This window comes from Adiantum capillus-veneris, chromosome 15 (assembly GCF_014529385.1).
Source record: "Adiantum capillus-veneris isolate H3 chromosome 15, ASM1452938v2, whole genome shotgun sequence".
Taxonomy (NCBI): domain Eukaryota; kingdom Viridiplantae; phylum Streptophyta; class Polypodiopsida; order Polypodiales; family Pteridaceae; genus Adiantum; species Adiantum capillus-veneris.
Window position 1 is genome coordinate 79,744,154 of NC_140945.1, and position 72,089 is coordinate 79,816,242.

Consider the following 72,089-nt stretch of genomic DNA (forward strand, 5'->3'; position numbering starts at 1 on the left):
TTCATGTCGTCTTAATTTCCTAGACTCATATGCAACCACTCTTCCTTCTTGTGTCAAAACACACCCTAGTTATTCACCACTAGCATCACATGACACAACAAATGGTTTGCCCATCTCAGGAAGTTTCAAAACACAATTTTTCGCTATTTTAGCCTTCAAGGTCTCAAAAGCAGTCTCACAGCTAGAAGTCCACACAAAACCCTTGTCTTTCTTGGTCAATTCGGTCAAAGGACTTGCTATCTTAGAGAAATCTTTAATGTGTGCTCTCTCATATTGTGCTAGACCCATAAAGCTTCTTACATCTCTTACTAACATAGTCTTAACTTTATCAAGATCAATGTGAATCCCCTCTTTAGAAATCACTCTTCCCAAATACACAATCTGATCCTTTGCAAAAGAATACTTACTTGCTTTGGCATACAATTTATGTTCACGCAAAACCTCAAATGTTTTATTTAAGTGCAATGCATGATCTTCTTCATTCCTAGAATACACAAAATATTATCCAAGAATACCAGAATGAAGTCCTCAAGATACGGGTGAAAAATATTATTCATTAAGCACATGAAAGTTGTTGGTGCATTAGTCAAACCAAAAGCAAGAACTCTAAATTCATAATGTCCATAACGTGTACGAAAATAAATCTTTGGAATGTCCTCGGCCTTGATACGGATTTGATGGTAGCCAGAACGAAGGTCAACCTTTGAAAATATTGTGGCACCACTCAAATGACTAAGCAGTTCATCTATGTGAGGAAGAGGATATTTGTTCTTAATGATCTTTTTGTTTAATCCCCTATAGTCGATGCATAACCTATATGTACCATCCTTTTTCTTTTGGAATAACACAGGACTACCCCAAGGAGATACACTAGGTTTAATGAAACCCTTTTTCAAAATATCATCAAGTTGTATTTTGAGCTCTTTAATCTCATCAATATTAAACCTGTATGGAGATCTGGAATAAGGTGTCGCTCCTGGATATAGATCTATGGCATGGTCTACCGCTCTAAGCGGAGGTATACCAGGAAGATCGTCCGGAACACATCCTTAACTTCATGTAAGAGATCCTCTATAAATTCTGGATTTGTCTCTTTATGTTTATCCCCAGATTCTCTTTAATCTCATTAGCAAACACAAGCAACGTCTCACACTCTTATCTAAGTCACCTTATCAATTCCATTGCCAAAACTAGATTTAGAATGTCTTTCTTTCCACAAAGAGTGTGACTTATCATCATCAAATGATTAAAGATATATTTTTCTTTCTTAACAATCAATCAAAACATGATTTTCAATGATCTAATTGATACCAATGATAACATCATGCATATCAATGTTTATGTTATAGAAATCATCTTTATGATTTCGACTCTTCAAAGAAAAAAAACAAATTTTCTACTAACTCTTTTGTGAAACTATTATTACCACTAGTTAAGTCCACAAGTCTTTTAACTTCTCGATTTAATTTCAAGTTTAATTTCTCAATCAACTTAAACGATAAGAAGCAATGAATACTATCCAAATCAATTAAGAAATTCAAATTTTAATCTCAACTTCTACGCATAAATTCGATCACAGAAGCTTTCAAAGGACATATCAAAAACATAAAACATCACAAAGAAGGGGTAGATGACTTACCTTGATCGTACGCATCGCCAAAAGTCTCCAATTGAGCCATCTTGGTACGTATTGTCTTATCGGTCACCTTGCTCGAGCATTCGAAAGTCTCGTGGTCGTGTTCTCGAAGTATAATCCAAATCTTTGAGTTCTTCAATCCACGCTTCTAAATCTTCGCATATCTTTCTTATGCCATCAAACTCTTTAAGCTTAGCCTTCATTAAGAATGATTTGGTTGTCGCTTCTCCCATATCGTCATCGTTTCTTTTGGCGGTACCCCAGCGCCACCACGATGATTATTGTTTCCAGGTGGATTAGCATGGTTTTCACCTTCATGTTGGCCATCAAGGTCTACATAGATATCAAGCTCTCGTGCTGCTTTGCCCCGCAGAGCCTCATCACGCTCCCGATTTGCAATTTTCAAATCTTCTCATAGTCGCCGAATCAGGTCTTCTTGCTCCTTCATCCTCCTCTCGTATCCTTCCATGTCCAGAATCAACCGCTTGCTCTGATACCAATTGTCACGGGAACCGGATAATAGAGATCGATAGCAAAAGATAGAGAAAGAGATCTTTGTATTGATGAATCTTTGTAGAGTTTTGATACAACAGAGGAGCAAAATATATGGGCGCACTCCGTTGTACGGACCTCGAACCTCCCGACCACCCCCGAGCTTCAGTCCGCTTGCATGCAGTGTCTCACTCTCACTCTCACTCGCACTCGCACTCGCACTCACACTCGCACTCTCACTCGCACTCGCACTCGCATTGACTTACCTTTATCGTACGCATCGCCAAAAAGTCTCCAATTGAGCCATCTTGGTACGTATTGTCTTATCGGTCACCTTGCGCGAGCATTTGAAAGTCTCGTGGTCGTGTTCTGGATATTGAAAGTATAATCCAAATCTTTGAGTTCTTCAATCCACGCTTCTAAATCTTCGCATATCTTTCTTATGCCATCAGACTCTTTCAGCTTAGCCTTCATTAAGAATGATTTGGTTGTCGCTTCTCCCATATCGTCATCGTTTCTTTTGGCGGTACCTCAGCGCCACCACGATGATTATTGTTTCCAGGTGGATTAGCATGGTTTTCACCTTCATGTTGGCCATCAAGGTCTACATAGATATCAAGCTCTCGTGCTGCTTTGCTCCGAAGAGCCTCATCACGCTCCCGATTTGCAATTTTCAAATCTTCTCATAGTCGCGGAATCAGGTCTTCTTGCTCCTTCATCCTCCTCTCGTATCCTTCCATGTCCTGAATCAACCGCTTGCTCTGATACCAATTGTCACGGGAACCGAATAATAGAGATCGATAGCAAAAGATAGAGAAAGAGATCTTTGTATTGATGAATCTTTGTAGAGTTTTGATACAACAGAGGAGCAAAATATATGGGCGCACTCCGTTGTACGGACCTCGAACCTCCCGACCACCCCCGAGCTTCAGTCCGCTTGCATGCAGCGTCTCACTCTCACTCTCACTCGCACTCGCATTGACTTACCTTTATCGTACGCATCGCCAAAAAGTGTCCAATTGAGCCATCTTGGTACGTATTGTCTTATCGGTCACCTTGCGCGAGCATTTGAAAGTCTCGTGGTCGTGTTCTCGATATTGAAAGTATAATCCAAATCTTTGAGTTCTTCAATCCACGCTTCTAAATCTTCGCATATCTTTCTTATGCCATCAAACTCTTTAAGCTTAGCCTTCGTTAAGAATGATTTGGTTGTCGCTTCTCCCATGTCGTCATCGTTTCTTTTGGCGGTACCCCAGCGCCACCACGATGATTATTGTTTCCAGGTGGATTAGCATGGTTTTCACCTTCATGTTGGCCATCAAGGTCTACATAGATATCAAGCTTTCGTGCTGCTTTGCCCCGCAGAGCCTCATCACGCTCCCGATTTGCAATTTTCAAATCTTCTCATAGTCGCCGAATCAGGTCTTCTTGCTCCTTCATCCTCCTCTCGTATCCTTCCATGTCCAGAATCAACCGCTTGCTCTGATACCAATTGTCACGGGAACCGAATAATAGAGATCGATAGCAAAAGATAGAGAAAGAGATCTTTGTATTGATGAATCTTTGTAGAGTTTTGATACAACAGAGGAGCAAAATATATGGGCGCACTCCGTTGTACGGAGCTCGAACCTCCCGACCACCCCCGAGCTTCAGTCCGCTTGCATGCAGCGTCTCACTCTCACTCTCACTCACACTCGCACTCGCACACGCACTCGCACTCACTTACCTTTATCGTACGCATCGCCAAAAAGTCTCCAATTGAGCCATCTTGGTACGTTTTGTCTTATCGGTCACCTTGCTCGAGCATTTCAAAGTCTTGTGGTCGTGTTCTCGATATTGAAATTAAGTATACTCCAAATCTTTGAGTTCTTCAATCCACGCTTCTAAATCTTCGCATATCCTTCTTATGCCATCAAACTCTTTAAGCTTAGCCTTCGTTAAGAATGATTTGGTTGTCGCTTCTCCCATATCGTCATCGTTTCTTTTGGCGGTACCCTACTGCCACCACGATGATTATTGTTTCCAGGTGGATTAGCATGGTTTTCACCTTCATGTTGGCCATCAAGGTCTACATAGATATCAAGCTCTCGTGCTGCTTTGCCCCGCAGAGCCTCAGCACGCTCCCGATTTGCAATTTTCAAATCTTCTCATAGTCGCCGAATCAGGTCTTCTTGCTCCTTCATCCTCCTCTCGTATCCTTCCATGTCCAGAATCAACCGCTTGCTCTGATACCAATTGTCACGGGAACCGAATAATAGATATCGATAGCAAAAGATAGAGAAAGAGATCTTTGTAGAGTTTTGATATAACAGAGGAGCAAAATATATGGGCGCACTTTGTTGTACGGAGCTCGAACCTCCCGACCACCCCCGAGCTTCAGTTCGCTTGCATGCAGCGTCTCACTCGCACTCGCACTCGCACTCGCACTCTCAGTCTCACTCTCACTCGCACTCGCACTCGCACTCGCAGAAGAAGAGATCGGCGAATGATCCCCAAACGCACCACCCGTCGTGCTTTTATCCTTCTTTTCCTCGAAAAGCCTGCACGATTTTCGTACCAAGTATACTTGCGAGAATAATATAAGAACGTGATCGCTAAGCGATCCGTAAAGGTTAGATTTCTATCATGACACTTTGCACAGATCCTGTTTCACACATTGATTTCTGCATCGCCTACAAAATAGCCAAAAGAACATACTTGTGCAACCAATTCAACATGATAATCAAAGTAAAAAAACATAATTATATACCTTCATAATCTCAAATGCCATACTCTACCATGAAGAAACAATCCACTTCTTGGTTGATAGCAGGGAGAACTGTATGATGTTGTATGTCTATCTGTCCTTGTGTACACTACACTACTGCTGTCTTCTGTTTGTTTTCATCATAACTTTCACAAACGAACTCAGAACAGAGCAATCCAGGTACTCAAAACGATGGGAATAGGTCTGGTCTACAAGGCATCGCGAACAGAATTGCCAAAAATATCTCTGTTTGACTTAAAACACAATTTTTAGGTCGAGACTCATAAAACCTCTATTTTTGGGTCTCCACTACTTTTACAACTTATTTTAAGCCTACTCATGCATTTTAAGCTAAAACACATAAATATAAAACATTGATATTAATAAAAAATCTCAATTTTATTGTTCATAGACAGACTATCTGTTATTCATTAATCTTTATCAAATCCGTCTTTAGTGTATTATTTTAAAAAAAGAATATATGTTCTCTCTTAATATCTCAACTCATTCGTATAAGCTCTATTTAATAGACTATTCAACAATCTTTCAAATCGTGCTAACAAAAGATATGCCCTGCTACATTCTTTTCGACTTTACGAACTTCGAAGACTAGTCCTATTACATTTTTCGTGTATATCGTTGATCATGCGTCTTTGTGGTTGCTAGGTATGTCGATTAGTATGTTCTATGGTTTGTAGTATGCTATTTTGAGTATTTTGCAGGGAACTCCTTGCTTTCGACTGTAGCATTGACCAATAAAGATGAGATTCTAACCCGTTGGTTCTGATCTCCGTGCACCTCTAGACCGAGGTGAGCGAGGATCGGACATGACTGGAGAATGTGAGGTAGTTTACAATGTGAACAGAGAGACAGAGAGAGAGAGAGAGAGAGAGAGAGAGAGAGAGAGAGAGATGCAACAAGGAGGATGCCAATAGAAGATTAAATTTATGTTCAGGTTATAAGGTTTTTACATTAATTATGAGTAGTGACAAGGATGTGGGGCCGTCCAACCGAAACACCTATCTCTCAACAAGGATCCTATGTCCTTGTAATCAATGCAAGCATGTTGTGCGACGGACAAGACACGTTTCTTTGCATCACATTCACGAATTTGGCGAGTTTGATCCATCTATTATAGATCGAGTTGTTGCCAATTATAACTTGTCGGTCTATGATGCTAGCCAACCGGCAGCAATCTTGCAACCCAATAGACGTGTTCTCAGACGCTTTAGTCAAGCAGCATACGTGAGGCCACAAGATGTATCCTCTGACAGTGCAGAGGATGATCATGCCGACCACATTCCCAACAAGGCAATGTTTGAGCCCGAGATCGATGAAATTATCGAGACGATCATGGATTCAGAAAGGCTTATATATGATGATATGAAAAGTGAAGCCGATACATCATTGTATGATGGAGCACGTGTGTCTAGATTGAAGGCACTCCGGGTTCCTCTCAACATGTAGGCAAAGTTTGGATGGAGTGACACTAGCGTTACACTACTTTTCAGGTGATCTATTACAATGTGTTTACTTCAATAAAACACTCTAGATGTATAATCGTTTGATAGATCACTTACACAAGTGTACTGTATTTTTTTTGCTGTGTAGATTGCTCAAAGAGCACATACTGCCAGCTGATAATGTGATGCCAGATTCTAGAGAAGAAGCAAGAAAGATCTTGCAAAACTTGGGAATGGATTACAATTCCATTCACGCTTGTCCGAACGACTGTACTCTTTTCAGAGGGGAATACATAGACATGGAGAAGTGTCCGAAATGTGATTCCGAGAGATATCAAGTAGATCTCCACGGAACAAAAATATCACAAAAGGTTTTGTGAAATTTTCCTCTGCTTCCTCGCATCAAGAATTTATTCGAATGTAATTCCATGGCCGCCTTAGCATCATGGCAGGAGGGGAATAGATCTTCAGATGGTGTGCTACGGATTCCTGCAGATTGTGCAGCTTGGAAACATCTAGATGATACATGCCCGAATTTTGCAAGGGAATCTCAAAATTTGTGCATAAGCCTGGCTATGGATGTCGTAAATCCATTTGGTCATAGATCAACATCTTACAGTGTATGGCCCGTTGTCATCGTCAACTACAACATTCCCCCGTGGTTGACTACCAAGAAGGGGCACCTGTGGCTAAGCTTGATTGTTCCGGGTGGTATAAAGTGAAGAATATGGATGTGTATCTTTGTCCACTATTGGAAGAGATGCAACAATTGTGGATTGGCATAGAAGTGGTGGATATGAGCCGACACACAGGTGGATGGAATTCTTTGATCAGAGGCATTCTCATGTGAACCATGCATGACTATCCCGGACTAGTAGGTGTTTAGACACTACATACTAAACACCTGGAGTGAAGTTCCAAGTGAACTAAAAGACAGAGTCATCAGTATGCCGCATGACGAGTTTCCCGTGTCAAGTTGGGATGGGTGCTTCAACGAAGACCTGCTGAAGGTTCGAATGCGCGAATACTGCAAGCACAAGCATTCTGAAGTACAAAAAGCAATAAAGCATGGGTGGAATAGAAGGAGGCAGCTAAAGCGCGAGTAGACGCAGGGAGCTCGCACCACTTGGGGAGCGACGGGTGGACATCATTTGAGGCTGATTTTGTAAGTGTTTTTGCATTGCTCTTTATGTTTGGTGGTTACGTCTATTTGTACTTTTAAATTCTAACATAATGGATTCTTTGTATGTTTTGAACAGTGGTCAATGACATGACGTGACCCCACATCGTACGAGCGCAAGTACGCATGCAGAAAGGGATTAAACGCCCTGATGAACATTCTGAGTTCTCATGGCGGCATGGTTAGTATTTCATTACTCTTTTACATTTGTTTTATTCCAATGATAAGCTAAGAAAATAGATTGTTTTGTAAATTATATGTTTATACTTACAGAAAGTCTTCTTGTTTTTTTTTCTCCAAAATCCAATAGATACGCCGCTTGGACGTGATGAGACATCTGATTAGACGACGTCAATCTAGTCGTAGCCAGATAGCATTAGTTTCCTTTTTTCATAGCATGTATAATGAGATGACGTGTATACGCCTTTTTGTAGCATTGGAAAACCATGTATTTTCTCAATAATGACAATGGTGCAGTAACCAATACATTTGCAAAGCTTAACAATCAAGTGATTTTGCCTATGATGTGTACAATTGTCATTGATTTACTTTCTTCAATTTACTTTTGTCAATTTTGTATCTTTATTCTGCAAACAATAGTACGAATGATGGAGTTAATGGTTATATTGTCTTGTGGGTGACTACTTTGGGTCTATACCTTGCACTTTCTTTCAAAGGTGAATCTGGGCTTATCTTGGATTCATTTAGGTTTACTCTGTTATTGAAACATTCAATATGGTTGATGGGTGAATGCCCTACCACCCAATTTTTTAAACTCTCAGGCATCGCTATAAGCGTCGCTATATAAGGCTCTACAACGTCGCTATGAGTGTCGCTATAGAAGGCCTGCTATCATCGCTATTCGTGTCGCTATAGCGATGATTATAGCAACGGCCATAGCGGCGCATATAGCGACATTCCCATAGCAATGCTCTTAGCGACACCGGGGAGTATAAAATCCCAATGTATTTCCGTTGCTAAAAACTTCACAAGTGCACACAACCTCTTGTAGTATTTATTGTCCATACCAGCATCTCGAATAATGCCAAAATTACCCAGCTCAGCAGTGCTGTCAACTAACATCAGCCTCTACCTGACAAGTTGTAAATCACTTTAGACTTGTCAAACTGCATAAAATACATACCAACCCTACTGAGGCTGTAAAATTCCCAGATGCCACATCGACAAAGCGGACCAGACTGGTACGGAATCGGCCCACGGTGAATCTTTAACGGCCAATATCTAAGCAATCGTAAATTCGATCACTGATCTGGAAAGACCAACACACTCCACAAAGTGTGCACTTCAAGCCCATGCATTCACTTCATTTCTGCCCACTTAGCTGCACTTGCCCAATCTGGTACGAATCGACATTCGACTTAAACTTCAAACTGCCATAACTTCTTCAACATAGCTCCAATCGACGAGTCGTAAAGATAGGCCAATAGAGCACTTCAAGCACTACAATTCTAGATAACTCCCATCTATTCTCACTTCAATAATATGCCTTTCTAGCATGATTAAGGAATATATTGCCCCTTTTAGCCGCATCTGGCATACATTAATCATTAAACTTGGCCTGTTAACAAGCCCTGATCACTGATCATTAATTAATTAAGCTTCAAATAGGCTTGATGTGCAATTTTTTGGCATCTTTCTTAGCATGGGAGCGGAGCTGCACGACATCCACCCCCTGTGAACCTGCACAGTCTCTGGTCAGTGCCAACTACACTTCAATGTGCATCTTCATCATTAGGTAGCTGCCCATTAAAAAATCTCTGAACTATATCTGTCGTATCTCCAAAGCCTTCAATTATGAAAACTTGTTTAGTGAACCCTACCAGACTCAGTGCTGTAGTTAATGGTGCACACGGCTTGACCATTAAGCTCGCTTTAGGGAACCCTGTTAAGCTCATGTGTGTCTTACTCTGTCTGCACACAAAATTTCCATCAAGTCCTTTACTTCAAGTTCTGGTAGCAGAACCAACTCAAAAGATGCAAAGACACTTCATCGATTGTGCAAAGAAGTCAATTGGAAGCCAGCCATGTAAGCTTATTTACCGCATAACCGAAAACTCTTCTGACTTAGGATAATCTAGGAAAGAAAACCTTGTACCATGAAACCTGCTACAACAAATAACTGGTACTCTTCAAATCAAAAACTTTGTACTTTATGAGCCCCCATGATCAAACGGGAAACAAATCATTTTCCCCACTGTGAGAATTCCTTTGCAAAATTTGCACCATCCTTGAGGATCATAGGAAACATGCAAGGTTCTAATCAGTAGAGCATAAACATAAATTAGCCCACAAATATTAATGCAAACCACCTGGATCATATGGCATATAAGTCAATTTCCCCATACCATGCATATATCTGTCACCTCTTGGGTCAAAAACTAGCTCATAATTCCCTACATCATAGGGTAACATGAGATCCCATATAGCATCATGTAGCATTAGATACTACCATATCCCTTGTGCAACTGCCTCATCCAATTGCTGATAATCAATCACAGGTAAAAGCATTGGCAGTTCACCTTCACTCTCACTAGTATTGGAATCCCAATCATGCATATTTGAATACATCAAGTCTCTGGAAAAACTCTCTTCATTAGGCTCATAAGATGCATAAGAAAACAATTCTCTACCTTTAAGAGGCTCAAAATCAAGTAGAGCGTCATCCAACAACTGCATAAGGTCATCATCAGCTGCATCTAAACAAACTTGCTCATGCACGAATCTAGATTGATCAGTATCCTTAGCATTTGTAATTGATAACCCTTACAAAGCTTCGTCCAATAAGCACATAAGATCTAGGTCCACCGCTTCAGAAGATTCCTCCATCTTGCACATCTCAAGCTGCTGTAAACTAAGATTTCCACATATGACATGCATACTAAATACATCTACTGTAAAATTCTCTTCAAGTCTTTCACCCTCATCCAGATATCTTTGCACTTCTATAGCACAAATTTCAACATGCACATTGAAAATTTCATCTACCGCCCTATCTGTATCATCGGCACAATGGAACCAATCATATTCAACATCAAGAGATTGGCACTTCATTATGCACCCCCTATGAAGTAGCATCCTCAAGTTCACGATCATTTTGCCATAGTGTAAGCTCTATGTTACAAAATAGAGCAGAACGTTGCTCCCTTTCTACATCATCGGCAAATTTAGGATCAGTCTGCCACATCGATAGCTCTAGGTCACAAAAACTTGTCAAAGAAGGAGTCTGCACCCCCTCTAAATCATCATCATATTCAAGATCAATTTTCCACTTTGGTAGCTTGGCTTCACAACACCTTGTGAATGAAGCAGTTTGCATCCCTTCTGAATCAACATTTTGTAGATCTTCAAACACATACTCTTGCTTAACCAAGTCCTCCAAATCTGGTATATCCAAATTTGGCAAATTTAATATATCAAAACCCATGGTCCTACTGCTCTCGTTAGCAGCCCTGTTTTGACCTATAATATTTGTATCATTAATCAACTCTTTGGCAGAATCTGTACCAGTATCTTCAATATATCAACTCTATGATAGAATCTGTACTAGAGAAATTTTGCTCTAATTCTCAGTCAATAGAAAAAGTATCAGGTGTAACGGAATCTTCCTGTATGTCTACTTGAATATGGCTGCACTCATTCACCTGCACAATTTCTTCTTGAGCTTTAGCCAATTTGTTGTTTTGATCCCCTGTTTCTTTTCCACCTGTACTACATGCATAGGTTCTCAGCAAAATTCACCATGCATATCATGAAGCTGTAAAGCCTCACCATCAAAGACTTCTATGTCATGCACAACATCTGCTAAACCCAACTTTTCATACACAACTTCAACTATATCTTCATTACTAGCCTATAAGAAGGTAGCATCCTGTACAATAAACTCATCAATCACAGCTTCTAACTTTGATCGTACTTGTCCTCGAATATCTACATACTCTGGTAGACTTGGACTTTGTTCTTGATATCTTTCGTAATGCTCATAGCTTACGTGTACAATAGCTTCTTTGAAATATTCCCAGTTCTTGTTGCAGGCTTTAGTAACTCCTTGAATCTGTTCCTTCAAATCTAAACTCACTAACTGCTGAAAAGATCTAGCCATTAACTCTTCTGTATCCCTCTTACCTTGGTTTCCAACTCATAGCACTCTAGGTAGCCCTCTCGATTGTATCAATCAAAGAGTCGTCTCTCGTCGTGTACTGCATCCAAAGCTTCCTCGATTTTATTTTTCTTCTTTGCGATCTCCATTTCAAGGAGAGATCCTTGAATCAATTGAAGCATCTTTGAAAAATCTGCAATTGATAACTTATCATCAAACCCATTTGCACTTAACTTTGCAATCATCTCCATCATCTGCTCTAAATTCTTCATCAGTACCTCCCACCTCAGCTCGTTTCGCATTGGGTTCACCAAAGATGTTAGGGGATATGTGCTAGAAAAGTGAGCCGGCGGGTCAGTGTCAGGCTGCTAGCTATGGGAGAAGAGAGGAAGAAAAGATGCACTACATCGCAAAATTATCAAGCAACCTCTTCAAAACAGGATCAAAATGCTAAATTAATAGATTTGATGCCGACAAAATCCAACGCGCGTTAGCCAAGGTGTTGTTGTTAATAGCACCGTCAACTTAATTGACTGCAAATTAAGGAGTTTAAGCTCCCGTTTATAGAACCTAGGACAATTAGTTTACCCTGCGATGAATCAAGATGTCCGCCGGCGGTCGGTGTCAATGAGCATAAAGATAATCATGTTCATTTGTCGCAAAACAAAATTTCCCTGTGTTGCTAATTTCTAGTTCTTTCTACCTTTTATCCGAGTCTCTCCTTGATTGTCTTCTTTTCCTCGCTGAGAACAAGAGGAAGGGAATCTCCCTTTTTGTTTTGCTAGCCAACCTTCTTTCCTTGATTTTATTGGGGATCGAGAGAGAGAGAGAATAGCTAGCTTTGATTGGAGATCGAAAGAGAGAAAGAACAACCTCCTCCTTGTGCAATCTCGAGAGAGAGAGAGCACCTTTAGCTTCCTCGCCTACTCCTTCCTCCCCTCTTCTCTATCTTATGCATGAGATAAAGAAAGCTTAGCTTTACATTGTATGTCAGAGCCCTCTCTCGAGAGCCTTGCTTCGAGACTTGGCTCCCAGAGCCCTTCCTTTTCTTTCAATCGGAGAGCAAGAGACAACTAGCCGAGGATGAGAGAACGAGATAAAGATTGAGAGAGCTTTGCCTTGGTTGAGCCTTTCTCCGCCTTCCTCGCCAAGCCAACTCATTCAACTTCCCTTATTCATGTCGAGGACGAGAGAGAGAGATATCTTGCTTCACCTTCTCCCCTCGAGCTCATGGCTCTCCGTCACTCCTCTCCACCTCCCTTTGCAACCCCCTTGCCTTTGCTTCTCTTCCCCTTGTTTGCTTTCTCCCAGAAAAAAACCCTTATCTTTTTCCCCCGGCCCATCAGTCACGGTGCCGTGACTGATGTGACGCGGGACCCGTCATGATGACGTGGCAGCTGAATGACTAGGACAGTGTTGATCTAGCCGTGGCCGGTACTAAATGGATGCGCCCTAGAAAGATGAGCAATGTTTTCTTCTTGGTCGCCATCTCCTGAGGCCTGTAGCCGCCACTGCATGTTCATATGTGCTCGTGTTCTGCCTTCCTCGCTACCTGCATGACTGCTCAAGCCATCCCTTCCTTTTCTTTTGTTCACACACTCTTTTTAAAATAGGGTGGCCATTGTTATTTTTATGGGTGGTGGGAGGCGCTTAAAAGGCACCCCATTTGGCATGCATGGCTTCATGTCGACCAAAGCATTGCCAAGCATCTCCGCTATGGTTCCCCTCAAGGACACCCCATTTGGCATACATAAAGGCATGAGATATCGATCAAGGATTTGCTTCGCCAAAAAAAAAGGCATCATATTTGGTACACATGCCGACCAAGGTAATGCCAAGCACGACAGCTCTCTTGAGCAGTAAAATTTTATTGTCCATACAAGAATCTTGAATAATGCCAAAATTACCCAGCTCAGCAATGCCGACAACTCACATCGGCCTCTGTCTGTCAAGTCGTAAGTCCATTTAGACTTCTGAAACTGCATAAAATGCATACAAACCCTGCCGAGGCTGTAAAATTCTTAGATGGCACATCGGCCGAGCGGACCGGATCGGTACGGAATCGGCAATCTTTAACGACGGGCGGCCAATATCTTGGCAACCGTAAATCCAATCACTAGTCTGAACATACCAACAGGCTCCACAAAGTGAGCACTTCAGGCACATGCATTCACTTCATTTTTATCCACTTAGTTGCACTTGCCCAATATGGTAGGGATCGGCATTTGACTTAAACATCAAACTGCCATAACGTCTTCACCGTAGCTCCAATCGACGAGCCGTAAAGACAAGGCAGTAGAGAACTTCAAGCACTACAATTCTAGATCATAAACTCCCATATGTTCTAACTTCAAGAATACTCATTTCTAGCATGATTAAGGCATCTATTGGTCCTTTTAGCCGCATTTGGCATACATTAGTCATTAAACTTGTGAGTTGCACGACAACGTAAGCAGCGTACAATATATATATTGTGGTGTGTGGTCGTGTAGGTAGAGTCCAACCACCTAGTGTGGTTGGACATGTTCTGGTTGTAACCAACTCTCTAGCATAATATAAGGAGGTGCTTGCTCCAGTCATGGAACGCTCATTTGGGTTCTACTCTTGTCCACATGTGAGCACACCTCATTTGGATTCTACTCTTCTCCACATGTGAGCATACCACATTTGGGTTCTACTCTTGTCCACATGTGAGCACACCACATTGGTGGAGGAGACGAGATTTTTTTTTTCTTTGAGCATTAGTTTTCTTGAGGTTCTTGGCTTTCATGCTATGGGCATGGTGACCTTCCTACTTGATACAGGCTAAGCTTCCCTCTCATTCTCTTGCTCTATGCCTTATTTCCTTTTTCACAACCCCTCATGATGCACGTAGGCCGGTTGCTACAGATCTGAGACTCTCGGCCTCTCCAGCTACTGATAGCCGGGTGCTCTCAAGTCTTAAAGAACTACTATTCCTTGTTGTTTTCTTATCTGCATCAGTCCAATCAACTAGAAGTCATAGGAGAGGCCGCTACCTAAGGATTTGGTGGTGCTCAATCTATCTGTCAAAGCGACGCCAATGCACTTCTTGGCCTTGGTCTGACGTGGTGTTATGTCAAGAATAGGATGCATAGGAATGGCTCCAATCCTATGGGTTTCTACTTTCTGTCCAGATTGTTACCTGATGGGAGCAAACACAGCTTTGAAGCATGTAAGATGTGGGTTCTGCTACTCACCTTCGTCGCATATGTACTGTTTTGTTCCTTTAGGAAGCCACTCATCATTGTCAAGAATGCCATCATTTTGGATGGCAATCTATCGGGTGGAGTTGTTGATTCCAGTGACAAAAAGAATGCAGTTTTGAGTCCAATGCAGAATGGAGCTATGGTTGGGAGACCTCCCATGCCAGAGGGTGCAGAAGCTTCTAGCACCAAGTTAGCCACAAAGAAGGGTGGAAATGTTGTTGCTGTTCCTAGTATCAAAGGCCTAGAGGGAAAAATTGCCAAGGATATTGCTTTTAGGAACATGGCTTAGCAGCTTAAGCTTCAGAGGGATGGAATTCCACAACTTGACATGCAGTAATATTTCAATGCTATGCAATAAGTCTTACAGAATCCCCAATTTACTACAATGGTAGAGGTGCGAAGTGATCCGACTCTAAATCCCAATCTGGAGTTTATGTGAATGTCATGGCCCAATCACTTTCAATAGCCATCAAGCTACGCATGCATACATTGCCCTTACATGCGACCCCGGGTAGTTCACCTAATAAAAATGTAACCTATCACGTGAGTTCAACAAAAGGGTATTGAAAGTTCTTGAAACTTACATAAATATATATACAAAAGGGCATTATTTTTCAAAAAACTTATAGATTTTAAAAGAAAAGGGTACATTATATTCTTGAAAAAATTCACAGATGAGTGGTTTTACAAACATGTTTTGAACACAGGTGATATGGTAGTTTTACACATAGTGAACTCCCTGAGCATGCGACCCAAGAAAAACAACGACTAGATGGTTATCACACTTGGATTTCAGTGAATGTTTTTTACAACAAATTATAATCAACGTCCCCTACGCTCCCTATTCTCTGGTTGGGGCATGCTACCAATCTATTACAAGAGATGGGAGTGGTTGCATCTTTCTTGCAGAGGCGCCTGGCCTTTTCGTTTCCATACTGGTGATGCAGAGTCTCAACCCCAAAGTTTATCCTTTTATCTCTTATGTGTTTTTCAAGTTTGCAGACTGTTCTTAGTGTCAAGATTTGTTTAAAAACACTTGTCCACTCACACTCATCGAGCACCTTATGGAGAGGGATGCACGTTGTAAAAAATTTATCTTGATGTTTGCCCCTGGTCGTTCCTTGTCTTGTCCATTAACTTTGGGATAGCAAACTAAAGTTTACATAAGCGAGATGTATGAGTTCCATGCCTTGATGATCTTCGGCATGATGTTCATCCTTTGTTGACTCCTGTCTCCAAGTCGTGTCCCCTAGTCCCTAAGTTGTATGATCACTCCCCCCGGATGAGGCGCCGGAGTTGATCCCTCTTGTCTAGTCCATTCTCAGCCCAAAATTATAGCTTTAGTTCTGCTATCTCTTTTAGAAGCTCCTCCTCTCTTTCAACCTGCATCAGTGCTAGGTTCCTGTGTTGTGATTGTTCTAGATTTGATTCCAATTCTAGGTCTTTGTTTTTCTTTTCGAGTGCTTTATACAATTCATTACTTCCTTTCATCGAGGCCACAGCTGGATTTTCTCTGATTTGCCGTAAGAAAATGGCCAGATCATTGACCCGCTGCTTCAAAGTCTTTAAGAGTTGGAAGCCAACCTAAAAGCAATTGGCAAAGAGGATGAACGGGAGCATATGGAACGGGTTGAAAACTCCGCAAATCTCATGAGGAGATTCATAAACATCCATGGCAAGAATCTATAGAGGAATGACCAACTGGTTCGAAAAAGGAAGCGGCACCTTTTGGGCGGCTACGAATAGGTTTCTCTTTCCCCTCAAGTTGAATCAAGTAGCTCCCTTATCCCGACAAACTTGGATGAAGAGGAGTTGGAACTTGCCAAGCAAAGTATTTCAACTAGCAGTCCGACACTCAACCTCCTAAAGAAGCCCTTTGAATCATATACCAACCCATATATCCTTGCAAGTTTTTGAAGATTATGTTGGGGGATGCACACCACAAACCTTGAACATCGGGTAACTTCACACTTATGGAACCACTTTTAGAGGGACTTCTCTTAATTTTATTAAATAGTAAAGACAAGCTCTTCTTGAAGCTTGGTTTACAACATGTTCTCGAATCAAATGCCTCAAAAACTATTGAGAACTATTTATTAGCCTCCCCCTTCACCATGTCAAAATTTGATACAAATAGGTGTAAGGCATCTTTTGGGTGTGTTGTTGGGGTGAAAGGTGTGATCTCTACTACTGGTAGGGAAACAAACTACACCACGCAAATCTGGAATGTCCATCACCGGCCCTTTATGAAGTGTGGTTGTGAACATGTGGGTCAGGCTAACCATTGCAAGGATGAGAATATATTATGGTTTGACCACACATTGTGGATGTGATGCATCATCTTCCCATCTTCTTCTCGGGATCAATTTTGAAAATGTCTACTATTGCCTTTCTCTCTTGGATTGAGAAGGAGGCCCAAGAGGCCATTTACAGGGAAAAGTTGAAGGATGCTATGAAGCACCGAGTTTTTTATAATCAACAAGCCCCTGCTACTAGTCTCAATCTTGAGGTTGATAGCTTCATACAGGAGGCCATTGTTCTAGGGAGAGACGTTGGAGATGCAAGAACAAATAAGCGTGCTCGGGAAGGTTCTGCAAAATAGTCCCAAGGCTGAGGACAATAGCCATACACCCCACAAAGATTGACTGGTTACACTCCAACCAACTCTTGATAATCGCAAGCCTCACTTGCCCACTCGGCTAATAGATATCGCACACCATTCAACACCCCCTATTATCTTGCCTACTCATCGCAAAATTTTGTGCAGCCCTCCCCCCCCCCCCCCCCCCCCCCGTTCCCGTTCTCGTCCCTCTTTTAACCCTTAGTGTGCGGCTAGCGCAAAATCTCTATTGTATGATTGAAATCTAGAACTACTTCCCTGTTGTTTGCTACAGGTTATCAAAGATTTTTCATGGAAGGCTATGCTTTGAGAAAAAAGCTAAAAACAAAGGCATCTTTATTCCAATCCATTTTGTTAACCCTTTGTTGGATTTTTGTAATGTCAGGTCTTTTTTGAAATTTTTTTCTTTGGATTGAATATTGTCACCACTCAACTCTAGAGTGATTCTCTTAACATGGGTGTTTGATGCCCCCTTGAAGGTGAAAATGTGTAATGCACATATTGTTTTCACCTCGCATAAGGAGATTACATACACATGTCCATGTAAGTAGTTCCATTCATATATAGATCCGGCATGGGGACACATCCTAACCATTGATATTAGCACTTTTATGTCGCCAAATTTGGCTCGAATATGTGGATTTGGTCTCTCACATATAGCATCTACTCCACCCAACTAGCGTGAACCACATGAGAAGCTTTGTCGCATCTTGGACACTCTCATGCATACCGATTGCATCAAACTCCCATCAAGCCTTGCACTTGGTGATGCATTTAAAGCCCTACAAGGCTATTGTTTCAATTTCCTCCCTTGGAAAAAAACAACATCAGCTGTACCCTGACCTCCACAAGAAAATTCAACAACTCAAGCATATCTTTTTCATCTCTTTGTTGGATAAGGAACCAAATAACATGGTAATTTTTTTTAGAAATACCATAGTTAATGAGGCTAACAAGAGATTATAGGGTCAGGATTTTACACTGTACGCTCAAAACATTAAGGATACACTAGCTAAAATTTACTCATTCCTCAATCCTTTTGTACCTCTGAGAAATAATGATCTCCCCTTCTTAATCACCTCGTCTAAAACCCACAAAAACTCATTCTGATGGTTAACATGTGGCTCTACATGATGCTATATGGAGATTTCCCTCCTAATGGCATGCTTCTTAAAAACATGTATAGCACATCTCAAACAAAGGGCTAAAATCTTAAACCAAAAAGCCTTATTATGCCATAATCTCCACATCCAATCATGGTGGATTATGGACTCGATTTATGAATGCGCCTTGAATCTACCAAAGCATGCTACCACTCTCTATTCAAGGGATGTGAAGAGGTGCTACAAAAATATTCCCCACCGCGGGTAACATGGATTAATCCACCGCATTACTAAACTCATACAAGCTACTTTTTTGGCTCAACAACCATACATCTCTTTCAAAACGTTCCCCACCCAGTGAAGAGAAGGAACATGGTCTTCACACCCATATAAATCATGATTATCATTCACCTTACACCAAATATTGAAGATCAATTCTTGGCTCAACAATAACATGTACATACAAAACCAAGGATTGGTATATCGCCAAAAAACGGGATCCCCATGGGGCTTGCTTGCTCCCCCCTGTGGTGCAATCTTTACTTACACTCGGTGGAGTTTGACTTCCTTGCGGGGATCCTTAAATCTCCCAACTCAGCTCCCACCCTTAAGAAGTTGGGGTCACCTTTTTGGTACTTCAATGACATTCTCATTATTGACTCAATGGACCCCCTATACTTCATTAACAACCAAACTATCTATCATATTGCTTTTCCATTGAAAGCAAGATTAGCACAAATGCAAAATTCCTTAATCTTCACTTATCGATCTCATTAAGCATCTTAATAAAAAGGAGAAAAACCTCCCTTGCCAACCCATCAAATATATTCAATGATCTAGTAATCCGCCCTCGGTTTGGGATCATAAGGTCATACTTTCATAGTCAAAACCAATCCTCTTTTGCTTGACACCTACCCATTAAATGCTGCACCGACATCCAAGCACTTGTCCAAGGTTTTTTCCATAAACGGGTTTGAAAATGCTAACCACTAGAGGCTGATTAGAAACCATTCTCAGGGATATGCAGCTTCCTTCCATACAAGCCTACTAAGTGATGTCTTGGACTAACTAGAAGTTGGAGGGCACTAGGACCCCCTAAGGGGTCCTAGTGCCCCCAAAATAGGCATTAAACACTCCTCCTAGTGTGGGTGGACGTGGGCCTGTGTGTGTGTGTGTGTGTCCCTTTAACCCAAGGGAGGAACCTCTTACATCAGATGGACTTCTTAACAAAAAAACCACCCTTATGAAAGGCCTCCCACATATACACATAAGCTATATATGAAAACTTCCAAAAAACAAAAAGAAGAGGAGAGGGCAACGTGAGTGAATTTACTTCTCCACATACACACTCACTCTAATAATACCCATAACTTACCACTACCCTTCCACATGGGAAAAGAAATACCCCACTCCTTCCATTCGACTCCTTCTCTTGGAGAGAAACAAAAGGAGAGATCACATATATAAGGTGACCTTTTCCGAAGACATTTGCACCTAGGGAGAAGAACATTACTACTTGCTGCAAAAACATCACACCCCACACTCAGCCCTTAAAATGGCCTCTTCTAATCAGGTTTTGTGAGTCTATAGTTTTGTTGCTTTGTGCAAGAGATCAACATCTATAAAATGTAGGAGCATCTTATGACACCTACCTTCCACCTAATGGACAAATAATCTCTTATTTCTTTGTGGGTGATGGTGGCAGGTAACACGATAATCCTTTTTCTAATACACATGCATGTCAATCATGGATCCTCCATGTAGAAAGATTGCATATTGGAAACACTCCTTTTTTTCTCACTATCATGGCATCTATTGTACTCAAAATGTTGGGATTAATCTCAAATGGGTGGTTGCAAATATTGGCTGTTCTTTTCCATGGTCCAATATGGCTTTTTAAAGGATAGAATTGTGTAAATACCTTCTCTCTCTCTCTCTCTCTCTCTCTCTCTCTCTCTCTCTCTCTCTCTCTCTCTCTCTCTCTCTCTCTCTCTCTGCTCCCTTTTTTTTTGGCTTAGCACAAGGTCTTTTTGATTTCTAAAAGATCCTTTATAAGGGAACACCCCATAATAAAATGAGAAGGAAGTGGTAAAGTGACCAATATCCTAGGAGGAATTGAGGGCCTCCTTTCTAGACTTCAATTCTCCACTCCTTTGAACTTACCCTCCTAGAAAAATCAAAGAGGAGAGATAACCCACTCCTCCCTAACCGATTTTGGAGATTCTCTCTCTCTCTCTCTCTCTCTCTCTCTCTCTCTCTCTCTCTCTCTCTCTCTCTCTGTCCCTACCTCTTCCACTCTCTCAATCCCACTCATTACTCCTGACAAAGGACTTTTTTGGAAAAATTTAACAAGGGAAATGCTTACACCTTGGAGGCTTATATAAGGGTCTAGGTCTTGACTAAGATAGTACATATCAAAGCAAATTTCACACACGAACTGCAAGAGGAGAACAACGACACACCACCTACCTCCTTGGAGTTTTTTTATGGATCATGCTACACATGCGTGGTCTTTAGGATTAGATTTATTAATTGGTCATCTATAACATGTAAGAGTCCCCCTTGACACCTGTCTTCCACCTTGGACAAACTATTGGTTTGTTTCTAGGTGATGGTGTCATGTAACAGTGACATTTTTTGATTAATATACCTACTCTGAGGACTCGTCTATGCTCTCTTACCCTTGATCTCCCTAGAATTTGTTCAATATCTATAACTTTTTGCATTATAAAGGCACAAAACATTGGCTAGCTTGACTTCAATTAGTGTTGCATAACATTTTTGTTTTGTTGATCTTATTCAAGAGTAAATTAAGGTCTTTTTATCTTTTGGTAAACTACTCTCTCTCTTGTGGTTGGAGTTGGATTTTTTAGAAATAAATAAATAAATCATATATATATATATATATATATTTGAAACAAATACTAACCTCCAGCCTGTAATTCTTGGTCCTTTAACTCATGAGCATAAAGGCAAAACCCCTTTACTAGATCCCGCTTGTGTACAACTAGTAAATAACTTTATAATACTCTCAGCTACATTGTGGAGGAGATCACCACATTACGTAGCTCAAGTTCTTTTTCTTGATTACTTGGTTTGCTGCTACGCCAAGGGAGTACCTCTTTGCGCTTGATTGATTGCTATGAACAACCTACACAAGAAGTTTTTGACAAATTCTCACAATAATTCCCACATTGTGACTTGCGTGAACATCATGAGCTTCTGTGGGGGAGGCACCACATACCTATCTAGGTACAATTGGGGGAAGGGGACCGTCGACACCCACACCGGGCCAGCGGTCCCCTACCCCGAATTGTACCTAGATAGGTATGTGGTGCCTATCGAGCAGAAGCTCATGATGTTATGCATTGCATGAAAAACACTTCGTTTTTTGTTGACAGTGGAGCAAAGACGAGAGAAGAGACACCAGATATGACAACCCCAACTGTATCTACTGATCACACGAGACAGGTTTATATAGAGGGGACCAGATTGCAGGGCGCTATATATAGAGACACACTATATATAGCTCAACACCCCCACTCAAAGGAAGGTCCCTTTCTGTGGATGAAAAAACCCTTGGGGGCTCAAGGGAAAAACCCACAGCTCTATATACACCTACCGTTATATTAAAAAATTGAAATTGTACATTTTCAATGTTTAATGGAGCTACATCACTCCATAAATATACAATAGTGGCCATAAAGTCTAAAAAGACATAACTCTATATATTTAATTGAACGACTGTATATGCTTTGGTAGAGCATCTTCAATATCTGTGAGTCCTCCGTACGTACTCCTGGACTTGGTTCTAATTCTGTAAACAACATCAACTCAAGAAATATATCGAAACGTAAAGGTTAGAAATACAACATCACATTGTCCTTAGTGACGGTTCGCAACGCTGCTCTTGAGATGACAGAGAAATAAACATTGTATTGATGCAGTCACATATGCGCACATACATACAGTTTTGACATAAAATAAATGTGATGGAGCCCGACATGGTGTCATGTACCATGGGATCATGGAAATTCCATGGCTATAAGTTCTCAACACAAGTTATTATCAGCATGGTATGCCGTACCATGGCATTAGAGACGTTATTTTGGTGACAAATCATGTAGGTATCATAAATTCAAAGCTCTCAAAGTCATCATCACGATATCATATACGAACTTTCTATGGCATCATGGAACTTGTCATGCCATCAATAATGGAGCACCGAGCTCACGCTTGTACGAAAACTATTCAATGGATAAAGGAGCACCGAGCTCACACTTGTACGGAAACTTATTCAAAATTGAATAAATAAAGGAGCACCGAGCTCACTTCAATGAGACCGTGTTCATTGTAATCATCAGCAACGAGCTCATGGCATCATGGTATTCACTATGGTATAAAAGATGCTTATAAAAACTTTGAAATAGGAATAATCATCATGGCTTTACGTACCATGGCATCGGGAGACGCTTTCAACAAATGAAAACATTGAAATAGCAATAATCATCATGGCTTTACGGACCATGGCATCACGAAATTCCTTATGGCATTAGAGACGCTCAGAAAAACTTTGAAGTAGCAATAATCATCATGGATTTACGTACCATGGCATCAGAAACATTTTCTTCAAATCAAATAAAAATTGTAAAATAGTAATCACCATCATGGCTTTACATACCATGGCATCAGAGACGCTAGTTTTGTGAAAAATTTGCAAAACCTCAAGACAATGATTAGTGAGTAGATAATGGCTTGGTAAACTTGTCATCTCTACAACGATGATTCAGATGAAAATTATCACACATGTTAGTATATGATCACATAAAGACGATCATGAAATAATGTGAAGTATGTTATGACAAATTGCAACGAGATCAATAGCAACAAATTACAAGAACTGATGCCCAAACAATTGATAATAAAATAACAAAAACATCACTTTTTAAATTTTGACATAGAAGTGACGGAAGCAAGTCTATAACGTTAGCATGACTTTTAAAATTTTCACATAGAAGTGACAAAAGGAATCAAGATCGAGTCCTACTGATAGACGGAAGTGATGAACATTAATCAAGTGAAGAACCTAGTGATGATCTCGAAACATCATGAGCGATGGTTTTCAGCATGTCGACTCTTTTGATATCACTTCCTGAAAGCATTAATAACTAATAGCGTCCAAGAACGCATCGACTAACCACGCGTTACAAGAGACAAAATATTCATAGTCCCCTCACTCGAACGCTGGCCGCCTTGGTAGTAGTGTGAAAATATGAATAGTCGAAAGGTCATAATAGAGCACGTTGCAGGAACTAAGCCACGCCTCGGATATCTTTGACGCTAAAGCAGCACTTATTTATGGTGCTAATATGCTGTTGGCAAATCATGAGTTGCCAAATAAAGCGAGCAAGCAGCCAATCAGGCCGTTATGCGCACTCTCGCGAAACTGTCCAGTATAAAAGTCTGCATCGCTATACTCCTTAAAAGCGCCCACCATTCCACAGCGCTGTTTTCTGGCTCCCCGGAGATGATCTCGGGACACATGTACTTGCCCACGCTTTTCACACTTTTAATATTTATTGCTACCATAAAATAAGCAAGATGGAGTGCTAATAATAGGCGGCACAAAGACAGAGATCGCGGAGTTAATAATAAGAAGCTTTATTGCTACCATAAAATAGGCTCAGCACAAAGACAGAGATCGCGGAGTTTGTCATAGCCAGGCGACTAGCTTGATATCCACACACGGATTACTCATAGTACCCTGATCTCTGAATTTCCTCCCATCATAACTGTCTCTATATCATATAAACTGTCGCGATGATGCTTAAAATAGCATAAAATTAAAAACAGAGTTCTATTCTGAACGTAGAAACTACTGCAGATGTTTTCTCTTGCAGACCTATGGACGTACGTAGGATAGGCTGCCGAGACCCTGTATTGCATGCATAAGCGAAGGCCTTTCTCTTGGCGTAGGCCTATGGCCTTACGTAGGATAGATGAGAGAATTCCAGAGGAGATATGGGGCTCCAACACCCTCTTGCAACTATTGGCACACACAAACACATGCTTATGCTTCTCTTGTCGCTCATAAGTTTTAAACCCAAAAACCCAAAACAGAGAGCTTCTTGAATCTCATGCAATTCAAACGGAATATTTAACTATAATTTATACTTAACTTCATGATCGAGACCTAACATCTCCTCTTCATGGTCTTTGTGATCGTGCGCTCCGCAGCTCTGAATGACATGCCCATAACAATGAAGCATTGAAGTATGATGTCATCACACGTGCATAGTCTTCACATCATGAGTAGCATGTGTCCTTGCTTGGCTGCCAATCTCATGGCCGAGCGAGCTCAGAAAAAGGGCTCCCGATTCCACACCATATTCCGCAAGGAGGATAGAACGCCTCCATCAAATGCCACATTTGCCTTATGCCAATGTTGGCACACTTCTAGATCTTTTACATTCTATTGATCCTTATGTTGATCTGTAGTTGCAAAGAAACCATGGCATCATGGAACTTGTCATGCCATCAATAATGGAGCACCGAGCTCACACTTGTACACAAAATTTTCAATGGATAAAGGAGCACCGAGCTCATATCTCAGTCATAACAGGAAATCTTGCACCAGTCTTTTCTCGCCAGCATAATTTGCAATGTCTAATGTACAGTCATAATTGGAGACACAGATGTGAAGCATCTTCCATGCACAAGGAGTCATCAATTCCACATAGATCGTCAAGACGAATACTATTTTCCAGCCTCATGCCTTCATCAAGTTGGGATCCGAGGTCAGCCATGAAGAGACACAAAAAAAAAAAAAAAAACTTGCCCTCCAATCCATGTGTCGATACTGAACCAGCCTTAAAGGAAGCCATGGAAAGAGCTGCGCAACCAACCATGTAGCCATGAAGAAACCAGAAAATCCCACGCATGGATATTTTCTTAAACTTGCTTTAGATAGATGCCCTCTTTGAATTTCGGCTAAGATTTAGGGTTTCCAACAGAGGATTTGTGACTGAAGTTGAACAAATGGTTGTGCCTGCAATTGCTTCTTTGCGCTCTCTGTGTTGAAGGGATGATCATCTCAAGACCAGATCCGATTCATAACCAGCACCAACAAAGGAAACATGTATTGCAGTGCCTACTTTAAGAGTTGATGCACATAGGAAAGCATCCAAAGCATAGAGAAAAGTAACTTTATCTGGTTTCAAACCTTGAAGCCTGAATGTTGAAATAGATCTAGAGCATCATGGCCACACCCATTCTGGGTGAATAATGTCATCATTGCTTGGCAACACATCAAACACTTTCTTTGCGACGAATAGACTGCCACACCTTCCATACATAGTAATGAATGCATTTCCAACAGCCTCGTCTTCATCAAGATGGCAACTGTGAAGCAAATGATGAATGTATTTCCATGCCTCTAGCAGCAAAGATGTTGAGGAAGCATCCAAGATAGATGCGAAAGTGATCCATCTCCATGTTCTGTACAAGTCGCTATCAACCTGGACACAAAGCTTCAAAAACCTGCACAAGAAGGGGTTTAAAACCTGCACACGAAGGTTCAAAAAATTGAACACGAAGTATTAAAAGAGGTGCGCATCTGATAAAACCTTAGCAGCCAGCCATAAAAAAGACCTTTGGCAGCATGCGCTTGTTAAGAGACCTGTGCACCCAGCCATAAAAAGACCTGAAGAAAAGCATAATGAACTGGAGATGACCCAGCGCATGAGGAGACCTGCGCACGTAGATCTTGGTTTTGGAAACACGTTTTCTGCACATAAATTAGTTTAAAATTTGTCGAGAGGAAGTTTGACCCCGTTCAGTCCATGAAATTCACTCCATGAAACTTAGTTGTGAGTCTTGTGCATCTTTGCTATGGCCTGCATTTTGCATAGAATTGGGTTGAAGAAATCGCTCTTCCAAACCCTAATTCGGATTTTGTTTTTGTTCTTCATGACCCAATACACTAATTCCATCACCCATGAAATCACCCATGCAAGCTTGATGAAGAGAGAACGAGAGAGCACCATAAGCGAACACCTCCATAGCTAGCTCTGATACCATGTTGACAGAGGAGCAAAGACGAGAGAAGAGACACCAGATATGACAACCCCAACTGTATCTACTGATCACACGAGACAGGTTTATATAGAGGGGACCAGATTGCAGGGCGCTATATATAGAGACACACTATATATAGCTCAACATTTTCCTACATGATAAAGTTTATAAATCTTATTTTGCTAGGCAAGGGGGTTCAAGGTTCTAGTGCCCCCCCCCCCCCCCCCCCCCCCCCCCCCCCCCCCCCCCCCCCCCCCCCTCTCTCTCTCTCTCTCTCTCTCTCATGGTTTGACTAAAGCCTCTATAGCCTGTTGCGTAGCTTGTGCTACCGCGGCATGCAAGATATTGGTAGACGGAGAGACATGAATGGAGAAGGGCGGTATCAGGGACTCCCCATCCAAGCTGCGTCCATGTAAAAGGACGATTGTCTACTCCTTGAGGAGAGAAGAGCATAGCCATCTTATCTACAGCCTTGGCATCTGGGCCTGATTCATGTGTGTGAATGTGTGAATGGGCTCAACCAATTGGATCTACTTACATCTGCATCACTCTGTTTTTTGTTTTTCTATGAAAATTGATTCAATTTTGGGTGCTCAACGTACGATTGGGGGCAGGGTACCCCCGCCCCCCCCCACTAGGCCGATAGTCCCCTGCCCCCAATCGTACCTAGCTAGGTATGCGGTACCTCCCTCACAGAAGCTCATGATGTTGAGGTAAGTCACAATGTGGAAATTATTGTGTGAATTTGTCCAAAACTTCTTGTGTGAGTAAACAAGTCAATTTTGATATGTCAAACTAATTCACGGTATATACTGATTTGATATGTAACCGTTTTTGCTATGTAACCTGGTTTGTTGTCCCTTTCAATATATTTTCATTCTATGGGACTGAGAAAATTGACTCGCTATGCCTTTCAACTGGTTTGTGGGTGGGATGGAGCCTTGGCACAACTAGACTATGATGCCCTCCCCACGCCTTTGTCACCCATAGTCTAAGGGCTATTGTGATGAATCTCAAACTTGGGATTTCACAACACTATCGCAATTGGACCATGCAGGCTTGACGAATGAAGCTGCTGACACATTAGAAGGTTCTCTTGACACAACTGCCTGGTTCAAGATCTACGATATGGCACGCACAGACCCTTAGTCGGTTGTGGAAAGGCTGAAGAGAATCCATGCAAAACCTACACACCATCCAAGAAGCAAAAAATTGCAAACAAAAAAATGGCAAGAATCAGCTCCGGATTTAGTGAGGAAATTCATGGAAAGCTATGGCAAACGACTTGATGGTGCTTCAGTGCAAAAAGTATCTAATGAGTGGCTACACTGAAACGACTTTGAGTCCTGCGACTACGAAGAAGAGCAGGACCTTGTCAAATGTGACTTCACTATGGCTACACCAAGCCCTTTGAAAATTACACAAACCCCTTCATGCCTCATAGGCTGATGGAGATTTATTTGGGGGAAGCCCAACATAAGGCCTAGAACTTTGGTAACTTCACCCTCTTAGCTCCTTCTACAAAAAACTTGCTTCTTTCACTTCTTAATATGACGTGGAAAAATCCTCTGTTCAGCTTGGACTACAACGAAACTAATGCATCCAGCTTGGACTACAGCTTGGCTTTACCATTTGCGATGTCCTATTTTGAAACAGGTAGGTGGAGCAATCTCCACCACTGGGAGAGACACTAACTATACTACACAAAGATGGAACATGCATCGACCCCTCATAAAATGCCAAGGAGAGTTCTGCCAAGACAAGAATTTCATGTGGTTTCATGACCACACACCACAATGGACCTACTCATCATGAAATCAATGGGCTGCTTCAGCACCGACAATCTCATTCGGGAGAAGTTGCTCACCTTTCCCAACTCCTACCTTTACCCCTCACTACACTCAAACACCCCCCCCCCCTTCTCGCCGCAACCATGGGCATACATGGACATTATCGACTAGCCCCCTACCACCGCAAAGAAGGATGCTTTATCCCTCTCTATTTTGTACACCCTCTCATGGATTTGAAAACTGTTGCCTCATTCTTCACTTTGTTTTTCTTGGGGCCATGCCTCACTACTACTGCATTTTGTGGGATAAATGCATGTTTACTTGGGATTTTGACCCCCCACTCAAGGTAACCCTCTTTAATGCTAAAGAGATTTTTACCTCAAAACATGATGTTTCTTGCATTTGGTAAAAAAAGAATTGGATCATGACTTTGGTGATGCATATAATTACTTTGAAATTGCATAATTTTCTGACCCCGACATTAGAAAACTTATGCAATAATGGCCTAAAGCACATACCTCCTAAGCCCCCAAGAATGGAACATGCATGTGAAGAACTTAAACGAGTACTTCAAGTAATTCTAGAGCGTGGATGTGTGATTCTCCCAGCACACCTTGACACGGAGATGATGTTCTCCTTATTTTACTCCTGCTACATCCTACATCTCCCTGTGAAGAAACAAACTAACACTCACCTCATTATCACGATCGAGATTGCAGACATTCAATCTAAACTTTTTATTATATGCATTGACAAAGCCCCCAATAATGTAGTTTTCATATGTAAAAAAATCAGCACAATAGAGGCCAAAAAAAGATTGCAAAACAGACTTCACTTTTTGGCAAAAAAGCACCAAGGAGACAATACCATATCAATTTCCTAGCCAAAATCATCACCCCACTTCACCCGACGCTCCCTTACCTTACTGCCATATACACGCTCGACAAGGCATCTTTCAGATGGATCACTTGTGGATCCTTGGGTTGTTATTCTGAGGCTTCACTTCTTATGGCTTGTCTCTGAAAGACATGCATCCCACAACCCAAGTCTCAAGCCATGAAGCTTAATTAGAAGGCATTACTATGCACGACAACCCTTTTTGCGGGGGACATCAAAAAATGCTACAAAAACATACCTCATATGAGTGAACATGGCCTTATACATCAGATCAATAAGCTCATCACATATGTTTTCATCAAGACACAAGAAGATTTTATCTCTTTCAAGAGATTTCCCTCTCAATGTAAGAAAGGGACTTGGTCATCACATCCCTACATTTCAAGACTCTCCTTCAATCTAGAAGAGGTAATCATGCTCAATACATGGCTCATTAACAACATGTTTGTGCAATGTCTTGGGGAAGTATACAAGCATACCAATGGAGTCCCAATGGGCATTGCTTGTTCACCTCCGTGGTGCAATCTTTGTTTGCATGCCCTAGAATGCAATTTTTTGTACACTACTTTAAACTCTTCACAACTTCAGGAGGTCCTCTCCAAATTGGGAACACCTTATAGGTATTTCGATGACATATTGCTCATAGATTCTCTAGACCCCAAACTTTTTATCACACAAAGTAGAATCTACCCGAAATGATTGACTCTGGAATCATCCTCAGGAACAACATCCAAATTTCTTACCCTCACCCTCTCTTTGGAGATCGGTTGCCTACTAAACTAACCAAAAACAAGGAATCCTTGAATTATACTCACATACAATACTTAAGACGATCTAGCAATTGACCAAGCGAATGGGCACACAAGGTTGTAATCTCACAACTAAAACCAATATTTTTTTGCAATATTCACCCCTGACAAGCTTCCACTGACATTAAAACACTAGTAAATGCCTTTTGCAAAAACAGGTTTGAAAGGGCCAAATTATGGAGACTTGTACGTAGGTTCCTTCAAGATAACATAGCTTCACACTTTATGTGTAACTCTACAATGTTCTTGAACCTGATTGGCCTTTGAGGGCACTAGGACCCTTTTCTGGGTGCCTAGTGCCCCCCAAAATGAGACCGCATAACATTGACTAGTGTGGGAGGAGGGTCTCTCTTGCCCCCCTTTTTTTAATGTCTTAACACAAGGTGTTTTGCATTCCTAAAAGTTCCTTTATGAGGAACACCCCCTAATAAAATGAGAAGGAACTGGTAAAGGTACCAATCTCTTAGGAGGAAATGAGGGCCTCCGTTCTAGCCTTCAATTCTCCACTTCATTGAACGTACCCTCCTAGAAAAATCAAAGAGGAGGGAAACACCACCTCTCACTCCTCCCTAACCAATTTTGGAGATTCTCTCTCTTACTCTCTCTCTCTGTCCATACTGTTAGGGTAAGGGCGCTCTGCCTTTTGCCCGCCCGGACGTCCAGTGTCTGGACGCCCACCCACGTGTGTACATATCCTTATTCTTCATTACATATGAGAATAAGGAGCTCCTCATCTTAAGTCTTGTGAGGCTGCTCCCCCCGGCTTGTGTCATTCCCCCTTTCTCGTACACACCACAACCCGCACGCACGCATGCGTCCACGCACACGTGCACTCATCAATTGGTATCAGAGCTACGGCTAGGCGGCGGCGATCTCTTGGCAACGACGGATCTCGATCGGAGCTCGGTGCTTCACGGCACCAGATCGGGTTGATTCGAGAGCGGATTCGGCAAGTAGATCTCACAGATGAAGGTAGCAGGAGCTTACGCTCCACCAGGAAAAAGGGCAGAGAGAGATCAAGTTTTCTGTGACATAGGGACACTGAGAAGCAGGTCGCTCAGGTTTGACAGCTTGATATCTGTTTAGTACTTTAGTCATAAGATGAGCTAGGAAGCTTCGATTGCAAAACTTTATTTATAAAAACCTAGATCTCTTCAAGATCTACAAATTTGTAGAAGAAATCATTTTCTGATTCAGAGTGCAAATGGGTCGAAAATCCAAAACACAGAGACTGTGTTTTTCAAGACAGTTTGGTGTACAATTGCTTGGAGAGTGAAAGGAGATTGAGAGAAAGCAAACTGTGTGAGAACACACTGGCTATGTGAGGACGAGTTAGTCCGGTGTTATCCGGCATCGGCCCGAGTTCGATCTTCTAGCATTGTCTATGGCCTCGAGCATCGATGGCTCGGCTTGGAGCATCGGTTTAGACAACAATTTGCGGCTATTCGACTAGTGCGCTTTCGCCCTTTGGGGCAAAAACCGACGCCGAGCGCTTTCTCAACTTCGAGCACAGGCAGCCATAGCATTGGCACTTCCACCCGAGGGTGGAAGACGAATTCAACGGCCATCCTCTGCTTTTCGGCTTCAACGGCCTATACGGCTTTGACAGACCATTCCAGATCAGGTTTTTTCTTGAGTGCACACAGTTCTTGGACAACGTTTTCGATCGACGTGTTTATCGATCGATGAGGTAGTAGTTGCCAGTTCTTCAACGGTTTTGCTTACTAGTTGCATTGCAGCTTGTGTGGAGCACTAGATAGCAATTTTTTGCACAGTTTGGTGTAGTTTCATGCTATGTATTCATATGCGGATATAGCTTGAGCTGAGATAGATTGCAAGTATTAGATTTATAGGTTTATAGGTGTTTTTGGACAGGTACACGTCCATAGAGCCACTCGGTCAGGAGTGAGCTAGTTTGCCAAGCTTTTGGTAGCATATGTAGACCATTTGTGGATCTTTTTACTGAGACACTGTGTGTCTAGTTTTCATGCGATTTGGTGAGATTTTTTGAGTTTTTACTCAATTTCCAGGGGAAACTCTACCGGACTTTTTCTAGATTCTCGCCATGGTTTGCACATATTCACAATTTGCTCTGTGATGGTGTAGTGGTCGAGTTGCCTCCCACTCTGGTAGTTATCTCCAGTTTTTTGGCTTGCGATTTACGTTGAGTTTTGACTCATTTTGCAAAGGAAATTTTGTTTGTTTTTCCCCGTCTTTTTGCATAAAATTTTGTAGTGTTATTCCATCTTCTACAGTGATCGATATATTCCTACTTTGACAGGTTTTGTCAGTTTGGACACAGTTTGGTGTTCTTTTACCCACTCTCGCAAACATGAGGATTGTGTTGACGAGGGAGACAAGAGATGAGAGGGAGAGGACAAGTTATCACACAAGATAAGTTTATATAGAGGGGACCAAGGTGCTATATATAGAGATACTATATACAGATCAACACCCCCACTCAAATGAAGGTCCCTAACTGTGGATTAAAAAGCCCTTGGGGGCTCAAGGGAAAAACCCACAGCTCTATTTATACCCACCGTTATATTGAAATATTTAAAAAATATATTTACAATGTTCAAAGTAGCTACATCACTCTTGTTTTACAATGTGCCCTTTCAAGGGTCTTTAACAAGCCTATACATACAACTAATGCAAACTCTTCAATATCTTTGAAAAGGTTTAATAGCTTTGAGCAGCTTGAATATCATTGAGCGCCACATTACATCGGCAGCTTGAATATCTTTAAACCCCTGTACACACTGCTTGACATGACTTTCATCCTGTAAACAATATCAACTCAAGAAACATATCGAAATGTGAAGGTTAGAAACAACCACATCACATTGTCCTTAGAGACTGTTCACGACACCGCTCTAGAGACGACATAGAAGCAAACGTAATGCCGATGCAATCACATGTGCAGATGACATATAAACAAATATAATATCAATGTTATCACATGTACACACATATATACAAAGCCGAGATGTAATAAACATATTGGGCCTCCCAAGATCTTAATAGCTAGTAATTGTCATCATCATGGCTTTACGTACCATGGCATCACGGTATTGACGATGGCATAAGAGATGCTCAAAAAAGTTTTGAAATAGCAATCATCATGGTTTTACATACCATGGCATAAGAGACGTTTTCTTCAAATCAAATAAAAACTGTAAAATAGTAATCATCATCATGGCTTTACGTACCATGGCATCACGGTATTCACCATGGCATTAGAGACGCTCAGAAAAACTTTGAAATTTCAATCATCATGGCTTTACGTACCATGGCATCAAAGCCGTTTTTCTCAAATTAAATACAAACTGTAAAATAGTAATCATCATCATGGCTTTACATACCATGACACCGGAGATGCTAGTTTTGTGCAAAATCTGCAAAACCTCAAGACAATGATTAGTTAGTAGATAATGTCAGATGAAAACCATCACACACGTTAGTATACGGTCCCATGAGACGATCATAAAGTTACGTGAAATATTTATGACAAAAATTACAAGTTCTGACGTCCAAACATACAATCTCAATATGGCAAGCCATCATAACTTGCAGGACAAGGACGCTAATAATAGAATTGCCGCAGGATGAGAACGCTAATAATAGACTTGCCACGATCGCGTAGCACTTCAGTATGCCATGTAGACTGCATTGTGAGCTTCATCACATTGACTCAAGGGGACTGCATGAGTTCACCTAGCACCTTAGTATACAAATTAATCGGCTATTGATCACCATGTGCTAGTATAAAGCGTAGCATACGCTCGTATGCACGCTCGCCACTCCAAAAATACAAGCCGCTAGGAGGATTCTAAGGATAAAGCACAATATACAATATACAAAGCTCCAGCAGTATGCACGCTCGTCATTATATATATACATATATATAAATATTTGTATTTCATAAAATAAAAATAGCATTATGTTTCTCTGTTGCAGTCCCTTCACAAAACTAAGACAATATCTCTTCAATCTTCAAAATCGAATATGCAAGAAATTAAGAATATAGTGTAAGAAGGGTACGGTCACTCTACTAACAGTTCGTTTGCTACTGTGTTTTTATCCTCGGGAAAATTCTACCCTAATTTGGAGATTCCTTGAACTAGAGTAGGCCTTCCTGACAGTCCCGGTAGAAGCAGTTCTCTCTATCGAAACGTCAACCCCCTTGCAACATGATCTTTATCCTCTAAACAAAATAAATAAGAACGTTCTCTTGAGACGAACAAATATGACTTATCTTAGATCTTCTGATTGATGTTGCAGCATGGTGCTCTGCAAACCACGAACGTTTGTTTTGCTGCAAATTGTTGGGAAATCGGTTGCAATATCTTTCAATAGGCCTCATACTCAAGTTGTATACACCTCTTCCTGCCTTGCGCTATGACACAGCCTGTTGCTTCATCTTACATGCCTCTTTTGCAACGGCTTTTTCTCACGGCGAGCGTCCACGTTACTTAGGATAGGCTTAAGTGTGCTGCCAAATAAAGCGAGCAAGCAGAAAATCAGGCCATTATGCGGACACCAGCGAAACTGCCCAGTATAAAAGTTTGCATCTCTACACTGCTAACTGTAGGTTTCTCCACAACGCTGTACGTTTTTCTGGCTCTCCGGAGATGATCTCATGGGTTGACAACACCCAGATTTTTGCAACCTTAATTACACACAAGAGTGCACCTGACGTCGACGGCCATGGCGGCTGCGAGCTCGTCATAGTAGTGGCCCAGACAGCTAATATTATATTTGTATATTTGTAGATTAGATTTGACTTCATTAGTGTCAGCATGGGAGGTGCAAGAGAGAGCATGCTTTCTGGACCTGCCAAATCAGGAGTCCCCTATTGCTTGCTTCCATTATCCACGCTTCTGATGGGTCAACTTTGATGATCCCTACGACACAAAAAAAGGTGTTGCAAGAAGCGTCAAGAATCGTGGACAAAAGCAGCAAGTGATCCATGCTACCAGCTTAGTCATACTCGTAGTGATCCATCCGTTCTTTACAGAACCGTTGTTTGTGGTACCTTTTGTCGAGAAATACTTTCTAGTTCTTAGAGTCATACGTGAAGTTGAAGCTCTGATACCATGTTGACGAGGGAGACGAGAGATGAGAGGGAGAGGGAGAGAAAGAGAGAGACGGCTCCACAATTGCAAACCCCAAGAGTGTGTCAAGTTATCACACAAGATAAGTTTATATAGAGGGGACCAGGGTGCTATTTATAGAGATACTATATATAGCTCAACAGATTGACATATGCTTGTGTGGCTACAAATAGACAGTCATAGGTTTCACATATTTTTGCAGATATTTTGCAGGCAGTTTCTCTCGTGGGATGCATTTTGAGCTAGTTTGATCTCTTCTTGCATATATGGTTATGCGCTTTACTATTGGTTGAGCAGTTTGTCCCAGTTTATGCTTGCAAAATTTGTAGATAGTGGAGTTGTTTTGTGCATATGTGAGCATCGATTTTGATGTGTTTGATCATGCTTTTGATGATTGTGTAGTGGTCAAATTACCTCCCACTTTGTTGCCAGTTTGGCATGGTTTATGTTTGATATTGTACTTGAGGTTTTTCTCAGTTTATAGGGGAAATTTTGTCTTGATTTTCCCATATTTCTCACCATACTTTGGCTCTTAGCCTTACATTTATGGTATGCTCATAGTGGTTACATGTTTCCTTTGATTTTGCCTCATGTTCTCACATCGACGCATATTCTGAGTGTGAGACTAAAGCATGTAGGTTACAGGTTTTTCACTATTGAGCTACTGGTTGGTGTATGCTTGATTAGCATAGTGATCGAGTGATCTCCCACTTTGATGCCATTTTGGCGGTTACTTATGGCAGTAGACATGTGTGACATTGAGAGACGGCGGTCTCGTTCTTACCGATACATGCATTGTTGGAATTGCGGTCACACAGAGCACTTTAGACACCATTGTTTTAGACATATGAGACAACAACAGAGATGTATGCGAGATGCAGATATAGCTTTGATAGATATTAGAGAGGCAGCTCCAATGGCAGTCTATGCTAGTGACGGTGATGTCACGCTTGCCTCTAGTGTACCTCTTGCAGATTTGTCTAGGGTTAGCACATTTTCTCCACAATGGTTACTAGATAGCAATGCAGTTTTCCACATCACACCATGTCGTGAGTGGTTTAGCACATTTTCTATGTGGGAGACTTGGTTGTGTGCACTTGGCCGATGGTTCGGTGTTTGACATAGAGGGTGCAGGAGATGTTTGTTTGTCATTGCCCAATGGTGCGTCATACATGCTACGACATATGTGCTATGTTCCTCAACTGAGATAGAGCTTGATCTCAGTGAGAGAGTTGGCACTTTTTGGTTGTCAGGTACTACTTAGAGAGCAGTCTTTCCAGATGCATTGCGGTTCACTAGTGATTGCCATAGGAGACCGCAGTGGCTTGGTATAACCTATGCATGTGTCTGAGGTTTGAGATGGCATAGTCTCGATTTTGTTGCTAGCATGCTTTGAGAAAGAGACAAGATGTGCTCATTAGTGATCTCCATCATGATCAGGAGACTGAGCATTTAGCTGTGCACAACATGCTAGTAGACTCTGTAGAGACACAGATAGAGCGGCAGTACTCTAGTGAGACACAGCAGGTGCTGTCAGACATTGTGCAGGCAGAGATAGAGCAGATCTGCTCCCTAGAGACACAAGCACAACTGACACAATGAAGTATTTTGACATACTCATGCTAGAGGCTGATGAGTTGGTGTCAGGATGCACAGTTTTGCCTATGGGTGAGAGGGATGTAGCTTCCCCAATGTCGGTGTTGACATCCGTACGCGATGGTAGTCCTATGGATGCAGTGATTGCAGATAGCACAGGGGAGGTGAGTACAACCAGTTGTGCAGATTTCGTTAGTGTTCGGGTGTCTCATGTTTGACTTGTTATTGTCTAGGCCTGACCTTGCAGCTACTGCAGTGGGAGCATTTGCGATAGGGATTGTCAATCGTACAATGGATGACACTAGCATGACGCTTTGTGGAGATTTGCAAACCATACAGAGTTGTCTATGGGATTTACATGCAAGCTCTAGTGTGGGTACGGACACTCGTCTATCACCAAAGCCGATACAATTACGTGTAGATCGATAGAGTGAGCCAGTGGGCGTAGGTTGAGAGAGTCTCACACCTAGTTTCTTGTACATACTCGTAGTTTAGCTAGTAGGACTCACTTATCGATGCATCACCTTTAAGTGGGAAGTTGTTAGGGTAAAGGCGCTCTGTCTTTTGCCCGCTCAGAAGTCCAGTGTCCGGCCGCTGGTCCACGTGTACATATCCTTATTCTTCATTACATATGAGAATAAGGAGCTCCTCATTTTAAGTCATGTGAGGCTGCTCCACCCACACGGCTTGTGCTCTTCCCCCTTTCTCACACGCACTGTTCCGTGCACGCACACACGCATCCGTGAACACGTGAACTCATCACCTACCCCTTCCACTCTCTCACCCCCATTCATTACTCCTGACAAAGGACTTTTTTGCAAAAAGTTCAGAGAGAAAATGCTTACACCTTGGAGGCCTATATAAGGGTATGGGTCTTGACTACATAATGCACATCAAAGAAACTTTTACCCACAGGCTCCAAGAGGAGAACAACCACACCCCACCTAGTTCCTTGGAGTTTTTTTTTATGGATCCTTCTTGTGGGATGGTAGTCTAAGCTCACTATTCTATCTTATTGCAGTTTTAGTGAGAGCCACGATTAAATTGTCAATCCATGGGATGAAGCTGACTCTAGTAGTTCATAGAGGCTAAAAGAGGTTGTCAATCTCTCAAAAAACAACTAACAACTCGCATCTAACTCAAGCTACACACAAGTGACTGAAATCACCAAAATCCAATCTCTCATCGGCAAACAAATCACATCCGTTACAGCATCAAATGACATCCAAATGTAATGAAACTTGTAGGACAAGTTTATAATACCGAAGCACACATGCCTATGGTCTCAAACCCTACTTCAGGTCAAGTGTCAAAATCGCGATTATTAATAGCAGTAGTGGATTTTTGTCCTAGAATGCATCTAAATGCTTAGCAATGATGCCCCAGTACCCCGCCTATGCTTAGTTTTTGATTGTGAAGTGTAAATTCCTAGTTATGATGAAATTAGGCCGCGGATCGGTGACGCCAAAAGCTATAAATTAATGTGATGTGTTCACGTCAATGCATAGAGCTCTTACCTATGGTTCTAATGCAGCAAACACGACTGCAATGTGACAACCGGAGAGGGAGTAGGAAGCGCGAGAAGGAGAGGAGTGAGCGCCATTAGCTCACGCTCTATTTCATTATCAAAAAACTTACAAATAACTTACAAAAATTGGCTTTTATACCTTAGACAAGGTTTTTGGTGGTCAAAAATAATAATCTGGGAGCTCTAACTAAAGATAGGCAATGACAGGTTGATACAATCTAGAAGCTTGTAGCCCCAATTCATCAATCACAAGGTTTATCAAAAAATAGGAGTTACAATATTCCCGATTTATCAACAATAATAAATGTTTTACAATGAGAGATCCGAAAAAATGGTATTCGTGTTATCTTGCTACTAACATTCTCCCTCTCTTCGCCTTGAGACAACTTTATGGACTGAAGTAGTCTTCGGGTTGACGGCTGGCGTGTTGGTCTTTAAGCGCATTGAGTGCCTTTTGGTATCTGATCTTTCTTTCTTTATCTAATGCGTGCAGGAACTTCATGGTGACTTTGTTCTTCAGCTCCACTGCTAAGTAGCCTACAAGCCGTTGATGGGGGCTTTTCACAATCCAAGCTCCCATACCCCTCTTCTCTTGTGCCCACCCCATGAAAACCCCATCTTAGGGAGGGAGTGATAAAAGGCATTGGAAAAAGTAAGAAAAAAAATAAAGTATGATTATGTAAATATATAAGAAAGGTAAAATAGGCCACCTCATGCTTGCGGGGTAGCCCATCCCCACCTTGCCTCCTTTTTCTTCACTGTTGCCCCGCCGGGTGTCCCTTTTCCTCTCCTCCACTCAAAAGGTCAACCCCCTCTCTCTTCCCCTTGTCCTTTCTCCTTTCTCTCTCCCCTCAAGCTACCCCACCTCTCACCAATAATGCATTATAACTCACCAATAATGCACCCTAACTCACATGCAACTTACCCTATCTTCCAAAATAATATACCCCACCCCCTCTTCCTCTCTCCTATCATATCCCATGACCCAAATACCCCCCTCTCTCTCTAAAGGGTGCCATGTCTCTTGTCTTGTAGCTAAATAACCTCCCCCACACTCACACACACTCAATTTCACTAAAAAAGGTGCCCACAGACCCATCCCCACACGGTGGTTACCTGATTTTTCTTGTGTTCACACACATCTGCACACAGATTCACCTCTGAACATACTCCCCTTTCTCCCCTCTTGTAATTACTTTATTCTCCATGTCACCTCTCATTTTTTTTCATCAACCCATCTCTCTCTCTTAGTATCTCTCTCATGAGACTGCTGTTCTGGCACATATACACACAACCAGACAAGTGGGGCCCACAGTCACATGGCCTATGTAGATAATGATTTCTTCATTTCTAAGTTTTAGAATTTCTCCCCCCTCCTCCCCTATATAAAGAGTGGTCACCATCACACTAAGGACACACACCATCACCAAAGAGTACACTATACACTCTATGTGCCTAGTGCACACACACACACACCCACACCATCACCATCACCGCAATCACCATGCTCGTCTTGAGCATGACCTCTACACCCTTGGGCTATGGAAGATGAAGGGAAACTAAATGAAGGATGATGGCCATAACCCTCGTGCGAGTCTTCGCCATCAACTCCCACCTATCCGCCATGTGCTCTACCACGCTCTCCCTTTTCATTCCCCTACCCTATGCTCCCTATTTCATCGCCTTATTCTCTAAATAAAGCTTGAGGTTTTGTGAGTATGTTTTCTTGCAATGTTTTGCCCATGTGAGGTGTGCGGAATCGCCACCTAGTCTTGTGTTTGGAGTGAGCTTGCGTATGTGTGAAGGGTGTGCGGATTCGCCATCCTTTTGTGGTGCCTAAGTACTAAGCCGCTATACCCCCTCCTTCACTCTCTCTCTCTCTCTCTCTCTCTCTCTCACTTGATCTCATTCCCTTTCCTCTTCATCATTACTCCCAAGCATCCATCTCTCTTGGATGAAAACTTTGTTATGGTGGTGTGTTGTTTGAGTCCTAGCCGCTGAAGCTAGGTGGTGCCCCCTGTTTGCATTACCATTGCAGGCTCGAGGCGCGCCATTCGGTCCCCGGTGTTTTAGAGGCCTTCGGGGTTCGGGGTTCGCTTTGCTCCCGTCTGTGATGGTTATTCTGGATACTTTCAAATACGCATAGCCTTGGAAGATCATCTAAAAACCACTTTTATCACTCCATGGGGTTGTTTTGCATACAAGGTTATGCCATTTGGTCTCACAAATGCACATGCCACATTCCAAAGATATGTCACATATGTTTTTCAACCGTTCTTTGGAACATCCATAAGAGTGTTCATTGATGATTTTTGTATATATAGCTCCCGTATTTCACATTTAGAAAAGGTAAGTGAAGGTTTGGCCATGTTGCAGAGCATAGGTGGGCAATTAAATGTGGATAAATGCCACATTGCGGAGAGTAAAGTCATTCTACTAGGCCATGAAATTTCAGCAAAAGGTATCAACGTCGACCCAAGTAAGGTGTCCGCACTCATAGCCCTACCTTCACCAACGACCGCATGTCAATTGGTCTCTTTTCTACAGAAGGTGAGGTACTTAAGTAGATTCATACATCTACTATCACAACTTGTTCTACCACTGCAACAACTCACTCAAAGATCAACTTTCACTTGGGACGAGGAAAGAGAACATCACTACAACAAGGTAAAGGAGGTCTTAGCCACTCTGCCAACTATCTCATCACCTAAGTGGGATGAAAAATTCTATGTCACCTCAAGTGTTGGTGATGACTCATTGGGGGCTGTGCTACTCCAAAAGGATACGAAGACATCTTTCAGGAGGCCAATCTACTTCTCTAGTCGAATGATGACAGCAGGAGAGAAAGGTTTCACCCATGTGGAACACTTAGTCCTAGCTCTTAGATTTGCAACTACAAAGTTTAGGTCATATTTGCTGCGTAAGCAATTTGTGATTCTAACCACGGATGAAATATTTCCCTATGTTGTACAACACATGGATGTGTCTGCTAGAATTACTAAATGGCTAGTTCGTCTACAAGAGTTTGACTACACGGTACAGGTAGAAAGCACGACAAGGGCAAGTTTGGGGCGACTCATGACCTACCAAGTCTTTGAAAGGAAGGAGAAGCAATCTAAGGAAGGAGAAGTCCGATTACCTCCAGTACCACCGATGGTAGAAGGAGCATACTCTCTCTACTTTGATGGAGTGTACAAGCGAGCGTCCGACAAAGAAACTGCAAGCATAGTGGTGTTTGATGACAAAGGGACAAAGGTATTTTAGTTGGGCCAATTGTTAGATTCACATTCTAACAATGAAGCTAAGTATGCAGCAGTAACCAAGGGTCTTCAATGGTGCGTCTCGCAAGATGTACAACGCCTTAATGTATTTGGGGATGCTCTACTTCTGGTAAGGCAAGTAAATGGAGCATGGACATGCAAGAATCCTAGTTTAAGGAATCACTTAAGTGGTGTAAAAACCTTGTTGGGTAAGTTTGAAGAAGTTCAAATACACCATATCCCAAGGGCTCAAAACCAAGAAGCAGATGCCCTAGCAAGTGAAAGACTACAGGAAGTGGTGGTTGGAGCAATAAAACTAAAGCTCTCTCTATTTCAAGGTAGTGATGCCTTGCCTGACATCATGCATTTTTTGGAAACAGGGGAATGCCCATCAGATTTAACAAAGGGACAGAAGCAATGGCTGACGCGGAAGGCCACAAGGTATCGACTCATCAATGATGGTTTGTACTGTAAGGGTAAGGACCAAATACTCAGGAAGGTCCCTCTCTCTCACGAAATCACGGGAGTAATTGCTAGCTGTCACGATGGGGTTTGTGGTGGTCACTTTGCCCTAGACATAACAAGTAGGAAAATCTTGCAGGCAGGCTTCATATGGCCTAGCCTCAACCGTGATGTACACCATTGGTGCAAAACGTGTAAGTTGTGTCAAAAGGCCGGCACTAGGTCACTTATGCCTGAACCACAGACACCTATTCTCTCATATGGACCATTTGAAAAATGGGGTATCAATGCCATTGGGCCATTACCTAGGGCCAACTCAGGAAAATTCTACATTATCATGGGGTCCAACTACATGAGTAGATGGGCAGAGGCTACATCCACCACTAGAATCATAGCGGTAGAGGTAGCTAAATTTATCTATGAGCACATATGCTGTAGGTTTGGCACACCTTTAGATACCATCTCTGATAGAGGACCAGGTTTCAGAGCAGACTTGGTAGGAGAATTAATGCAGAAACTGGGCATTACAAGGAGGCACTCTTCACCATTTTACCCTTAATGTAATGGCCTAGTTGAAAAGGTAAATGGAATGGTTTCTAAAATTATTACCAAGCAGGTAAACAATCATCCCGGAGACTGGGATAAGTATCTACTACCAGCTTTATGGGCCTACAGAACTTCATTTCGTACATCCTTGGGATTCACACCGTATCATCTAGTATTTGGTAAGGAAGCAATCTTGCCCATTGAAGTGCAACTACAAAGTCTCAGAGTAATGGCAAGCCAACTTCAACAACCCAACATGCATTTGAGAGATCACATCATCAACTTGGAAAGACTGCAGCTGGACATAGAAGAAGCAATAAATTATTATGCAGTACAGTAGAGCATAGACGGCTTAGCTTTAACGAGCATCTCCGGAAAAAAGAATTGAAGAAAGGAATGTTGGTGCTCCGCTACGACAATTGCTTCGACACGCACAAGGATAAGAAACTCCTGCTCCGATGGGAAGGCCCTTTCATAATCAGGAAAAAGTATGCCAATGGAAGCTACCAGCTTATGGAGGCTGCTGGAAAACTTCATAAAACCAGGGTAAATGGTTGGCGACTTAAACCTTATTTTCTTCGATTTGACCAGGCTCCACCAATTGACATTCCAGATGAGGACACACCAACTCCTGCTCCGATGGGAAGGCCCTTTCATCATCAGGAAAAAGTATGCCAATGGAAGCTACCAGCTTATGGACGCTGATGGAAAACTTCATAAAACCAGGGTAAATGGTTGGCGACTTAAACCTTATTTTCTTCGATTTGACCAGGCTCCACCAATTGACATTCCAGATGAGGACACACCATCAGCTGCCACCTCCGACAATAATGATCAAACAGATGATCTAGAGACATGAATGCCTCTAGCCAAAAGGGGAGGGCTAATGATGGGGGCTTTTCACAAGCCAAGCTCCCATACCCCTCTTCTCTCGTCCCCACCCCATGAAAACCCCCTCTTAGGGAGGGAGTGATAAAAGTCATTGGAAAAAGTAAGAAAAAAATAAAGTATGATTATGTAAATATATAAGAAAGGTAAAATAGGCCACCTCATGCCTGCGGGGTAGCCCATCCCCACCTTGCCTCCTTTTTCTTCACTGTTGCCCCGCTGGGTGTCCCTTTTCCTCTCCTCCACTCAAAAGGTCAACCCCCTCTCTCTTCCCCTTGTCCTTTCTCCTTTCTCTCTCCCCTCAAGCTACCCCACCTCTCACCAATAATGCATTATAACTCACCAATAATGCACCCTAACTCACATGCAACTTACCCTATCTTCCAAAATAGTATACCCCACACCCTCTTTCTCTCTCCTATCATATCCCATGACCCAAATACCCCCTCTCTCTCTAAAGGGCGCCATGTCTCTTGTCTTGTAGCTAAATAACCTCCCCCACACTCACACACACTCAGTCTCACTGAAAAAGGTGCCCACAGACACATCCCCACCCGATGGTTACCTGATTTTTCTTGTGTTCACACACATTTGCACACAGATTCACCTCTGAACACACTCCCCTCTCTCCTCTCTTGTAATTGCTTTATTCTCCATGTCACCTCTCACTTTTTTTCATCTACCCATCTCTCTCTCTTGGTCTCTCTCTCATGAGACTGCTGTTCTGGCACATATACACACAGCCAGACAAGTGGGGCCCACAGTCACATGGCCTATGTAGATAATGATTTCTTCATTTCTAAATTCTAGAATTTCTCCCCCCTCCTCCCCTATATAAAGAGGTGTCACCATCACACTAACGACACACACCATCACCAAAGAGTACACTATGCACTGTGTGTGCCTAGTGCACACACACACACCCACACCCACACCATCACCATCACCGCAATCACCATGCTCGTCTTGAGCATGACCTCTACATCCTTGGGCTATGGAAGATGAAGGGAAACTAAATGAAGGACGATGGCCATAACCCTCGTGCGAGTCTTCGCCATCAACTCCCACCTATCCGCCATGTGCTCTACCACGCTCTCCCTTCTCATTCCCTAACCCTATGCTTTCCATTTTATCGCCTTATTCTCTAAATAAAGCTTGAGGTTTTGTGAGTATGTTTTCTTGCAATGTTTTGCCCATGTGAGGTGTGCGGAATCACCACCTAGTCTTGTGTTTGGAGTGAGCTTGTGTATGTGTGAAGGGTGTGCGGATTCGCCATCCTTTTGTGGTGCCTAAGTACTAAGCCGCTATACCCCCTCCCTCACTCTCTCTCTCTCTCTCTCTCTCTCTCTCTCTCTCTCTCTCACTTGATCTCATTCCCTTTCCTCTTCATCATTAATCCCAAGCATTCATCTCTCTTGGATGAAAACTTTGTTATGGTGGTGTGTTGTTTGTGTCCCAGCCGCTGAAGCTAGGTGGTGCCCCCTGTTTGCTTTACCATGACAGGCTCGAGGCGCGCCATTCGGTCCCCGGTATTTTAGAGGCCGTCGGGGTTCGGGGTTCGCTTTGCTCCCGTCACCGTTATGCTAGGTTGCTGATCATTGGCCCAAATATTTTCATTCGCCAAGTAAAGAATCATGTGTAGAACGCTTCCTCGAACGCCAGCATATTGTGAGAAATTAAGAACATATACCTAGAGTAGAAGCCATAGAGGACTTCTTCGGAAGGTTGGCCACTAAGATCATAGCACAACCCTTTGTTACCCTTGAGGAATGACATCCAAGGGACACCTGCTTACTTTGGCTCATTGAACACTTCCATGCAGGTGAGCAACATGCGATAGATTTTGTATAACATAGCACATGAAAAATTTGGTAGACTTTTAAAGAATTACAGGGCACCCTTTAGGGTTTTCACCATGTCTCTTCTATCAGTTGTCCCTTTTCAGAAGTAGGCAGTTTGGGGTAATTCAACCAAGTTGGCCGCTTCTTTAGTAGTACCTCATGTGCTATCCATGTCCTTACTCTTGGTAAAGGATAGAAGGCTGGATCCTTTTGCAGAGCTGTAGGTGCTCTTGTAAACATAATCAAGTACTTGGATTCTTGTTCAACCAGCTCAATCTCCACTTTGGGTGGTCTTGATCTGCGTCCTTGACTTGCATGTCGATGTAAAGCCTTTCCTTTACTTGTAGAAGCTCCACTTTAATGAGAGGGTAGGGCAAGGATTGTTGGTGCCATTGCGCATTAGTTTGATTGGGACTGAGTTGTGTGACATTAACAAAATGAAGTACTTTGAGCTCCCAATCCATTGCTACCTTCCACTGCTCATCTACGTCTTGCGTAGCTTTCTTCTTTAGTGAATCTTCCTTAGCCTTTGAGAGCTAGACCATTGACACTGTGTCTCCTTTGAAAATGTGTATCTGCAACTCCTTCTCAACACTTAGGTCTTCAGTAGGCTGTGTCTCCATCTTAGTGAATGATACTGAGGGGATTTTAAATTTGAGGTTGCTCTAAAGTTCCTGCCTCCTCTTGTTCCAGCCGTCCCTCTCTCAATAGCTGGTTGACTCTTTTGAGTTCTGCTATTTCTTTTAGCAGCTCGTCTTCTCTTTGGACCCACATTAAATCCAGGTCTCGGTGCTGAGACTGCTCCAATTTTAGTTCTAGCTCGAGGTCTCTATTCTTCTTCTCTCATGCATTGTAGACCTCGTCTGTTTCTTTGATCGAGACCACGGCTCGATTCTCTCGTATTTGTCGCAAGAATATGGCTTGATCATTAATTCTTTGTTCTGAGTACTGTAGGGAATCATTTGCCACATCTAACTATACCTGGATCTTTTGAGCTGATAGGGTTGTAGTTCAAAGTTTATTTGTAACTTTTGTCAACTGATCATCCTTTGCTTCGCATGCATCAGACAATTTTGTAAGTAATTCATCCGGTTCCTCCATTTCTTTTTTGTTGCTTGTCCCTTGCGACCTGATGTTTTTCATCTTCCGCTTTCAACTCTTTCACTTGCCTTTGTAGATTAGTGATGACGTTTGAGTCAGTCGTCTAACTCCCCTTGGAGTGCTTCAATCACCATCTCTAACTCTTTGGCCCTTGTGCTACGGCGAAGTGCTGCTGAGTGCAATCTTTCAGTCATAGCCTACATTTGCCTAGCATATTCATTAAATTGTAGGATGACTTTGTCATTTGATTGCCAGTCTTCGTTTCGTACCAGCTGTCTTGATGTTTCTACAGATTCTTGGGTGTCTTTTGGCTGCGCCATGATGGGTGTTCGTTGTTGCCCTTGTGGCTCTGGCTGATCTTTTTCCATTGAGGTAGAGGGTGTTTCCTCGGCCTTTTCCTCTCTTGGCTGATCCAACTTCTTGTTGTCCCCTGATGGTGAAGGACTGGCTCCCTTTTCTGTCTTTGTATCTTGCACTTTTTCCTGTTTATGTGTAGATTCAGCTGCCTTTTCTACTGATTTAGTTGCTTCCTGTTGTTTAGGCTCTTTTGTAGATTTGTCTGCCTTTTTTGTCTCTGGATCTTTCTCTTTTTTGGCTCAGGTGTTACGTTCTAATTGCCGATGATGGGGGTGGGCTTGGCATTGGGTGATCTTGGCGTTCAGAAACAGTAGAAGAGATGAGGTGAGACACATCACCTTGAGCATGTTGTGCTTCTCCTTGTGCAATGGCTTCCTCTGCTTGCTCTTGATGTTCTACCACCTCTTTCACTTTTCTCGTTGCTTCTTGGGCTTCCTTTAGCTTCAAAGATTTTGCTTCTTAGTACATCTTTTCCAAGGATTCTGTGGGATCTTCAAACTGCTTCTTGGTGTGATGCTTGGTTCTATGCCCTTTAAGCTTAATAGGCACCCACTTTTCCGGGTCCTTTTCTTGTGCTTGGTGGCTGCGTTGGTAAGAGTGTTTTTCTCATTCAAACCTGGCTAGCTTTTGCACAGGTTCCTCTTGGTGTGTTTCCATGACTTTTCTCTTCATCTCCTCTATTGGTGCTCTCCTTTCCTCGTTATCTGAGGTTTCACTGCTGTGCCGCTCTGTCAAGCTCTCAACAGACTCTTCATCTTATTTGTATGATCTCTTGGCAGGTCTTGTAGCTCAAGGACACAGTTGTTCTGACACGATCCAAGTATTTTGATATGGGGCAGGCAACAAGTTGTCGGCCATGCCAATGGCATGGTAGGCAATCCTTGTTAAAACGTGTAGTGCCACTACAAGAGGTTGTGTTCTCTTGTGACGCTGTTAGCGATGGAAATACACTGGGTTTTTATAACCCCCGGCGTCGCTAAAACCGTCGCTACGAGCGTCGCTATATGCATCGCTATAAGCGTCGCTATATAGAGACGCTCATAGCGACGGTTATAGCGACATTTACACAGAAGACTATAGCGACGCTCATAGCGACGCTACAGAGCCATAAATAGCGACAGTTATAGCGATGCCCGAGAGAAATTTTTTTTGGTGGCAGGGCATTGAATGCCCTGCCACCCATCAACCATATTGTACTTGATTCACTTTTAAAAAAAAGTGCAAGGGTAGATAATAGACCCAAAATAGTCACCCACAAGACGCATTGTTTGCAAAATTGACAATTGTACACATCATAGGCAAAATGAATTGATTGGAAAATGTAATAATGACAATTGTACAACATCATAGGCATAAAGAATTGATTGGCAAAAGGAACTGCGGTGACAAATGTAATAATATACATGGTTCAAAAAGACGTATAAAATCCGTCTCATGATACATAAGCTATGAGAAACCCTAAACTAATGCTATCTAGCTACGGATAAACTGACGTCGTCTAGTCAGACGTCTCATCGCGTCCAAGCGGCGTATCTGTCGGATTCTGCAAAAAAAGACAATAAGACAGCTTTCAGTAAGTATAAACATATAACGACATTTATAAAACAATACAAAAAATAGAAAAGAGTAAACCCTAATACTAACCATGTCGCCGCGAGAACTGAGAATGTCCATCAGGGCGTTTAAGCCCTTCCTGCCTGCGTACTCGCGCTCGTACGGTGTGGGATCACGTCCTGTCATCGACCACTGTCAAAACATACAAAGATTTCATTATGTTAGAATTAAAAAACTCATAAACCCTAAACTATCGAACATAAAGAGCAATGTGAAAACAATTACAAAATCGGCCTCAAATGATGCCCATCCACCGCTCCCCAAGTGGTGCGAGCTCCCTGCCTCTACTCGCGCTCTGGCTGCATCCTTTTGTTGCTTCCACTTGTCGGGATTCTCGCGCACTGCTTTCTTCGCATTCTTCCAATCTTCTTTGGCCAGCCAATCTGGCCTATTCCACCCATCCTTGATTGCTTTTTGCACTTCGGAACGCTTGTGTTTTCAGTATTCGCGCATTCGAATCTTCATCAGGTCTTCATTGAAGCACTGATCCCGTGTTGGAACGGAAAACTCATGATGAAGTATGCTGATGACTCTGTTTTTTAAATCACTTGGTACTTCACTCCATTTGTTTAGTATGTAGTGTCTAAGCAGCTGAGAGCAAAGACCACGCATGCGCGAGATCACCTTCTTGCTGTCATCATCCATGATGATGCCGCCGCTGAAGTCGACGGAGTAAGACAAGCCCTCTGGCCGGTGACGCGTGAACCTGGGTGTCCCGACAGGGGTCTCTAGGGGCGTGTCGATGGGGGTACGGACGTCAGGTGTCTCCACCGGCGTCTGGGCCCCGAAGCGAGGAGTGTCGAGTGGGGTGGCTCCTGGCGGAGTAGGTAGAGATGTGTAGCTTCTAGGAACAGTCAGCCGTGCAAAACCTGGCGTAGATGGCGATGCTGTGGCTGGTGTGGGGGCGGGCAAATAAGGGGAGGGTAAAGAGCCTCGTCGAACACGAGGCGGTGTGGAGGCATCGGTGGCGGAATCCCCACAACAACCGCCACCGCCACCACTAGAGCGCCGATGTCTAGACGAGTGTGAAGCTCGTCTCGTCGACGCCGAAGCTTTGGAGCGCGCCGAATGCTCCGAAAGAGAGGGAGATGCGGATGGAGTAGGAACGCGCGATGATGCACCAGAGCGATGACGCTCCACGTACCATTGTCTCTGCTGCGGTGACAAAGAAGAAAGAAACTCCTCATCATCCATACCTGCATTAAACACACGAATATTTAAACTTAATATTGAATGAATAGAGTAGACAATGACGCAAAGACCATTAAATACAATGACGTAATGACGCATATAAATACAATGACGCAATGAGTTGAGTGATAGAAGAGGCAAGTCGAAAACTCAGAATTTTCAATCAAAAGATGTGAGCGCGAGTAGAAAAGAGCGTTATACACCATGGAAGGTACTTAGAGAGCCAGAGCTTTTACAACACGGAGCAAAATTGTTCAAATACAATATTTGTGGCTTTAAGAGATCTCTCTCTCATCCTCGCATAACTCAGCATAACTTCCTATATCTATATAGAGCTCTCCGTTTAAACACATATCCTCTGTTTCATTTTGTAGCTCCTCTGCATGCACCCCATATAGAGTAGTAGCATCTTGATGCTCGTCTGGCACCATCGCAGCGGCTTCTGATTGAGCATCTTCTCTGATCTCCTCCATTGATGCCGTTGTGATTGGCACATGGTAGCCTTCATACGTCCTTGCACTACGAGGGGCTACCTCTATGACGTACCACCAGTTTGATGTAGACTTTGTAGGATGAAATATTACCTGCCAGAGCCACATAACTTACATGAGAGCTTTCAAGCACATAACTTGTAAAAGGGGGATGTTAACTATTTACATACTTACTTGTTCACAATGCTCGGGTAGTACGAAAGTGTCTCTTAGGTCAGTCCATTTCGTAGTAGAATCCACCTCAAGAAAACCAGACTCTCCTCTACGCACAGTAGCGTTGCGACCCTCCATGATTATCTTGAACCATTGCACGTCCAACAAGTCGACAAAAAATCCTCTGTAATCGATCCTCAAAATCTCTTGCAGCGTGCCGAAGTAAGTGAGTTCCGCCACCACAGGATCTGCATCAGAGGAACGTCGTCGACTAGACTATTCAAATTTTGCCATGATTCCACAATCTTGAGTAAAACACTTTTTGTCGATTCGTTCCACCCTAAAATGTCGACCTTTACACCATGCTGCTGTGTATGACTTATACTACAACGAACAAAGATTATGAGTGGCCGTTCAAACGTTTATAAATAAAGTCACTTGCTAGTCGTACATTGCAAACTTACCTTGGTCGCGCAACCCCGAGAGTACTCCCACTCTTCCTCAGTCACTTCGTCACCGCATTGTTGTGCGCTTTTCAATTGGTTTTGCAACGATCTTAAGCTCATGAAGGTTGGTAGGCTCTCCAGAACTGCTGGATAGTGCATCGGTGGTCGTCTTCCCCATCTCCACTCGATTCGTGCCCTTTGACGCTCTTGCTTTGCATCCTCATATTGTGAAATCCACTTTTGCATCACTGGATTGTGAAGCATGCAAAATCGGTTGATTTTAGCCTCTAGAGCTTCCGTCATCTTCTTCTCAACACCGAGATTGCACATGACAATCCCAGATATGCGCTCATCATCTATGGTTCGCCAAGCGTGTCCCGGGCTTTATCAAATCCGTCTAGCCACTCTCCAATGTACACTAGGGACTCTATACCAACCAACCTTCTGCCATGCTACCCTCCGGACGTGCCTTTTGACGCACATATCCGGACGTGCCTTTTGACGCTCTGTATCTGCTTGTTTGAAGCCTTGCATGTATACACATGATAATAGATCAACTATGGGAAAAAAACAAGATTTATAGTGTCTGAGTGAGGAGTGTCAATAGATCACCTGAGCATTCTGTTAGCCCGGGATAGTCATGCATGGTCCACATTAGAATGCCTCTGATCAAATCATTCTGTCGTCCTGTGTGTCGGCTCATATCCACCACCTCTATGCCAATCCACAATTGTTGTAGCTCTTCCAATAGTGGACGAAGATACACATCCATATTCCCCACTTTATATCGCCCTGGCACAATCAAGCTTAGCCATAGGTGCCCCTTCTTCGTAGTCAACCACGGGGGAATGTTGTAGTTGACGATGACAACGGGCCATACACTGTAAGATGTTGATCTTTGACCAAATGGATTTATGCCATCCATAGCCAGGCCTAAGCGCAAATTTCGAGCTTCCCTGGAAAAATCCAACCATGTTCCATCTATATGTTTCCAGGCTGCGCAATCTGCAGGAATTCGTAGCACACCATCCGAAGATTTATTCTCCTCATGACATGATGCTAGGGCGGCCATGGACTTACATTCGAAGAAATGCTTGATGCGAGGAAGCAGAGGAAAATGTCGCAAAACCTTTTGTGGAATTTTTGTCCCGTGGAGATCTACTCGATATCTTTCGGAATCACATTTCGGACACTTCTCCATGTCTATGTATTCCCCTCTGAAAAGAATGCAGTCATTAGGACAAGCGTGGATAGAATTGTAATCCATCCCCAAGTTTCCCAAAATCTTTCTTGCTTCATCTCGGGAATTTGGCATCACATTGTCAGCTGGTAGTATGTGCTCTTTCAGCAATCTACACAACATAAAAATACGATACGGTCGTGTAAAAATCTATCAGATCATTATACATTTAGAGTTTTATTAAAGTAAACTAATTGTAATAGATCACCTGAAAAGCGCTGTGACGCTAGTGTCACTCCATCCAAATTTTTCCTGCATGTTGAGAAGAATCAGGAGTGCTTTCAATCTAGACATACGTGCTCCATTATACAATGGTGTATCGGCTTCACTTTTCATATCATCATAGATAAGCCTTTCTGAATCCATGATCGTCTCGATCATTTCATCAATCTCGGGCTCAAACATTGCCTCATTGGGAATGTGCTCTGCATGATCATCCCCGGAGCTGTCAGAGGCTACATCTTGTGGCCTCACATATGCTGCTTGACCAAAGCGCCTGCGAACACGTCTATTGGGTTGCAAGATTGCTGCTTGTTGGCCAGTGTCAGAGTTCGACGAGTTATAATTGGCAACAACTCGATCTATAATAGATGGATCAAACTCGCCAAATTCGCGAACGTGCTGCAAAGAAACACGTCTTGTCCATCACAGAGCATGCTTGCATTGATTACAAGGACATAAGACCCTCGTTGAGAGATAGGTGTTTCGGTTGGACGGTCCCACATCCTCGTCACTACTCATAATGAGGATAAAAATCTTATAACCTGGACAAAAAATTTAATATTCTATTGGCATTCTTCGTCTTATCTCTCTCTCTCTCTCTCTCTCTCTCTCTCTCTCTCTCTCTCTCTCTCTCTCTCTCTCTCTCTCTCTCTCTCTCTCTCTCTCTCTCTCTCTCTCTCTCTCTTTACCTCACATTCTCTAGTCATGTCCAATCCCCGCACACCTCGGTCTAGAGGTGCACGGAGATCAGAACCACCGGGTTATAATCTCGTCTTTATTGGTCAATACCTATATTTGTGGGTACAAGAAATCTACACACCCACGTCTACATGATACTGCATGTAGTGCACAAAACCCCTTTGCCTCTTCTCTAGCTGTAGCACTTCACAGCATCTTAACATCTTTTCATAGTAGATCTTTTCACTGTTCGTCTAACTCTAAACCCTAAACCGTAAGTAATTCTTGCGTGGACTCGATCTAACGTAAATAAGCGTAAATCTAAATAAACGTAAATCTAACTAAAAATAAACCTAAATCTAATTTAACGTAAGTCTACATCTAACCTAATCTTTAACGTCTTTTGGGATAGTTTCCTACAACGTTAAAACTCTCTTCTTCTTGTGTGTGTGTGTGTGTGTGTGGGTAAACCTAAATAAACCTAAGTCTAATCTAATATAACATAAATCTAAATCTAACGTAAATTATGTTATATTAAAAACAAAGAACTAAACTAACAGGGATTATAAGAACCTTAAAACTGATTTAACACATAATTTTTCACATAACTCGGCAAGAGTTGGCATTCTCATCACTAAAGATGTGAGAGTTAACTTCCGGCGGTGACGCTGCCTCATCTCCATCCACATCTGACGATAGCAATTGGCCCTTTAGACCGTTCTTGCTCTTGTTACTAACTTTGAAGTTGCTGTTGAATGACTAGAGGTTGTCTAGATGGTCATTGTGTCGGGGATGTAGTGACTCTTGCTGCCCTGAAGATCCACCTTCTTCCCTATCTTCTGAAGACATTTCACCAGTACTTTTGGATCGACGGAGCCCACCATGAGTGAAGGCAGCAATACCCTATATTCCATTGAGGGCTTTCTTCACCCGCTTCATGCAGGCATCGCAGTCTATGGAGACCTAAATCTAATCTAATATAACGTAAATCTAAATCTAGCGTAAATAAACGTAAATCTAGTTAAAAATAAACCTAAATCTAATTTAACGTAAGTCTACATCTAACCTAATCTTTAACGTCTTTTAAGATAGTTTCCTACGATGTTATAACTCTCTTCTTCTTGTGTGTGTGCGCATGTGTGGATGTGTGTGCCAATAAAAAGAGATAAATGGTATAACCTTTCTATCACCCATGCCAAGTATGATAGATTGATTATGCCATTTCCCTCTTGAATAATAGGTATTGAGTTCAACTCCTCGTCGTCTAGATCTTTAGGTATTTTAATTTTAATTAGTTTCCTACGACGTTAAATTAGTTTCTCTCTCTTTCTCTCTCAATGTGTGTGCGATTTTTTGGATCGTATGCATGTTTTCTCTCTCTTTTCCTCTCTCAATGTGTGCGTTTTTTGTTTATGCATGTTCTCTCTCTCTTTTCCTCTCTCAATGCGTGCGTTTTTGGTTTATGCATGCTCTCTCTCTCTCTCTTTTCCTCTCTCAATGTGTGTGTGCATTCTTTGTTTATGTATGTGTATGTGCGTTTTTGTTTTTGTTTGTACTCTCTCTCTCTCTCTCTCTCTAAAACACTATGTGTGTGTGTGTGTATGTGTGTGTGTGAGAGAGAGAGAGAGGGAGAGAGAAAGAGGGGAAGGGAACATGAGAATGAGGAGAGGGAAGGAGCATACCTGGCTCTCCTTCCTCTCCTCGTGTGTGTGTGTGTGTGTGGAGAAGAAAAAGAGAGAGAGAGAGAGAGAGAGAGAGGGAGAGGGAGAGCGTTACCTGCTCCTTGCTTGAGGGCGCCGAAAAACTCAGATCTGAGATCTGAGCTTTTGGGCACGCTCGGTTATTTTTTTAGCCCAGCCGGCGTCGCTATGAGCGTCGCAAATTTACAAAGAAATTTGCGACGCTCATAGCGACGCCGGGAATTTTTTTTTTGAGCGTCGTTGTGTGAGCGTCGCTAATATGAATAGCCTCTTGTAGTGTGCACCAAATATGTGGTTTTTCCTTCTTTCTTTGTCCCTTTTAGTGTGGACAAAACATATTGGGCATGATCAATTGGTTTCCTGGTGGTTGATTTAAGGACTTGGGTAAAGGTTGTGGCAATCGCATGATCAGGTATTGTATATCTTGGCGGCCTCTTATTTAGCAAGGAAGTGGAAATGTTGGTGGTACAACCTTGTGGGCTATTCCACCTATTTGCGAATGAGGTCTGCAAATGTAGCTACGGTCGTCTCTTTGGTGAAAGTTATGGCCATCTTCCTATCTCTTACCCTCATTTTCATTCCTTCTATTGGCAGTCTAAGTGCTTCTACTACTACTATCTCCTTGGTGTGTCAGAGATCTGAGCGGTCTCATCTTCTTTGATTGTGGACAAAAGCTCATAAGATTTTTGGAAGTCCACTCCAAAGATTCTTGTTCATAAAAATTTCTGAGTCCTAGCCTTTGGTTGGCTTCTTTGGTCTCGGGATTTGCAGCGACATCATACACTTCTTTTGGAAGAAGCTGCAACTCTACTTGATGTCCTTCCTTGCTCTTGAATCGGCCGGTGAACACTGTGGTGTGATGCTCTTCTAACTGATCTCTTGAAAGATAGGTTCCCTTGGCGGTTTTGACTGAATCGGGGCCTAGTTGGTTGAGCTTCTTCTTGGCCCTCTCTGCTGCTTGCATGACTGTTCAGTGACTAGAGTGTCAAAGCTATTAGCAGATTTGACAGACTTTGCTCTGAAATGTCCTTCAGTCTAAACTGCTAATAATTTTGATTCAATTTTTGAACAAGCATAGATGCATAAAAAGATGTAAGGAACAAAGGTATCAAGTCCAAACAAAAAATTGCAACAAAAGTAAATAATCGAGATTATTTTTACAACTGAATAATTTTTTCAACTTTTTGCAAATTTGACATGATAGGCTTGAAGTATATACCAAATAGATACTCTCAGTGAAATATGGGATCATTTAGATGCATAGGATGAAACTGGTACCAGATTTTGGCTTTAGGTCTCATCCTCCCAAGGGAAGTGCCACATGTTGTCCTACCATGAAAAATGCCTAAAAAACTCAAAAAACGAGCCCAGTAAAGGGGCAAAACTTTTTGTAACAAAGGGGGGTCTGGGCTTTTTGTTTTTTTTGGTCTGTGCGCTCAAGAGGAGCAGGCAAGAGTGTGAGAGAGAGCTTGTTTGAGCTGTGTAAGGGTTTTTTGGAGCTATCAATGGGCAACCCTCTTTGTCTTTGGCATTGTGTCTCTCCCTCCTTCCCCTTTTCTCTTCCCCGTCTCGTCTGGTGCTAGCCGCGATGCCGTCGGAGCGCCTGTGCATCCAGACCGCTGGCCTTTTGCCCAAAGAGAGAGAGTGTGTGTGTGTGTGTGTGTGTGCAGAGGGAGGTAGAGCAAAGTGTGGAAAAGTGTGAAAGCTCATTAGTGGTTTTGGAAAGCGCGTGTGCGCTTGGTAAGTATGCCGGTGGAGCTGGACTGTGTGCAGGTCGTGTTTGTGAAGGTGTTTTCGAGTGGATTGGGGTGTTGTGTTGACCCTGGGCTATAGAGAGGCGCTTCTGGTGGTGCCGGGTGTCATCCCCCATTCCCCCTCTCCATCGTCTCTAGAGAGGCGTCGTGAGCCGTCTCTAAGGACAATGCGATGAGGTTATTTCTAACCTTCATGTTTCGATATGTTTCTTGAGTTGATGTTGTTTACAAGATGAAAGTCACGTCAAGCAGTGTGTACAGAGACTCAAATATATTCAAGCTGCCTAAAGATATCAAAGCTTCTCAAGGATATTGAAGAAATTACATCAATTATATTGTATAAATAGGGTTGTTAAAGACCCTTGAAAGGACACATTGTAAAACAGGAGTGATGTAGCTCCTTTGAACATTGTAAATATATTTTAAAACGTTTTAATAAAACGGTGGGTATATATAGAGCTGTGGGTTTTTCCCTTGAGCCCCCAAGGGTTTTTTCATCCAAAGTTAGGGACCTTCATTTGAGTGGGGGTGTTGACCTATATATAGTATCTCTATATATAGCACCCTGGTCCCCTCTATATAGACACATCTTGTGTGATCAATAGACACACTTTGGGGTTTTGCATATTTGGAGTTCTCTCGCTCTCTCTCTCCCATCGTCTCTTGTGGCGTCTTCGGTTTAACAGCATGCGTTGAGTAATCATCAATGAAAGTCACGAAGTAAAGGTAATTGCCCAAGGACGAAGTTTGCATGGGCCCACAAACATCACTATGCACAAGCTGCAAACCGGCATGTGGCCGAACTGAACCATCCTTTGGAAACTTAGAATGCTGTATCTTACCAAAATATAGCCTTCACAAACATATTTGAGAGGTGCTTTAAGAGGCGTCAAAGAAGCAACCATATCAGATTTCTGCAAACGCAGCAAACTGGCAAAATTCAGATAACAAGGATGTGCATGCCAAATTTTTGCATCTGAAATAGCCCTGGAATCTGCAACAGCATTTGCAAAATTTTTTCCATACTTGTCATACAAAGTGAGCTTATACATCCCACGACACAAAAGGCCAGATGCAACAATTTCATCACCAAAACTGAGGTCATGAACTGTACATCTCTCATCCACAAATTTGACTACAAGTCCAAGTCTAGCAAGTAAGGGTATAAACAATAGCTTCTTCCTGATCCCAGGTACATAAAGTGCATCAATAAGTGTGAAAGAACTGCCATTTGTAGCAGTAACCATAATCAACAATGCCTCTTATCCCTGAACCGGATAAGATGCATTGTTGGCGCAAGTGACTGAATTCCCATGAGGGACACACTCGAGAGAGGTGAACAATTCACGATGTGAGGTAATGTGCTTTGTAGCACCACTATCAAAATACCACACATGTGAATCTGCAGCAATTGACAAGCATGCATCATGGACAGCAGGATCGTAAGTGCACTCTGCGCTAAAATCCCATACTGCATCAACATCAGCATTACAGTCTCCTTTCACAGAAGACTCAACAGTGGCTGCATTTGTAGTGGAACTAGCATTTGCAGTAGAACCACCCTCTTTCATCTTAGCCTCTTTGGCATTCAACTTACGACACTACTTGATCAAGTGATCATTTTCTTTACAATAATGGCAACGCATCTTCTTTTTGCCCTTATCACTAGAGTTTCCAGACCAATTGCTGCCAGCAGAAGCATTAGCAACAATATATTTTCCACTCGTAGCAGAATCATAAGAAGTGGCTGCATTGTTGTTACCACCCTTTCTTTGAGAAGCAATAAAAGCGTGTTCAACTGCACGCTACCTAGTCCTATTCTTTTTGGAAAGTGACTCCTGCAACAACAATGTGCATAATGCATCAAACTTGACAACTTCTGGATTTCCTTGGGTCATAAGTCTCCAAGTACTAGCAAATGTCTGGTAGGAACAAGCCTGGAAATTGCAGGGCACCCTTACCCATCCTAGGGAAAGGAAATTTTCAAGAGCACCCATCCCATGGGAAGGGTTGTTTGGCATTTTGACCTTCAAAATGAAGGGCAAAATTTTCCATGCCCTTTCGATCAAATATTTACCAAAATCCAAAATTTTCACATGTGTTTTCAAACAATTGTAACTTGTAAAGAAAATTCTAAAGGACAATGAGAAAGGATGCACTTTGAAAACATTGCGTAGCAGTACTAAAAATCATTTTCTACAAGATACACAATGAGCAAGAGAAGTAGTAATAAGTTGTTAATGGAAAATGCAAATACTTGGAACTTGAAATGTCATGCAATGCAGCTGCGGTGACGACATCATATATCTTTCCCTTTGTTAGAATTGTAACCATGAAGAGTCTCCTCTTGAGTGAGAGACCTTTCCATTGTTGAGCTCATGAAGTTACCGCTATCACTATTCTCTCTTTGAAGCTAGGGTAGACATCTCTTCAAACTTCCCGCTTCCAAGTTCCCTCTAAATCGTTCTCGTCCCCTAAGAATCACCAATGGCAAAAAATAATATCCTTATAATATTATATAAACAACATAAACTGTAGCATCCTAATCATCAGACATGGCGCCATCTTAAACATGATGAAGTGATAAGGACGGGTTCATCTAAATGGGCTTTGGGAGCATGCCTAACAAACCAAGAGGCTAGCACTATGTGAATCATGATTCGTGAAGGAGCCTTGAGGCTTGAAGGACCTTTGCAATCTTAGACTCTAGAGTCGTTGGAATCACAACCTAGAGGTTTCCCAAGGGACTCTCGAGGGAAGCTTGCAATTCATGGATGATGGGAGAGTGCTAGGCAATTCTGGAATCTGGAGCTTGTAGTTGATCATGAGTCTGCGCCCTTGTAAGAATCAATCGATATCTAAGAACAACTTTAAAAGATTTTGCATAGCAAATCAGCATCAAGAGTGCTTAATCTTTACTCTCTCCGAAATTTCCTTCAATAAGGCATTATTCAGCCATGCTTTGAGTTAATCTCTAGGGTGTACTTACCTTCTCTTTTTTCCCAACCCACTAGCCTTGATTACATGGAATCCCTCAAACCTCCTCATCTCAGTTGGAAGTTGGATATAGAAGCTCTGTGTCAGCAATTGGTGGATGAGAGAGACGAGTGATGAGACTCGTCACTCAATCTTGATGCCTTCATTAGAAAACTCACAAGCAATTGAACGTTCAACTCTCAAGTTCAAGCTTCGAACTTCAATCTTCGCACTTTGTTGGAGCAGATGTTGGATGCGTTCTTTGACATGGATCCCATTATTGAAAACATAGAAGACAACAACATTAAACGCAATACTGCGGACTAACCTCAATCATCCCATTCATATTGACTACATGATAGCAATGATAAAGAGGTCGAGATGATGCAAAGTCTTGCACACATTCCGCTTTACAGTGGTGCAAAAATCTCAGTTCTCCGTACCGCATTGGCAATGCTTAATTTGCATTCTGTCTATGATTGGTCTTACACCGTAGTCATAGAGCTCTGCAGGTAGATACATTGTATCCTAAGCATGATAAAGTGCAAATTACAGTTCAATAATGTGATCAAGGGGATGACTTGTTCATGTAGTAACGGCATGTTACTCAGTGAGAAAATATTGCTAGAAGGGAATCACATGCCCCTACCCGTCCAGCCGTAAAAAATCTTCTTACTAATTTAGGCTTGGATTATCACAAAATCTATGCATGTCCTAATGATTTTGTACATTTTTGCAATGAGTAAGCTAATTTGGAACAGTGTCCCAACTGTGGATTAAACAGGTACAGGGAGGACACACAAGGGAAATTTATCCCTGCAAAGGTCCTTCGACACTTTTTTATCATTCCAAGTATAAAAATCATGTTCAAGTGCAAGTCCATGGCCGCTTTGATGACATGGCACTCAAATACTAGATCGACAGATGTGATGCGAGTACCAGCTGAATCTCGTGCATGGAAGCACATAGAGGAAAGGTGTCCTACATTTAAGAACCAACCTCGATGTTTAAGCTTTGGTCTGGTAATGGACGGAGTAAACCCATTCAGATTACGGAGGTCATCATGAAGCACGTGGCCTATTTATCTAGATAATTATAATCTTCCACCATGGCTCGCTATCAAGAAGGGCCATCTGTTGTTTTCATTGATCGTCCCAAGAAAGTACAAAGCAAAGAACATAGACGTCTATCTGGCACCACTTCTGGAAGAGCTCCAAATCTTGTGGATAGGAATTGATGTGGTTGATATGTCCCAGCCAATCGGACGATGGAATGTACATGTGCAAGGCATTCTCATGTGGACCATGCATGATTGGCCATGCTTCGATGAGTGCTTAGGTAAGTGCCTTTGAAACCCTCACACACATATGATTCCTAGCTATGCCAACGCTATTATATTTTATTTTTGTGATGTTTCAGGATTGAGTTACTCGATAAATCATGCATGTCTAAAATTTGGTCCTTGACTTGGTCTCCACCACTCTGAGCATTTGAGCAAGACAATTTACGAGGAGCATGGTAGTTTTTTTCCTGAAGGACATGAGCTACATGGACCAAACATATGAAAACATGACATGCTTCCGCTGAAAGGGAGCGAGTGGAAAAAAATGTGGCTGGAGAGGGGATATTGGATGCCACCTGGAATGAAAAGAATTTTTATTTTCCATGTGTTGACGAGGGAGACGAGAGATGAGAGGGAGAGGGAGAGAAAGAGAGAGACGGCTCCACAATTGCAAACCCAAAGAGTGTGTCAAGTTATCACACAAGATAAGTTTATATAGAGGGGACCAGGGTGCTATATATAGCTCAACACCCCCACTCAAATGAAGGTCCCTAACTGTGGATGAAAAAACCCTTGGGGGCTCAAGGGAAAAACCCACAGCTCTATATATACCCACCGTTATATTGAAATATTTCAAATATATATTTACAATGTTCAAAGCAGCTACATCACTCTTGTTTTACAATGTGCCCTTTCAAGGGTCTTTAACAAGCCTATACATACAACTGATGCAAACTCTTCAATATCTTTGAAAAGGTCTAATAGCTTTGAGCAGCTTGAATATCATTGAGCGCCACATTACATCGGTAGCTTGAATATCTTTAAACCCCTGTACACACTTCTTGACATGACTTTCATCCTGTAAAAAATATCAACTCAAGAAACATATCGAAATGTGAAGGTTAGAAACAACCACATCACATTGTCCGTAGAGACGGTTCGCGACACCGCTCTAGAGGCGACATAGAAGCAAACGTAATGCCGATGCAATCACATGTGCAGATGACATAGAAAAAAATATAATATCAATGTTATCACATGTACAGACATATATACAAAGCCGATATGTAATAAAAATATTGGGCCCCCAAGATCTCAATAGCTGGTAATTGTCAACATCATGGCTTTACGTACCATGGCATCACGGTATTGACGATGGCATAAGAGACGCTCAAAAAAGTTTTGAAATAGCAATCATCATGGTTTTACGTACCATGGCATAAGAGAAGTTTTCTTCAAATCAAATAAAAATTGTAAAATAGTAATCATCATCATGGCTTTACGTACCATGGCATCACGGTATTCACCATGGCATTAGAGACGCTCAGAAAAACTTTGAAATTTCAATCATCATGGCTTTACGTACCATGGCATCAGAGACGTTTTTCTCAAATTAAATACAAACTGTAAAATAGTAATCATCATCATGGCCTTACATACCATGACACCAGAGATGCTAGTTTTGTGGAAAATCTGCAAAACCTCAAGACAATGATTAGTTAGTAGATAATGTCAGATGAAAACCATCACACACGTTAATATACGGTCCCATCAGACGATCATAAAGTTACGTGAAATATTTATGACAAAAATTACAAGTTCTGATGTCCAAACATACAATCTCAATATGGCAAGACATCATAACTTGCAAGACAAGGACGCTAATAATAGAATTGTCGTAGGATGAGAACGCTAATAATGGACTTGCCACGATCGCGTAGCACTTCAGTATGCCATGTAGACTTCATTGTGAGCTTCATCACATTGACTCAAGGGGACTGCATGAGTTCACCTAGCACCTTAGTATACAAATTAATCGGCTATTGATCACCATGTGCTAGTATAAAGCGTAGCATACGCTCGTATGCACGCTCGCCACTCCAAAAATACAAGCCGCCAGGAGGATCCTAAGGATAAAGCACAATATACGCTATACAAAGCTCCAGCAGTATGCACGCTCGTCATTATATACATACATATATATAAATATTTGTATTTCATAAAATAAAAATAGCATTCTGTTTCTCTGTTGCAGTCCCTTCACAAAACTAAGACAATATCTCTTCAATCTTTAAAATTGAATATGCAAGAAATTAAGAATATAGTGTAAGAAGGCTACGGTCACTCTACTAACACTTCATTTGCTACTATGTTTTTATCCTCGGGCAAATTCTACCCTAATTTGGAGTTTCCTTGAACTAGAGTAGGCCTTCCTGAGAGTCCCGGTAGAAGCAGTTCTCTCTATCGAAATGTCAACCCCCTTGCAACATGATCTTTATCCTCTAAACAAAATAAATAATAATGTTCTCTTGAGATGAACAAGTATGACTTATCTTAGATCTTCTGATTGATGTTGCAGCATGGTGCTCTGCAAACCACGAACATATGCACGAACGTTTGTCTTGCTGCAAATTGTTGGGAAATCGGTTGCAATATCTTTCAATAGGCCTCATACTCAAGTTGTATACACCTCTTCCTGCCTTGCGCTATGACACAGCCTGTTGCTTCATCTTACACGCCTCTTTTGCAGCGGCTTTTTCTCACAGCGAGCGTCCACGTTACTTAGGATAGGCTTAAGTGTGCTACCAAATAAAGCGAGCAAGCAGAAAATCAGGCCATTATGCGGACACCAGCGAAACTGCCCAGTATAAAAGTCTGCATCTCTACACTGCTAACTGTAGGTTTCTCCACAACGCTGTATGTTTTTCTGGCTCGCCGGAGATGATCTCATGGGTTGAGAACACTTAGATTTTTGCAACCTTAATTACACACAAGAGTGCACCTGACGTCGACGGCCATGGCGGCTGCGAGCTCGTCATAGTAGTGGCCCAGACAGCTAATATTATATTTGTATATTTGTAGATTAGATTTGACTTCATTAGTGTCAGCATGGGAGGTGCAAGAGAGAGCATGCTTTTTGGACCTGCCAAATCAGGAGTCCCCTCTTGCTTGCTTCCCTTCTTCGCGCTTTTGATGTATAAGGGAAGTATGTGCCACTTCCCCCAACTTGCCAGCCCCGTTTTCAAGTGATTACTTGCGTCCCTTGTATTCGGCACTTTCTTATGATATTGATCATTCGTTCGCGTCCCTCAGTCTCGTGTCCCTCTTGCATTCAGTTTTCAAGTTGCATTCTTGTACATGCGTTTGCTTGCCTGCAGGTCCCGTTTGCATCGCAGGTGAGCCGGCGCGGCCCTTTTCCGCGACACCCAGAACGAGGGCATCACACTTGGTATCAGAGCTTCGGCTCGAATCCCCACCGACCCGATGTCGGCCCGTGGCCCGTGGTTGTCACCACGTTTTCGGCCCGTCTGCCTCGTTTTTCCACGTTTTCACCGCGTTCTCCGCATTCTTGGCCCGTTTTGACGCGTTTCTCCACGTTCCCCATCGTTTTTCAACGTTTTACCTCGTTTTGCCCCGTCTTACGCCGTTTGGGACCGGTTTTCACCGTTTTTGAGCCGTTTTTTCGTCGTTTTGGACCCCGTTTTGCCCTGTTTCATAGTTTTTCAACGTTTTCAAGCCGTTTCTCGCAGTCTTTCAGTTTTCGACATTTTTGAGTTTTTTTTTTCGGCTTTGGCCACCAAAGTACAGAAATGGCTGGAGATCAAGAATATGATGACAGATACCAAACCGAGCCTGATTTGAATAAGAAGGAGAAGAAGAAGAAGGAAACGAAGACACGACAAGATGCCCAAGACACAATAGAAAGGAGACTGGAGGCCCGCATCATGGCCTCCGTGGAACAACAGATCAACTTGATGTCGGCTAACCTGGGCGAATTGATTCAGACACAGCTAGGCCAACGATACGAAGACCGACCAGGCACCTCTAATGTCAACACGCGGCGTAACACACAAAGACGACTGCGACCCAAAGACGAAGAGTATCAGGATGATCAAAGCGAAAGACGCTACTACAGCCCTGACAGACACCTAGAAGACGAAAACAGATTGGGAAATTTCAGACCCTGTCCCCCAGAGAAATACAAAGGCAACGGCACCTCACTGGAACTCAACAAGTGGTTCAGCGAGGTAGAAGACTACATGCAGTGGAACAACATAGGCAGACGCAGATGGGTGCAAGTGGCCAAAACCTTCCTGGCCGGCGACGCCTATGTATGGTTCCTCATTGAACAGCCATCAAAGCACTGGGAGGACTGGGAAGACCTACAAAGAGACATGCTCAGCTACTTTGTCCCAGAGAATGAAGGAAACAAAGTCAGGGATTCGTGGCGCGATCTACGCCAAGATGGCCACATATCAGACTACATTGTCAAATACCGGAGACTCATGCTCCAACTTCCATTGATGCATAGAGCAGATAGGTTACATGGCTTTCTGTACGGCCTTAAGCCCTGGGCCCGCCGCGAGGTAGAGAAGCAGAATCCCAACACCTGGGAAGTGGCCGTCAATATGGCCAAAAAACTACGCGACACAAGTTCAACCCCAGGTTTTCCTCCCAATAATCCTCGCCCCAACCATTTTGCCCCCGCACCCTCCAGCAACCGGCCTAGCCCACCCGTCGGGCAAGGCCGCGGATTTGTACATAATAATAGAAGCAATGACCCCCGCCCACCACAACCCAATGGAAACCCGAGATTAGGCCGCGGAAATGGCGCCTTAGTCCCACGCACCTTTTTTGCGCGCAATTCTTACAGCAATACTTACAACGGCAACAATAACCAGTTGCACCCCGATCGCATCTGGTGCAATGACTGTAGAATCGCCCATGGACCCAACTACGCCTGTGTCCGCAAGAGAAATCAGGCATCAACATCATCTAGCAGAGCCAACACCATCCAAATCGAAGAACCACCCTCCCCCCCACCAAAGAAGAAGCGAAGAAACGGATGACCCTATTGCTGACCAACAACTTCGGATTGGAGCAGTATCCCTCCACCCTCAATGCATCGCAGCAGCCATCACGGACATTCAGAACTTATATGTCCAGGCAACAATTGGGACCCAGCAACAGTGGATCATGGTAGACTCAGGCGCTACACACAACTTTCTATCCCCGCAATGCGCCGCTCGCCTGGGCCTACGCCTCACCACCGTTAATGAAACTACAGTCAAGTTTGCGCAGGGAAAGGATAGCAATGTAAAGGCAGCCCGCCAAGTCCGGATCAAGATGGGTGAATTCACATGTCGCCTTGACTTCATAGTGGTCCCAATGGATGACTTTGAGGCAATCATTGGTCTCTCCTTCAATGACAAGTACCTCATTGCACTCCTAGGCATGAAGGTGGACCAATTACTCCTGAATAATAAAGGCAAAGCAGTGACAGTCCAAGGCACCAGACTCACAACGCAGCAAGCTTTCACCCGCCAGGCGCATCTTCAAACCAATCCCCCTCCCATCAACCGCCAAGACCCCGCTCAATTGGCAACGATGAAAGGCAAACAAAAGGTCCCAGAGACATCTTCTCCTAGGCTCAACCTCATGAGTGCAAAGCAAGCAGAGTGAGCCCTCAAGAAAGGAGCTCAGGTTCACCTCTGCATCATGCAGGCAAAGGAGCAGCCCACAGCAAGGCTCAACTCCATCACCATCGAGGAGGCCAAGGTGGGTGACCCCTCCCTTACCCCCATCCTCTAGAAGTACAAGGATGTCATGCCTCCAAAACTTCCCCCCAGCCTACCCCCTCCCCGTCAAATTCAACATGAAATTGACCTCATCCCAGGAAGCACACCCCCGGCGAAGGCCCCCTACCGCATGAACGACACCGAGCTAAAAGAGATCAAGAAGCAACTCTAGAAATTAGAGGATCAAGGTTTCATCCGGCCAAGCAGCTCTCCTTTTGGGGCCCCAGTCCTGTTCGTCAAGAAGAAGGACGGTTCGATGCGACTATGCGTGGATTATCAGGCCCTCAACAAGATAACTATCAAGAACAGGTACCCAGTCCCCCTCATGGAAGATCTTCTGGACATACTACAGGGTGCCCAATACTTCACGCGCATCGACCTCCGCTCAGGCTATCACCAAGTCCGCATCGCCTCTAAAGACATCCCGAAGACCGCCTTCCGCACACGCTACGGCTCCTGGGAATGGATGGTCCTGGGGTTCGGTCTCACCGGCGGTCCGGGCACTTTCTGCAGATTAATCCATGACAGCTTCCGCGACATGATTGACGACTACCTAATCACCTACGTCGATGATTTTCTCATTTACAACAAAACCTTAGAAGAGCACCAGAAGCATGTCGCCGTAGTACGCCAGCGCCTCTGGGAACACTAGCTGTATGCCAAGCTGGAGAAGTGTGAGTTCGCTGTTCAGAAAATCGCGTTCCTGGGCTTCATTGTCACGTCAGAAGGGAATATGGTGGACCCCAAGAAAGTCGACGCTGTCATCAAGTGGGCTCCACCGACCTCCATCAAAGAAGTCCGAGAGTTTGTGGGCTTTTGTCAGTACACACGTCACTTCATCCGCGACTTCAGCAAGATCGCTGCCCCACTTACAGAGATAACCAAAGGCCACAAACCATTTCAGTGGACGTCTAGAGAAGAAGAGGCCTTTGAGAACCTGAAGATAGCCATGTGTAGTACCCCCGTCCTCCGACTACCCGACTTCACCAAACCCTTTGAAGTCCACACCGATGCCTCCGATGGTGCCATTGGCGGTGTCCTCATGCAAGAGAATCAACCCATCGCCTACGAGTCCCACAAGTTCACAGATGTGGAGACTAGATGGACCACCCATGAGAAGGAAATGCTCGCTGTCGTCCACTGCCTCCGAAAGTGGCGACACTATGTCCAAGACAAACACACCAAGGTCTACACTGACAACATCTCCCTCAAGTACTTCCAGACACAACCCAAAATCACCCCCAAGCAAGCTAGGTGGCCAGATACCCTGGCACAATATGACATCGACATCATCCACAGACCAGGTACTACAAATGTCATGCCAGATGCTCTCAGTCGAATGCCCACCCTCACGGCTATCTCCACAGCAACCAGCACTCTACGCCAACGCATCCTCGATGCCCAAAAAGCTGATCCTGCTGTCCTCCGCATGCTCAACGACCACATCTCTGGGAAAGCGGCAGTGGGTCTCTTTCAAGTCAAAGATAACCTCTTCTACGCACATGGAAAAATCTACATCCCCAATGATCTAGAGTTAAAGAAAGACCTCATGTGGGAGGCTCATGACTGCAAGCTAGCTGGACATGGGGCCCAGAAGAGATCTTATGACAAACTCCATCAACACTACATGTGGCCAAAAATCAAGGACGATGTAATCGACTACGTGCGCACCTGCCCAACCTATCAACTGGTCAAGGCTCAAAGAGTCAAGCCTGCTAGCCTCCTACACCCCATGCCAACACCCTCCTGGCCTTGGGACATGGTAAGTAAGGACTTCATCATCCACCTCCCCCCCTCCCACAGCCACACTACCATCATGGTGGTCGTCGACTACTTCACCAAGCAAGACCACTTCATACCTGCAAAACCTCCCATCACCCCCTACCAGTGATAGCCATTTTTTGGCTCTCTGTAATTGCCATAGTGATTTATCTCACCCTATCAAATCACTCAAACACTGTGGTTACCCTCACCCTTTCACTGTATATAGGTACGTGTGAGTTAGGGGACTTTTCCCATATCTCCTTACTGAAATAAAAAACCCTCAATTAGCTAGTCATTGGGCTAGTTGAGCCCAAAAAAAAATATAAAAAAAATATATAAGTATATTATGGCCCATGCGTATGTAAATATTTCTTTGTATATAGGGCCTAAATAAAATTTTTTTTCATAATTATTTTGGTATTTATTTAAATATTTCTACCTAGGTGTATGTTATTTATGCTCTGTAAATTGCCTCACCATTACCACAATTTTTCTTACCATTTTTCATACTCTTTATTCCATATAGAAATATTTTCATGTAAGCTTCTCTTATATTTGGTGTAACTCCACCCCAACAAAAATCCAAAAAAACTAGTTTTATTTATGTGTATATTTTTTCACTATTGTGATTTTTCCCTTCCTACATCTATTTTGTTTTTTTTCTAAAAGATTAGAACACCAAAAATATTTATCTTTTTATGGTAGCCTCATAATGAGAGAGATTTCTTTTGACCCCTTTATATTTTTTCCACTTATATTATTTATATTTGACATGTACATATTTTTTAGACCCCTCAATATTTGATTTTCTTAGTTGTACTATTCACTTATATCATGATCTCAACAATATCTTCAATTATAGACCTACCAAATAATGTCAAGGGTAGGTGGCATGCATACACGCACTATGGAGGGCTCACTCTTGGAGGTATTCAAAAGAATCATCCAAAGAAGGATTACACAAGGACTTTGTGCAGTGGAAAAAAATAGTCGGTTTTGCTGAGTTTTTAAAGTTCACTTGCTCTCCAAATTTGAAAAGGTGATACCAACAAAAGTTGTAGCTCGTGGGCTGAACCTTTGCCTCAAATTTTTTCATATTTTTTTGAGCTACGAGCTGTGAGCTATGATTTTATTAGTGGACCCCAGTTTTCCCATGCTATGCAGCCACACTCTCTCTTCCACTTTATCATTTTCCTCTTTCACACACACTTCTCCACTCATCATCCCCACCGCTCTCACCACTCCTCTCTGCACCCTACTCACCTTCTCCTCAACCTTGAACAATAAGAGAAACCATGGTGAACTCATACCTCCCACAAACAATTCCATTCCAAAATTGACCACCTAGTCTCATTTTTCCTCCTCCAAATTACCCATATCTATCAAAAAACCACAAATTTCAGCCTCTTCTCTTAAAAGACAGCATCATGGTGGTTGATTACTTATCTTCAATTACCTTGTCTCTCAAGGAAGGTCAAGAGTGGAGAAAAAATGTACCGTCAAAGCTAGTGGACCTTCAACAAGCGTCAAAATTGGCCCTACTCAAGACACTTGGAGCATCAACCTTGTAAGAAATCCACCTTTTCTTACCTCTTAAGAGTTTTTCTTCCTTATTTGTATCCTACATGGATACTCCCATTGTAAATATCCAATTCCATTTGTAAATTAATACTAACTCTACTAACACTAACCCACTATGAAAAGTCCTATCACCTCCATTTCTCTCCTCTCTCTTTCCCCACCAACTTCTTGATAATTCCAAGCAAAAGAAATTAGGTAAATTGCTGAAAATCTAACCCAACCATGGTTAGAGGAGTAACCCTAGCCTTCAAAATTGCTATAAAAGGAGGGTGTAGCTAGCACAAAAAAGGAGAAGAAAGAGCACTATGCTATAGCTTGAGAAGCCAAGCTCAACCTCTTGAGAAGGAGCTCTTGAGTGGAATCTCATTGGCATTAGGCATATGTATGTGTTGTATTAGGGGTGATTAGCAAGGGAACTCTATGCCATTGTAAGAGAGAGTGATCATTCAATTGAGAGTAGGAAATCTATCATTTCTCCTACTAGTGTAAGCCCAACATTTGCTGAATCAAGGAGGGTGAATATGGACTAAGCATGGATACCTTGTCTCCCTTCCAACGTGAAGTCATGGACAATAATAATGTGTAAGTGTCTTGGTGTTTTATTTAAGTTCTTGATAGCTTGTCTCCGGGTATTGTTATCAATTTAGCCATAAATCCCACATGCTGTAAGAGGGCGACAGGGTGGAGAGGACTCCCCTGACCTTAAGACAGTGATTGGGGTGGCTTTTTTCTTGTGATGTGTTGAGGTGTAATTTACTTAGGCTATGTTGAACAAATACTAATCTCACTTTGATTGGTCATGCCAGATTTGTAAGAAGGTATTAGTGCAACAAGCACCCCCTTCTCCATTCTCTCTCTTTCTTACATATATATATTTATGTTTCCTTGATCATTAACGATACACTTCAAAGCAGCCCGAGCACCATCTCTCTCTCTCTCTCTCTCTCGTGTTTAGTGTGTGAGAGTGTTCCATTGGTGTTAGGGTTAGTGTAAATTCCTTGCTTGTTTGTGGGTTGCTCTAACGATTCTCCTCTTTTGCGTCCTAGTTCGCTCTTAAACTAGGTGGTGCCCCTTGTGTAGTTGGGATTTGTTGTTTTGGTTTGTGTTGTGTTGTGCCCCAGCCCCATTGAGTAGCACGGGAGCCTTGAAGGGTATCTAGAGGTTGCTCTTCTTGTTGCCCGCCCCGGACCGCTTCAAATTGGTGCCCCCACGGAGGAATACAACTCGTGTATGTTTTTGTGTAGGATCAACTTTTAGCATAGTCAGGTAGTTTGCATGAATCACGAGAGTTTGTATGATCCTTTCATTCCCATTGCAAGGCAAAAGATACACATAATTGTTAGTACTAAGTTGCAATTTCAACGGGTAATTCGTAGGATTTTAGGTCCGCTTAGGTTAGCCGAGATAAAATCTTCGGTTAATCCTTTTATTTTGCCTCTCATTAGGTACGATATTAGCTTGGACGTCTATATTTTTGTGTTATTTTAAGCATTACGACATGCATAGGCCATGGATAATGGCCCAGGAATAGAGGTTTTTCCCTTTCATTTTACTCCACACATTAGAATAAACGTTGCAATTAGTAGAAAGATCCATTTTCAACAACGAATGGTGTTCATGTTTGGTGCCGAAAGAGTAGGAGAAATTCTTGCATCACCAAACCCTGTCATTCTACCTCTCATCAACTACCACACTTCTTTTGATGTACATGTGTTCATTTTATTTTAAAATGAAATGCAGCCCTGCAAAATAGTGTGTATGTTTGTTTTTGCTTTGTCCAAGTTGTTACAAGAAACAAAAAACGATCATTTGTTCTAACAAGGAATGTGTGTGCAGTGAAAGTTCAATCCTTAGAGATCTAGCTCTATTACCATTTGAGTTGCAGGAGCAAGTAGTAAGGCGTCTCTCTCATAAGAAGAGGGTGGTGAAGTTAAGACGAAAGGTCCTACACGTGGATTCCATTTTCCTCTTGTTGTTGGGCACTAAGGAAGACCGCGCATTCATCCAACTAGTGTGTGCCCTAAGATTGGTAAATAGAGTGAAATTTGGCGTTTGGCAAGTGCATTTCACCATTGAGGAAGACTCTTCAGGAAACTTGCAGCCAGAGTTCATGCTTCATAGACTCACATTTGGTGAATTTTTCCCTCATTTGCGTCTTATTAATAGTCTTCCTTTCGCTTTCAACAAAGGAGATAGGGAGCTATTCAGAGCTTGTCTTAATAAAGAGAGTATAGAGAAGATTGCAAATTTGTATAAATTCTCATCCTTCTCTACTTTCTATGACACTTTCTTCATAGAGACATTGTAAATCTCTTTATGCTTTTGAATGATTTAACCATAATCCTAAGGAGTTTTTGTCCAGGAATTTTGTAGCACAAGTGGAGTCTTTAAATCTTGCAAACTTGATTGGACTTGATGAGGATGTTCTTTATGAAATTGTGAGAAGGTTGCCTCACTTCAACTGTGTGGAACTCGAAGGAAAGGAGCTCCTAGTCAATTGCTACTTTCTCACGGCCTTCGACGAGCATGAAGATCTAGTTTTTATACAAACCGCTTGTGCGTTGGG